Raw genomic sequence first — 72,089 nt, forward strand, 5'->3', positions numbered from 1 at the left:
GATCATATGGTAGTTTTACTTTTAGTTTCTCGAAGAAATTTTATATTGTTTCCCACTGTGGCTGCAACAATTTACATTCCCACAAACAGAGCAAAAGAGTTCCCTTTTCTTCAGAGCCTTTGGCAACACATTATCTTTTTTTAATGATAGCTGTACTAACAGGTGTGAGGTGATATTTCATTTGGTTTTGATTTGCTTTTCCCTGATAATTAGTGATGTTAAATACCTTTTCATGTACTTTGTAGTCATTTGTATGTCTTCTTTGGAAAAATGTCTATTCAGGTCCTCAACCACTTTAATTACATTGTTTGTTTATTTCTTTGTTGTTGAGTTATATGAGTTCTTTATAAATTTTGGCTATTAACCCCTTATCAGATATATGATTTGCAAACATTTTATCCCACTCCGAAGGTTACCTACGTGTCTTCTTGATTGTTTCTTTTGCTGTTCAGAAGCTTTTCAGTTTGATATAGTTCCACTTACTCTTGCTTTTGTTGCTTTTGCTTTCTGTGTCATCTCCAAAGAATCACTGCCAAGATCAATGTCAAGGAGCTTTTTCATTGTTCTCTTCCAGATGTTTTATGGGTTCAGTTCCTATGTTTAACTCTTTAATTCATTTTGAGTTAATTTTTATAAGTAGCATAAGGTAGGGTCCAATTTCATCCTTCTGCATGTGGTTTTCCGGTTTCCCCAACACCATTTATTGAAGAGACTATTCTTTCCCCATTGAGTATTGTTGACTCCCTTTTCAAATATTAGGTGACTATATATGCAGGAGTTTATTTCTGGGCTCGTGATTCTGAGAGGGCTCTCATTCCATTGGTCTGTTCTGTTGGTCTATTTTATGCACTACCATACTTTTTTAATTCCTTTAGCTTTGTAGTATAGCTTGAAATCAGAAGGTGTGATTTCAGAAGGTGTGAAATCAGAAGGGTGGTTTTGTTCTTCTTTCTAGGATTGCTTTGACTATTTGGGGGTCTTTTGTGGCTCAGTAAAAATTTTAAGATTTTTTTTTCTATTTCTATGAAAAATACAATTGGAGTTTCAATAGGGGTTGCCTTGAATCTGTAGATGGCTTTGGGTAGTATGGATGTTTTAGCAATATATATTCTTCTAATCCATGAGTGTAGGGTATCCTTCCATTGTGTCTTCTCCAATGTCTTTCATCAATGTCTCAGCATTTGCAGCGTACAGATCTTTCACCTCCCTGGTTAAATTTATTCCCAAATATTTTATTCTTTTTGATGCTAATGTGAATAGTATCGCTTTCCTTCTTTCTTCTTTAGATGTTGCTTTATTAGAATATGGAAACACAACTGATTTCTGTATCTTGACTTCGTATTCTATAATTTTATTGAATTTGTTTATTACTTCTAACAATTTTTTGGTAGAGTCTAGGATTCTCTTTATATAAGATTATATCATCTACAAGGACAATTTTACTTCTTCCTTTCTGATTTGGATGTCTTTTATTTCTTTTTCTTACCTGATTGCTTTGTCTAGGACTTTCGATACTAGGTGGAATAGAATTGGTGAGAGTGGACACTCTTGTTCCTAATGTCAGGAAAAGAGATTTCAACCTTTCATCATTAAGTATGATGTTTGCCACGGGCTTTTCATATATGGCTTTTCCTATGTTGAGATATCTTCCTTCTACACCCAATTTGTTGAAATTTTTATCATGGAAGATGTTGTATTTTGTCCAGTGTGTTTTCTACATCCATTGAGATGATCATATGATTTTTAACTTTCATTCTATTAATGTAGTGTAGTGTAATTTATTGACTTGAGTATGTGGAAACATCCCTGCGTCCCAGGGATAAATCCTGTTTGACCATTGTGTACGATCATATGCAGTGACAGAAGATGGGCTTGATCCAAGCCCACAGCAGCTCAGGGCCCTAGCTGTTGGTGTGCTGCTCTCCCATGACTGCACAGTGTCTCCCTAGCCAAATACGTGGCAATGGATGTCAGGCCAGCCATGTACAGATGTCAGACCAGCTGCGTACAGCTGGAAGGACTACCTCTGAGTGTGTGTACAGTGGTGGGAGTCACTCATAGGGTCTCAGCTGATGTCTTGCACTCTACAGCTGCAGAGACCTGCACTGGCTGCCAGTGTGGTTCCTGGGGGAGAAATCAGGGAGAAACTTAGGCGGTTGGCATTAGTGAGTGTGAATGTCTGTGGGCTGAAAGCTGGTGAAATCTTTAAGGGATAGTCCATGGCAAGTTGCTGGTCACTGGTTTTTTTCAGTGGCAAAAGATGCTGGATTTGTCTGCTCAGCAGATCACTGTGAGCTGTGATTGCCATCCCTGTGGTTACTGGTAACCCCTGCTTTTCTTCCTTGTTCCTTGCCATCTCTGTATCTCTTAGTTTTGCTGATCTGAGTTGGGTGAAACCAAAGTGAATCCTTTGTACAGTGCCCTGCAAGGCTAGAGCAGCTGTTCACTCACTGTGTTCTTATTTTCCCGGTAAGCGGAACTTTTCTACAGGAGAGCTCTCTGTTGGCACCCCCCAGTGATGACTTGGAGGGTAGGATAATGTACGCAAAATGAAACTGTCTTGCTTCTTTTTTGTGTGAGGTATTCTCAGATTTTTTGTTCTGTTGGATTTTTAAGAGGACTACAGAGCTCTTCCAGAGATGTTTTGTTTGTGGCTAGCTATCTAGTTGTTGATCTTTGTGGGGAGACAAAAGCTGGGGTCTCCTAGGTTGTTATTTTGGTGCTATCAATCCTACATTGACTGTCTTAAAAAGCACGACTCTGAATACTTTCCATAAGTTTGGGGAAATATTCACACTTCAATAAGTTGACTTTTCATATGCTTACATATGAAAGAAAAAAAGAAATCTACCAAGCCATTTGCAATTTTATGGGAATAAAATCCTACTCTTTGTAATTCCTAAAGTTCTTCCCACCAGGGTGCCTAAGTGGCTCAGTGGGTTAGGCATCCAAGTCTTGATTTTGGCTCAGGTCATGATCTCATGATTGGTGAGGCCCACATTGGGTTCCGTGCTCACATCATAGAGCCTGCTTGGGATACTCTCTCTCCCTCTTCCTCTGCCCCTTCCATGTTCCCGTGCTTTCTCAAAATAAATAAATAAGCTAACAAAAAGAAAGAAAGAAAGAAAGAAAGAAAGAAAGAAAGAAAGAAAGTTATTCCACCGAAAAATTCACTCTTATGTTTTAAATATTTATTTCAGGTATCTCTTTTGTGTGTCATATTTCTCTGAGAGCTTAAGATAATCAGCTCAAAATAGATTCAGATGATCAAGGTTTCATAACAAAGAAATGAAATTAATAATTGATGCAGAATAGGTATTGTTATCTTAGAAGTAGTATGGCTTTACAAATCCTTTGAATAAAGCTAGTCCTTCTCTACCTTTGGGATTGTAAAGCTGAAAGATTGGATTAGCAAAAGTCATTCCAGAGAATTTCACCAAAAGAAGGAGAAGAACAAGAAACTGAGAGACTCTTTCTTACGTGAATTTACCTCTCTCATTCTAGAATTTTCATTTGAATTTTACAAAGGACTTTGCTCTATGAAATCAAAATACAGAGTTGCCATATTTTTCCTGATAACAAGCTTCACAGAACTTGTGACATGGGTATGTATGTTGTGAAATGAAATTGTAATATAAGCAAATTTGATTTCACAAAATATTCAAGAGGTCACAGCTTAAAACTTGTTTCATTTGAAGTATTCACTTCTCTTTTCTTTGAAACATACAAATTCAAAAAGTTAAACATCAAGCCAAGTATTTTGAGAACTTCCCTCTTTTAAACATAAAGTGTCGGGAAACATTGCCCCTTTTAACAAACCAGTTTTATTTTGGTAGATAATAGCCTATCTCTAAATAACGTGTTTGAATCAAGATTTTTTTTTTAATTTTATACATCTTAATTGACTTTCCACTGATGTTTTGATATTAGACTGATGGTACAGTCTCCTAAATTTTGCGTGTCATGTTCTATTCTATGATCATAATTAAGCCATCTGGATTTGTTAAGTATCAACTTTGTACACCATTAAACAGTGTTTACCTATTCAGAGCACAGGCACTGCTAATTTTCTATGGGCAGGATAATTGCAATTCTAGGCTCTGACTGGAAAGTACCTCTTTTCTCCCTCAAATTCCCCATCTACGTACACTCCTAAGCCTGAAATTCTTTTCTGGGGATAACTGACCTTTGCTCTTCATTAGGCATTTGGATTAAAATGCCAAAAACCATGGCTCTATCTCTTAGCCAGATGTAAACAATTATAGTAAGATGTGCATAACTGAGATCAGATCTTTTATCTCAGAAAAAAATATTTTGATGATGAGGAAGTGCTAGAAGGAAAAGGGAGAGATTTGGCAATGACAGGTAAAGAGGAAGAAAGGTCTCCTCCCTCATAGCTTGATCATGAACTAGACTTGCCTATTAACTTTTGTGATCACTACTTTTGGTTTCACTGTGGTGCCCTAGTGTTTCACCCGAGGAACATATGGCCAAATATCTACCAACCTATCTAGTGTCAGAAGTGAAACATTAGCATTTCAAAAGGCAAACACACTTTTGCCCACCCTGGGTGGAACAAGAAGTTAAGCAGATAGAATACACAGGTGTGGCTTGGCATTATATTTTATATGGACTAAACTTCGAGGAAACAAGTAATTCTTAAGTAGTAATTCCTTCCTTTATGGTAATTCCCAGAATAGAGTTTTGGAGAAGCCATTTCAAATCTATGATTACTCAATAGGGGCAAACAGTTGATATTCTTAAAAGTTCATTTCTGGTGCTTTGGGCTACATCACCTCTTCCATATATATTCTATTGCCATTAAGGTAGGGAATCTTCTTTTTGTAGGAACACAGAAGAATGATCGTCTCTGGAAATCCCCAGAAATTAGTATATACTATTTGTTCATTTGTGTTTTTATTTTATTTTATTTTTTTAAAATTTTTTTTCAACGTTTATTTATTTTTTTTGGGACAGAGAGAGACAGAGCATGAATGGGGGAGGGGCAGAGAGAGAGGGAGACACAGAATCGGAAACAGGCTCCAGGCTCCGAGCCATCAGCCCAGAGCCCGACGCGGGGCTCAAACTCACGGACCGCGAGATCGTGACCTGGCTGAAGTCGGACGCTTAACCGACTGCGCCACCCAGGCGCCCCACATTTGTGTTTTTAAAGAGAACATCAAACAGTTTATAAATATTTGAGGTCAAGACAGTTTTGATACCTGATTAAGATGCCAAAATGGCTATGAAAAACTGAGGAAAACTATGAAGTGTACACCAGACAGTAAGAAAAGATCTTTGGTCCCCAGGATGCCAGACTTGCTATAGGAACTCCCATCTTTGTATGTTCCTTTATTCTCCACTTCATAGTTTTCTTTTTTTAAACTTTTTTAATGTTTTTATTTATTTTTGAGACAGAGAGGGACAGAGCATGAGCAGGGGAGGGGCAGAAAGAGAGGGAGACACAGAATCTGGAGCAGGCTCCAGGCTCTGAGTTGTCAGCCCAGAGTCCGACGCGAGGCTCAAACTCACAGACTATGAGATCATGACCTGAGCTGAAGTCAGACGCTTAACCGACTGAGCCACCCAGGAGCCTGTCTACCTCATAGTTTTCTATTGTTTCAAAAAAAAGCACAGAATTGGGGCACCTGGGTGACTCGTTTGGTTTAGCATCCAACTTCGGTTCAGGTCATGATCTCACAGCTTGTGGGTTCGAGCCCCGCGTCGGGCTCTGTGCTGATGGCTAAGAGCCTGGAGCTTGCATCGGATTCTATGTCTCCCTCTCTTTCTTCCCCTCCCCCACTCACGCTCTGTCTCTGTGTCTCAAAAATAAATAGACATTAAAAAATTATATTTAAAAAAGCGCAGAATTGTTTTTTAAAACAAAGTTAACAGAAATATATATTTTCAATAATCTTAAGGCCCTTCCTTTGGGAATTCTTCTGGGAGGGACATCAATGTGATACACAGAAGAGTCATCTCTGCATTTACCATATCCTCAAAGAGGCAGTGAAGATCTTTGAGTTCCCAGCCCCAAATATATTTAATGCAATGTTAGGTATAGCAATGGCCTGAACACTTCTTTTATGTTTTTGAGAATGAAGGTTGTGGAGGTGATTTTTGCAACTAAAATATGGTGATGCTTACCATAATAGCCAACAACCGCATATAGTCATGTCTCTGCTATTTTTAGAAGTCCCTGAGGAAATTCCCAGCCTCAGAAGAAAGTTAGGCAAGGCTTCAGTAAGAACGAAAGATCAGGAAGTACCAAGAAAGGCTATAGATACTGCCACAGATAGATTGAAAACAAAACTCATTTTTCAGCTAGACATAGATTGCAAATCTTCTGAAGTAGTAAATCATTTACATAAAGAGCAGAGATCGATCCATGGATGCAGCGGAGAGTTAACCTGGTGATGCAACTTACAAATTACAGGGCTTCCTCCCCTCAGCCTGTCTGTGAATATTTTTCCCCATTCACCTGTTATTGATTCATGACACCTTCATTTTGGGAGTTGCTGGGAAGGGGATGATAAATCCAGGGGAATACTTCACTAGGATAAATTGATTTGTCAGGTAGCTTCTGCTGACACTGTGTGCTTATGGGTTTAAAGCTTTTAGTGATCCCCTAGTAACAGGCCATCTCAATGGGGCAGGCACAGTGTTTTAGTTAGCCCCCCAAAAGGTCTCTGCTCCTGGTCTTTCTGGCATCAGCTGGCCCAGTGCTAAGCTGTGATTTCAGTTTGGTGAGGCCAACAGATGGAAACAGAACTGACTACTCTCTTTCCAACTTTTCCTGTCCTGTGACACATAAATTCCTCCATTCCTAGGAGCTGAAAACAGCCCTTCTGTATCTTCTCCATTCCAACCTAGGTGCTTAGTTGTCCTAGTCAATTTATAGTGCTAAGAAAAGCAATTCAAAATTTGGAAAGAAGATGACTGCATAACTTTTCAGAGCCTTAGTAGAGTATTATCTGACAAGCCTATGTAACTTAAATCTCTCTCTCTCTAGGTGATGTAGTTTGTTGCTGCCATTGTATTTTTTAAGATATAATTGACATAGAACATTATTTTAGTGTCAGGTGTACAACATAATGATGGGTGTAATACATAATACAACATACGACATAATAGTGGATGTGATTTTGTTTGATTTTGCATTTACTATAATTGTGTCCATCCTCTGCGGTGAGAGGTCAATTTGTAGAGGATTGATAAGTACAAATTGTTTTTGTCCAATAGAAAAAATAACATCAAAGTTATAGCTTTATTACCCTGTGAAACCCTGATGAGTTTTTATCTAGTTTTGCAATTTAGTTTCCACATTCTCTTTTCCAATGGTTGCATACATCTCTTCTCTCTTTCTTTGAACCAATGTTTATCATCCCTCTACTTTTCTAAATAATGAGTTAAATAACTCATTAGGCACTTTATCACTTTAGGTCTGAGCCGCAGTTTTAAATTATTTTTAAGTGTATTTTCATGATAATATTGTGAGTCTGTAATTTGAGTTACTTATCCTTTCTGGGAACTTAAGATTTCTTTCCTCTCACTACTCTTTAGGACTTTTTCTTTACTCCCTCCTCTCTGAGGCTAAATATTCTTCCTCTTCCCAGAAATACCTTTGATCCCAAGTTCAAGGCGGCTAAACTTTGTTCAAAAAGTAAAATCCTACACAACTTAGAAGAGAAGATGTAAAAGATGGGGATTGAATTTGCAGTCCTGAACTTGTAGTCCTAGATTAAGGCTGAGGAGGAGACTTGTATGACAAGATCAAGATTCCATGACTGTAAAAAGTAGAATACAATTTGTAGCCTTGCAGTCATCAAAAAATTCCAATATACTTGGATGACAAGTTATCCATATAAAACTTTGGTAAAACCATATAGTCTAAAAAACAGGATTTATATTTTTTTTTAAAATTTTTTTTCAACGTTTATTTATTTTTGGGACAGAGAGAGACAGAGCATGAACGGGCGAGGGGCAGAGAGAGAGAGGGAGACACAGAATCGGAAACAGGCTCCAGGCTCTGAGCCATCAGCCCAGAGCCCGACGCGGGGCTCGAACTCACGGACCGCGAGATCGTGACCTGGCTGAAGTCGGACGCTTAACCGACTGCGCCACCCAGGCGCCCCCAGGATTTATATTTTAAATGATGCACAGATCTAATGTAAGAAAAGCCTACTCTGTGAGAAGGTATGTGCCATGGGGACAAGTGAATCAGAAGTTCAAGAAGAAACAGTCATTACTTTGGGGAATAAAGAGTGCTCTCTGATGAGACACTAATTTATTAACTGTGATATCATCTCTAAATTTTCCAGAAACTTTCAGAAGGCAAAAAAAAAAAAAAAATAGATTTTCCTACCGTAGTTCAGGAAGGCGTGGATTGATTTCTAAAGGTCCTTTTAAAAAATAATACAATGGGGGCGCCTGGGGGCGCCTGGGTGGCTCAGTCAGTTAAGCTTCCGACTTCAGCTCAGGTCACGATCTCGTGGTCTGTGAGTTCGAGCCCCGCTTCAGGCTCTGGGCCGATGGCTCAGAGCCTGGAGCCTGCTTCCGATTCTGTGTCTCCCTCTCTCTCTGCCCCTCCCCCATTCATGCTCTCTCTCTGTCTCAAAAATAAAAATTAAAATTAAAAAAATAATAATAATACAACATAGGGGCGCCTGGGTGCTCAGTCAGTTGAGCGTCCAACTTCAGCTCAGGTCATGATCTCGCAGTTTGTGAGTTCAAGCCCTGAGTCCAGCTCTGTGCTGACAGCTCAGAGCCTGGAGCCTGTTTCAGATTCTGTGTCTCCCTCTCTCTGCCCCTCCCCTGCTCATGCGCTGTCTCTCTCTCTCTCTCTCTCTCTCTCTCTCAAAAATAAATAAACATAAAAAAAATTTTAAGAATAATAATACAACCTATAGTAATACCAAGTTTATTTTTTGAACTTGCCATTTCACTTAACACTTGTAAATGAAGATACTTCATTGCTTATTTAAATACTAGTAAAATAAATAAACATTACGGAAAGTCTTGTTGTTTTCATATATAAGGTCAATGAACCCACAGATTTTGCACTGGCAGAGCTAGTATGGTCACACTATAAGGTGTGACAGTACAGGCTTACCTTACCCTAAATGTAAATTCCCACATCTGTCTTCTTTCCTTCCTCTTTCCCATAAATATGCTTTAAGTGCTTACATAAGGCTAGTCATTTGATCAGGGACTATGGATCAAGTGAAAAACAGGAAGAAACAGTCTTTTAGTCACATTGGACTTTCAGCCTAATGACAAAGCCAAATGATAAGCTAGTAATTGCACACACAAAAAACCTGCAACTGTAAAAGTATTTCAAGAAGAGTACATCATCCTATTGGTACACATAGAAGCAAAAGTTTATAAGATAATACTTACCTTTATGAAGTGCAACCCACTCTGACATTCTTCTACTCCATTCTGTTCTATTTCCTTTTTTAAAAATGCTAGTCAGGAGCACCTGGGTGGCTGAGTCAGTTAAGCGTCCGACTTCGGCTCAGGTCATGATCTCACATTGTGATTTCGAGCCCTGCATCAGGCTCTGTGCTGACAACTCAGAGCCTGGAGCCTGCTTCGGATTCTGTGTCTCCCTCTGTCTCTGTTCCTCCCCAGCTCTCTCTCTCTCTCTCTCTCTCTCTCTCAAAAATAAAGAAACATTTTTTAAAAATTTTAAATGCTAGTCATAAATTCCTAAATTTATTTAATAACTTACTACCGGGGGGAGGGGGGGCAGGGTAGGGAATTTGACTTAGTCAACAAAGTCAGAGAAGGCTTCCCGATGGACATGATGATTGAGCCAAGGTCAAAGGATGAGTAAGAGTTAATTAGGTGAAAGAAGGGAGGATACAGCAGGTGTAAAACCTGAGGCCAATGAAAATAGATGTGTCCTTGGGACTGAAGGAAGGGAAGTGTCTGACTGCAAGGCAGAGAGCAAGGTGCCTGGTGTCTGATGAGGTAGAGAGACAAGTAGCCAATACCAGGCAGGATTTTGCAGTCCATGTTAAGGATTGTTGTCTTTGAGGACAATGAGATGGCTTTGAAGATTTATTCTTTGAAAAGATTATTGAGCTAATAGTGCAAAAATAAGGGTAAGGATGAATGTGAGTAGAACATGTAGGGTAAGGGAAAACCATAGCTTGGATTTAAGTAGATAACAGTGGATATGGAAAGAAGAGTCTTTACAGCATTAAAAATTAATTCATATTATAACACAAACAGAGTGGCTTATAATACTGATTCCCAAACACATGTCAATTTCTACAGAATCAATCACCTGGAGAAACTGACAATATAGATTCCTGGGTTCTGCTGTCAAAGATTTTGATTTGACGAGCCTGTGGTGGAGCTTTGATATATGTATATATATTCTAAAGTCCCGTGAGGATTCTGATGTGCAACTAGGATAGGGAACTATTCAGAGGATACTTGTCCTCTTCATTGTAGACTCATTTCCATAAGGGACATAATCCAGTTCTCTGATGGTAAATACCATCCATGTGATAATCACTCCCAAATTTACATCATGCAAGCCAAACCTCTTGTTCAACTACACACTCCTACATCCAACTGTTGAATATTTGAAATGTTTACTTGAATAAACGAATAGGAATTTCTAACAGTAACATGACCAAAATAAAACTTTAAATCTGAAGCCATTCCTCACCTAATCCTCTTGACATTCCTATTTCAGTCATGGCAACTTCATGCTTCCACCTGCTCAGGCTAATCTCAGAGCCATTCTTAACACATCGCGTGTGTCATACCTTGAATCCAATTCATCAAGTCCTAGAGCTAACACTCTACCTTTCAAAGTCACCCCAACTCAATAACTTCTCACCAGCTCTAAGGATCCCACTATAAATAAAGGTATTATCATCTTACACCTAAGTTGTTATAAAAGTTTTCACACTGATCTTTTTTCATCTTTTTTTGTTCCTCTGTGTTCTATTTTTCACATAGTACATGGTAAACTTTGAAAAAGTAAGAGCGATTATTTCAACCTTCTGTGCAAAATCCTCCAAGTGGCTCTGTCATCCACCTAGAGGAAATCCAAGGTTCTCATCATACCCTACAAGTCACAAATCCTCCAATCTTACCACACTCTAATTACTTACTAATAATGCTCAGAGACACTGGTCTTTAAATATAGTAAGCAAACTCCCATGCTGGGATCTTTGCACCTGCTGTTCTCTCTGCCTGGAGTACTTTTTTCTTCCCCAAAGCCTTTAAAGTCTGTCCACTTATTTCAGCTTTTTGTTCAAATATCATTGCATTAGAGTCTTTCTTAGGACACTTTATATCATATATACAGATGCATCATCCATACACACTTTTTTTCCCCCTTATTCATCAACTGTCACCCCCAGTATAATACTTGTTCCTTGACAGAGGAAAGTTGGTTGATCTCTTGTTATGTCTTCAGTGCTGGGAGCATTGTTTGGTACTCAGGAGAAGCTCAAAAAATAGTTGATGAATGCATAAATGTCATAGAGAAGAGATGGTGAGACATATAAAACATGGATGGGGATGGGTGGCATGAGCATGGAAAGTTCATGATGGCGTCTTTGACACACCTGCCCTGTCATTGAAATAAGTCAAATTCCATCCTCAGCAGGTAAAGTTGTGCACGTGCAAAGTGGGCCTTAGGAGAGGCAAGGAAGGCTATCAGGCATCATTTATCTGAATTGGGTCTGCTGTCAGAAGGTCAGGTTTTGAACTACAGTTCCACCATGTTCCCGTGTGATGTTAGCCAAGCCACTCAGCCTCTCTAAACTTCTATGTGCTTATCTAAAAATGGGCTAAAGGAGTTTGTTGTTAGCAGGATTAAATAAAGATAATTCATAAAATGTGCTTGGCACAAAGTAGTTGTCATTAAATATTAGCTGCTGTTTATTATTACATGATAGAGTGGGGCTGGCTAATGGTGAAATAATGAAGGAAAGAGAAAAGGATCAGAAGAGCCAAGACATTGGACTTTCTCTATAGCAAATATTTAGATAACCAAGGTATTTCTCACCTGTTAGAATGCTTGTTTAGAGTAAGAGGTAAATGGCATGGCAACAGTCACAATCTTTCTAGTACTGACCTAGTTAGACCTTTAGAGTTCATGAACAGAGGTAAAGCATAATTAGATCAAATGCCAGATGACAAGAGGAAGACAGTTGAGAAAAACAAAAAGGCCTGATTCAGCAGAGGATTTAGTGCATCATGTTATACCATATCCTGTTATTTTTGTCAGCCATTAACTAGTTACCATGTGTTCTAGCAGCATAATGAGAGTTAGGACTAATTTATTCGACATCAGTAACCATTGCCAGAGGCCACTAACTCCAGCTTTAGTTAACATGGCCATCAGATGATGAAGAAAAGTACAAACAAGAGATCTCTTTATAATCCCTGCATGTGGAAAAATGATAGATGAATTGTAGCATTGTGTAGATACAGAATTATATTTTTGTATTCAATCGCAATAATAAATAAATAAAAAGCTCTGTGTTTTATTATATTTACTCTGTCGTTTCTACTTTCTCCCCATTTCCCCAATATATACACGTTTAGTAGGTTGGTAAATCCAAATATTAGTTCACATCTAATCATAGCATTTAAGATTTCTATGATTCATAAACATGCTTGAATAGACTCAGATAAATTCACAATTTTAGTATTTGCCAAAACATTAAATACTAAGATTATTGTATCACAAGTATCAACATGATTAAGGCAACCAGATTGCGGAAACCTCTCTCAGAGATGACTGATCTCAGAAACGGAAATGCGCAGTTGGGCATTAATATTGTTTTTATTGGGAATCTCCTATTTGGCACTCTAACATCTCATACTGCTAAATCAACAGACAGCTCATTCTTACCTTTGTCATTAAGTATCAGGGGTTTTCCATAAGCCCTAATGTTTGATGAGCTGACCAGTAATAAATAAATCTTTAAGTAAAACATTGAAGCAAAATAGTCTCATTGTTGAACGTGAAACAAATGTCTTAGTGTAAAATTCAAGGTTTAAATCACATCTGCTTTGGGACTCTGAGGAAAGGTATCTGCTCTGAGGATAGATATTAAGTAGATCTTGGAAAGGCTTTCCCTGTGTGTCCATCCATACAGAAAGAAGGCTGATACAAGTCCCTATTGTGGTGGCCAACTGTGGCATAAACAAAACAACCATCAACCAACCAACTAGGGCTATACCAGGATGAGGTCTGACCCAGGCTTACAGCTGAGTGGATCAACTTGCCTGCCAGGCCTTTCTGTGATAAGAAGAAGGCAAAGAAAGACGTGAATGAGGCTGCACTGATGATAAATCAGGAGGAAAAGTCTCTGGTGCTCTTTAATTCCTCACAAAAGGCAGAATGTTGGCCTAGACCTTGAGCCATGGACAGGAGCTAGAAAGGCAAGGCACAAGGCAAGCATGAAACATGCTGTCACAGCAGATTATCTCTAGCCGGTGCTACTCCGGATCATGATAAATCAACTATAACTGGGCAACTTCTCAACATCTGGAAACTAACATCTGAAAATGGTTTAGGGGTGAGGGGCATATATAAATGCACGAGCCATTTCTAGAGAATAACAGACTTCATAACTTAATAACATCTTACATGCCAAAAGCCCACCTAGCCTGTTATAGCCTCGACACTTATGTTTAAGGCATTAAATATTGTGTGTTTCAGGCACGTTTGATGTCTCAGGCACAGAGGAAGAGAGAGGAATCACACATCTCCCCATCTCAGACATCACTATCCCTAGATAGAATTAGTGGGGGCATCCTTCCCAAATTGTGAACTAAGGGTTTGTATAAACTAACAAACTAAAGAGTTCATATGGACCCTTCCTATGTCTCCTGGTCTTGACAATACCACCTGCAGATGATGGAACAGTTGTTTCACCACTTTTCTTGCTGTATCAGAGCCTTTAGATGAATACATAACCTTTACAAGAAAGCGTGAATTCATCGGCCTAGGGTTTGTGGGAACTGTCCAAGGTGGCAAAGAAAGAGACTCCCTTAGGAACTAATCTCTAAATCAGTAATCTCTAAGTAACCTATATAGTTATCCAAGTTTATTTATTTTTTATTTTTTTTTATAGTTATCCAAGTTTAAAAACAAAGTAAACAGAGGGAATTTTTCCATAAGTAGAAGCCCCAGTTTTTTCTTAGTTTTCCAGGCACGCTTCTCTGAGGTTTGGGCTATAATTCAGGAACAGTGATTGGATAGGTCTTAATGTTCACGATAGACTCTCTGATGTATCAAAAACTGTGTTTGTAGTCACAGGACTACATCTTTCTGGCAAGAAGCTAAATAATCTTGGAAAAATATAGCTGAAATAATCAGCTAAAAGAGAAAAAGACTAACGAACACAAGGTCCTCCTCTGAGGGCTGTTCAATGACCAAAGATTATGAATATCTCTGAGACTGTAGTCTTACTGTTAAAGATTATTGAGCAGATATTTGGAATACGGAGAAGAGAGAAAAGGAAAGGGAAGGGAAGGGAAATGAATGGAAAAGAAGGATATATATGTTAAATCCACCAAAAGACAGGAGAAAACAGAAATCTCTGAAAAACCTATTTCTGAAGATCGTGGAGAGAGGATAAATGGAGCAGATTCTGGAAGATTAAGGTTCACTTAGAAAATATGAAGGGGCACCTGATGGCTCAGTCAGTTAAGCTTCCTACTTCAGCTCAGGTCATGATCTCACCATTCGTGAATTCGAGCCCCGCATCAGGCTCTGTGCTGATAGCTCAGAGCCTGGAACCTGCTTCAGATTCTGTGTCTCCCTCTCTCTCTTCCCCTCCCCTGCTCACACTCTCTCTTTCTCTCAAAAATAAATAAACATTTTTTAAAAATTTAAAAATAAAATATGAGAAGATACTAGCTGAAGCTAAGTTGGTCTTCTGTGTACACATAGGTGAACTGAGAATGCTGAGTGACTGCCCCATCACCCTAATTTTTGGTGGCAGTAGCTAGAATTGGGGAGAAGCAAGATAGGGAAGTGGTATTTTGAGACTTAAAATAGGGACAAAAGGAGAAGATTACAAAGGCATCCATGGGATCTCAACTCATACCTTGGTTATAGGCACTGATGTCATGACAGCATGTTGAAATCATGTCTTCCACACTGAAAGCTTCGGGGGTTGTGACTAGCCAAGGTTCCTTCCCTGAGTAGAGTTTACACATCCTCAGTCCTTGAAAGACCAAGATCCTAGTGACATATTTGCATCTCTGCTACCACCCTGAGGCAACTTAGTTACCCACCAGAAGACCGCTGCTTGGAACTAAGAAAATGGCCTCTCAGAATCAGAGAAGAGACATAGGGATAGTAATAGTACAGAGATTTAGTCTCTTAATGACAAACTAGACTCTGAAGTACTAAAATATATTCTCTTACTGCTAAGGCTCTATCAGAGAATAAACTGAGGGTAGAAGGGAGGAAGGAAAAATTTTGGGACCTTTTTCTGATTACCATCTGCCCTTCCTATCACTTACTGTTATGGGACAATAGCCTCGCCCCTCCTACAGTTGGTGATCAGTAATGTCTAGGGAATGAATGCATTAATAAGTTCATTCAGAAAAATGGGTCTTTGTGGTTTGAGTCCTGGTGCTTTTTCAAGCAAGGGTACCTTATGGAAAGATTGAAATTCTTTGATTATATTGTGAAATTGCAGTGCTTACGTTGACAGCACATATTTCTAGACTTGGAACAATACAGAGAAGAGTAGCATGGCCCCCGTGCAAGGATGGCATGCCAAGTTGTGAGGCTTTCAACATTGGTTAAAGGGGATTCAGAGGACACTTATATAGATGAGCACTGAATAATATATGGAATTATTTACTCATTATATGGTATGCCTGAACCTAGTACGACTAGTGTAGCTCACTGTATGTTAATTATACTTCAATTTTCAAAACCGTGATATTGTAACAAGAAAGGAATGGATCATATGAATACTATATCGCATGGGAGTCCAACACGGACTATAGTAGTAATGACATTGATAGGACGATTTTTATCCTCTCTCATGTCCTGGTACATTATCACAAGAGTACTCTGGTAAAAATCAGTCACCGCACCTACTAGAAACTAGAGGTGGGGAGAAAAGAAAATGATCGATTGTTTCTTTTTCTTTTGAGGATCCTTTTTAGAAGACTCCAGGAATTGAGTTCAAATAGCTTTTAATTGATGAAAGCTAAATGATCTATGAATAATAGAATGTATCAAAGGGGAATTCATGGCCAGGGTTACTGTACTTTATGTGAAATGAATATTGGCTGTTCACAAGGCAAATAAGACATCAAAATGTTAAACGACTATGAAAGTGTTAGAATAAACATGGGATAATTGCTTTATTAAAGATTAGTAACCTGAAGGCATCTGTTACCGAGTTGTTGGCTAACAATTGGCCAGAGAGTGATAATAGGATCCCACAATCCAAATGCCTCACCAATTGAAAAATAATTCTGGAAAATATCACGTGAATAACTGTTGAGTATGATACTGTTAACTGTCTACCTAAGGTTGGCCAAAAAGCTGGCCCCCATGCCAAGCAAGATGCATTTTTTGGCTTGTTACAAAATTAGTATTTAGAATGAAGATGCTATTACTGGGTGCCAGCAGATGATGAAAAATGAGGAAAATCCACCTTTGTCTCCTCAGTGAGGTTTCTCATGCATTTAAACAGATGTCTCAGGAGATGTTCTCAGAAGCCCCTGATAGGTTTCAGTGCTTACTGAAGAAATTATCAGTGGTGAGACTCTCTAGAGAAGGTAGGGTGCTCCAGCATTGGGTGGTGGCAGTGATAGTGGATATTTCTTGTTTCAGCTTCAGCAGTTCTCATGAAAGCGCCCACGGTCCAGCATCACAAGGAGTAAAGCAAACAGTGGTGTCCATGATCATCGGGGAAGCTTGTGTTGTCTGCACCAGCCTGGTTCTGCTGTGTGGTTTTAGACATTTTTCTTGGCATGTATCTTTTGGACTGGCTCTTTGGCCTTGCTGCATCTATTTAACACATGTCTTTTCTGTTTAAATTGTTATTTCTTATTTGTAACTAATGACGCCATTGCCTTTAGCAAGGTATTAGAGGCACATGAGCGTCTGCATGAAGTCTCTTTGAACAGATCTCTGAAAAGGGCCAGCTTTGTGAAGCTTTATGTACAATGTGAAGCAGATTGCACTCCAGGAGGGAGTGAACAGCAACGAGAAGTGACAGCTGACAGCACTGTCTGGCTGTATCCCACTAAATATGGCATAAAGACTTTCTCTAGGAACCAGCATGGCCCTAGGCTCAGAAACTGCCATTTACAAGATAGGTAGCAAGACAATCAAGCTCTCCGGAACTGTGTTTTCCTTACACGTATTCAAAGAATAATGGCATTTGTTTTGTAGGCTGTTCTAGGAATGATAGAAATCAATACAAAGTACTGAGCCAAATCCTGGAGAAGATGAGAAGGGATCAGAAATGCAGAAAAGAAGGAAATGACTGAAACATGAGGACAAATACTCTCAGACTGGAGACCACCAAATATTGGAGTCCTCGAGACACTTTTCTAGACCAGGGCCTCTTTCTAGCTCTCCCACTAGGTGGATTCCATGAGTAAGTTTTTATGCTGATATCACTCACACAACAGCTCCAGCACAGACCGCTTTCCTGAGTTTCACACTCACATACAACTTCCTTTTTGATGCTTCCACTTGGATGTTTCTATGCCTAAAAGAGAACTCTCATTTTCACAACCATCTAAACATGTTCCTTCTCCAGTCTTTTACCTCTAAGTAAACATTGTTACCTTACACTCAATTTTTCCCATCAAACAACTAGAAATAATTCTTGAATTTTCTTTGCCTGCATCCAATCCATCAGCATGTATGGAAGGTTGCATCTCCAAATATATTCATAATCTTCCAACATCTCTACATCTCCATTTGATATTCCCATCAAACTTCTCATCCAGGCAGGGGTGGACAAACTTCTGTAAAGGACCAGACAGTAAATATTTTTGCTTTGTAGACTGTATGGTCCCTGTCAAAATTATTCAATATTGTCACCGTAGCACGAAAAGAGTCATAGGCAATGTGCGTGAAAATCACCATTGGCTGTGTTTCAATACAACTATATTTACAAAAACATGTGGCAGACCCATAAATGACAGCTTGCCTACTGTTCTCCTAAACTGTTAGAATTGCCTTTTAGTTTGTGTTTCTGTGTCCAAATTTCACACTATTGTTTCGTGCAGAAGTTAGATGTTTTTTAAAACATAAAACAACTCCTATCTTCTTACAACATAAAATATTTGAAAGGCTTTTCATTACAAATAAAATAAAGTGTGAATTCTGTAATTCTGTTCCTTGGCCTAGAAGTTTCTGTATGACTTGGCTCGCTTATCCTTCTGACCCAACTCACACTGCTCTTCCTCTTTCTAACCAAATTCCAGCCATCGCCAGCCTCCTTTTACTTATTAAAACACAAGCGCTTTCCTACCTCTGTCCTTACTTTTCTTTCTGCCTGAAGCCCTCTTCACTAGGCTGTTTGCAGAGCTCTGCCATTTTGATGCTTCTGATGTCGACTTAAAATGTCATCTCCTCAGTGGCCATTATTCTAACGTAAGCACTCCTGGTCCCTGTTCCTTTTTACCAAGCTATGAAATAGCATCTATCACGTATTGCAATTTCTATCTTGTTTCCTTGATGTTCTATTTTGACCTCTTTCACTGGATTATAAATTGACCACCCTGTTCATCATTGTATACTGATGAACAATGGAGATTTTTCAATAAATACAAGTTGAGTATAAGAATGAATGAATTAGGGGTGCCTGGCTGGCTCAGTTGGTTGAGTGTCTGTCTCTTGATTTGGCCCAGGTCATGATCTCATGGTTCATGATAACCAAGTGCCACATCAAACTCTGTGCTAAGAGCATGGAGGCTGCTTGGGATTCTCTCTGTCCCTCTCTCTGCCCCTCCCCTGCTTGCACTTTCTCTATCTCTCTCAAAATACATAAACATTTTTTTAAAAAGCTGAAAGAAAGAAAGAAGAAAGAAAGAAAGAAAGAAAGAAGAAAGAAAGAAAGAGAAATGAGGGGAGGAGGGGAGGGAGGGAGGAAGGGAGGAAGGAAGAATTGGATGCTCACAGTCACTGATCATCAGGGTAATACAAATAAAAACTACAATGAGATATCACCTCACATCTGTCAGAATGGCTCAAATCAACAACAGAAGAATGAATGAATTAGAACAAGACAAAGCTAGGGACCAATATAGAAGGGTCTGAAGACAGGGAGATGTGAGTTGAGGAACTTTCTACCAGAAAAAGAGCACTTGAAGAGAACAGGTCAGGAAAATTTTAAACTACTGCTGAGGGGAACAGGAGAAAGAGCTGACCAAGAGAAAATAAAAGCTTTTACATGGCATTGCATCAGCAGAAAGAATCTAGAGAACATGAAGTGCTATAATCTGAATGAGTATATGATTTTTACAAATCTGCTTGACATGTGGTAGCCATTATTGTTGTTATTACTATAGGCTTATGAAAATTTTTTATTTTTACAAAGATCTGTAAGGGTATATTCTGAACCCTTGATAAGAGAAAAGTGCCAAAAAGGGCATTCTAAGCACTAATTTGCTAGTCTTTTTTTTTAATTATTTAATGTTTTTTTAATATTTATTGTTGAGAGGGAGAAGAAGAGAGAGAGAGAGAGAGCGGGGGAGGGACAGAGAGGAAGACACAGAATATGAAGCAGGCTCCAGGCTCTGGGCTGTTAGCACAGAGCTCAATGCAGGGCTCGAACTCATGAATCGTGAGATCATGACCTGAGCCGAAGTCAGACACCAAGCCACCCAGGTGCCCCTAATTATTTAATGTTTTAAAATAGTGCTTCTAAAACCTAGTATACACAAAAATCTCCTGGAGAGCTTATTAAAACACAGATCCCTAGCAACCTCTCCACCACCCCAATTCTTATATAGTACTGCTAGGGCAAGGCCCCCAAATTTTTTTTTAGTTTTTTATTGGGATATGATTTATATACCAGAAAACTCACCCTTTTAATGCATGCAATTCAGTCCCTTTTAGTATGCTCACAAAGTTCTGCCACTATCACCACTAATTCCAGAACATTTTCATCATTCCCAAAAGAAACTCCATACCCATTAAAAGTGTCTCTTCATTCCTCCCTTTGTCTAGCCCCAGGACACCACTATGGATTTATCTACTCTGGACATGTTATATAAATGGAATCATACAATATATAGCTTTCTGTGTCTTGCTTCTTTCACTTAGCATAAGGTTTCCCAAGTTCATCCACATTGTAGCATAAAACAGTCATTTCAATGGCTAATATTCCCCTGTATAGATATACCACCTTTTGTTTATCCGTTTGTCAGTTGATGGACATTTGGGTGGTTTCCATTTTTTTGTTATTATGAACAATACTGCTATGAACACTCCTGGACAAATTTTTGTGAGGACATATTGTTTCAATATGTTTGAATATATTCAATAGATTCAATAGATTCCTAAGAGTGGAATTACTGGTTCACATAGTAATTCTATATTTAGCATTTTAAGGAACTGCTAACTTATTTTCTGCAGGTGCCACACTATTTATATTCCTACCAGCAAAGTAGGAATGTTCCATTTTCTCCACACACTCACAAAAGTCACAATACTGACTTTTTGATTACAGTGTTCCTAGTCAGTATAAATTAGCATTTCATTGTGGTTTCTTACTTGCATTTTCCTAAAACAATAATGATGTTGAATACTTTTTCATTTTCTCATTGGCCTCTTTTTAAAAAGCTTTTATTTTAATTCCAGTTAGATAATATACAGTGTTATATTAGTTTCAGGTGTATGATAGTGATTCGACAGTCCCATACCACACCTGGTGCTCATCACAAGTGCCCTCCTTCATCCCTGTCATCTATTTCACCCATCCCCCTACCCTTCTCTCCTCTGGTAACCATCAGTTTGTTCTCTATGGTTCGGTTTGCCTCTCTCTCTCTTTTTTCTCTTTGCAAGTTCGTTTTGTTTCTTAAATTCCACGTATGAGTGAAATCATATGGTCTTTCACTGTTGGTAGGAATCCAAATTGGTGCAGCCACTCTGGAAAACAGGATGGAGATTCCTCAAACAGTTAAAAGTAGAACTAACCTATGATCCAGCAATTGCCCTACTAGGTATTTTCCCAAAGAATACCAAAATACTAATTCAAAGGGATACGTGCACGTCAATGTTTATAGCAACATTATCTAAAATAGCCAAATAATGGACACAGCCCAAGTGTCCATTGACTAATGAAGGGGTAAAGAAGATATGGTATATACACAATGGAATATTACTCAGCCACAAAAAAGAATGAAATCTTGCCATTTGCAATGACATAGATAGAGATAAAGAGTACTACATTAAGCAGAATAAGTCAATCAGAGAACAATAAAGGCCATTTGTACATTTTCTCTGAAGAAATGTACAGTCGAATTTTTTGTCCATTTTTGATTGGGTCATTTGTCTTTTTAGTATTGAGTTGTAAGAGTTATTTATATATTCTTGATACTAGATGCTTATCATATGTATGATATGCAAATATTTTCTACCATTATGTGGATTGCCTTTTCACTTTCTTTATTATGTCCTGTGATAAAAGTCTTTTATTTTGATGAAGTGCAATTTATCCTTGTTTCTTTGTTCTTTTGGTGTCATATCTAAGAAACCATTGTTTGGGCAGCTGGGTGGCTTAGTCGGTTAAGTGTCCAACCTCAGCTCAGGTCATGATCCCACCGCTGGTGAGTTCAAGCCCCGAATCTGGCTCTGTGCTGACAGCTCAAAACCTGGAGCTTGTTTCGGATTCTGTGTCTCCCTGTCTGTCTGCCCCTCCCCCACTCACACTCTATCTCTCTCTCTCTCTCAAAAATAAATAAAAATTAAATTCTTTTAAATAATATTTTAAAGAGAAACCATTGCTTAATTCAAGGTCATGAAGACTAACATCTATGGTATCTATGTTTTCTCCTAAGAGTCATGTAGTTTTAGCACTTATATTTATGTCTTTGATTCATTTAGAATTAATTTTTGTGTCTGAGGTGAAGTAGAGGTCCCTTTAGTCTTTTGCATGTGCATGCACATCCAGTTGTCCACCACCATTTGCTGGAAAGGCTTTCTTTCCCCCATTTAATTGGCCTGGCACCTTTGTTGAAAACCAGTTGATCACACATTTATTATGGATTTATTTCTGGACTCTCTATTCTATTGCACTGGTCTATTTGTCTACCTTTAAGCCAGTAGCACATAGCCTTGATTACTGTGGCTTTGTAGGAAGTTATGAAATTGAGAAATGTGAGGTCTCCAACTTTTTCTTCTTTTTCAAGATTGCTTTTGGCTCTTCTTGGTTGTCCTGCATTTCTGTATGAATTTCAAGAGCAACTTGTCAGTTAGACTGTCTTTTTAACTCCTCAGTCTCTGTGGGTAGAAGGCAAGGATGCCTGTTTGCTTATAAGGATATGTTTGTTGTTGTTGTCTTGGGATTTGCTTGTGGTTAGGGATATAAGGTTTTAGTGCATAACTGATAAAGGACCCTGGGCTGCCATTGCTGGACTGTAAACAATTCCTTTAGTTTACGTTCTAATATTAATTTTGAGGGTCTATGAATTTATTATATCAGGATAAAAAGGAAGAAGAGTTTATGAATTTTTTCCTCAAAAAAATATATCAGCTACTGACCCAACATGCCAAGATCTCTTCCTCTGAGGAAAGCAACAACAAATGCTTTCAGGGAGAATATGTCCAGTATAGAATATGTCAAGTATGAACTGACAACAACTTCCTCTCTTACCTGTGTCCTTACCAGAGCAAAGGTAAACGTAGATGGAGGTATTGCCAAAGGTATTTGGCAACCCTACTGATTGTAGCCTCAGCATATACTAAAAGTCAGATGATGGCAAAAAGAAGGCTGAAGAACTTTTTCAGTAAAAAAAAAAAAAATTCTCAAAGAAATAAATGATTCAAGAATCTGAACCAAAATAGGATTAAAATCCTTTAAAAAGGATTAAAAAAGAAACAGGCATTCCAAGCAAAATTTTAGATAAATAAATCAGAACTAATTTTGCTCCCAGAAGTATTATCTTTTGTTCTAATAGTATTACTCTACAATTGTGATAATCTAGGAAGAGAAAGGAATCTAAAACTGGCATGAGTCCAGGTTGGCGTGGTTGATTCTTTGGCCCCAATGGCAGAAGACATCCAATGCAAATGTGAAACATGCCTGTTGAATATGAAACCAAGGAGATTTAATTCGGTCTTGTAGTTCATATACACTTAAGTCAAAGTTAAGGGATTATTAGAGTCAGCTATTGCAATCTTGAAACAGGTTTATGCAAGGGGATAATATTTTGAAATATTAACTAATGTGTTCCCCTCGTATCTGCCAACAGTAGCAGTTAGCAAATTCTACCCAAAATTGTCACTCCCAGGGAGCCATCTGGAACCTAACCTAAAACCCGAAAATCTCCATTCAAATGAGCACTATATATGACCTTTGTTGAAATATATACTTTCTTCTGGTGGCCACTATTGAAGACATACCCAAAGAATCATTTGGTATGCCATTCATTGAGCATCAAGATGTAATCATGACTATCCATCTAAACTTTGTTCAGCTTCTTTCTAAATTATGCCATGTAGACAACCCAGTTTTCAGGATCCCACCTATATATAATCTCAAAATAAAAAGTGAAATATTTCTAGAGTGTTAATGATAGTATAGAAAGGAAAGCCTGAATATGTAGTGGGGCAGAACTAAAGAGAAACTAACTGAAATTCTCCTCCTATCCCAAGTCACAAGACTGGTGACACTCACTGCTACACACACGTATATACTAATTTTTTATACTTGTAATGCTCCTAATAATGCTGCTCCTGGTTTTGTTTCTGGTTTTTGTATGTTTGTTTTTGAGACTTGGTTAAGAGTTATGGCTGCCTACAGATATTTCATATGTGGTGGAGATTCTAGATGCTCAAAAAATATGTAGGTAAAAGAAGGGAGAGATTTAAAACAGCTAAAAAATAGGAAGGAAGCATCCCAATTGGTCAATGCTATGGACTGTAACCAACGCACCAGTAACTGAGCATAGATTCAAGTGCAGCAAGCTAGTCCTTTTGTAAAACTCATTGGCTGTACCCTGAACATTTATAGAATTTGAGGAGTAGTAAATAGGTATAAAATAGCTGGTGATGGGAAAATTTCACCCTTCTGAGTCATGACAGAGTATGGCATATAATCTGTGCACATTACAAGAAGAAAAAAATGAAAAGAAATGTACATATAATGAAAATCTCTTGCTAGTGATGGAACTGAAGTTAAATTTTAAGGCAATAAAATGAGACATTCTTCCTAGAAGCTTCTGCGCAGAGTTGAGAGACAAAAAAGCTAAAAAGTGGGCAAAGAGGAAGGAGTATTTAATATTTAGGTTCACTGTCAGATGAATGAATGAAATTAACTTTGAACCCATGAAGTTACTCTGTAAGACTCTTACTGAAATATCATCTTACTTAACTTTACCACCACACAGTAATAGTTGCCGTCATATTTAACACTATTTAGCTCCTTACACTTTATTAAAAGCTTTCCAGGTCTTTCCTTCATGGCCACGATGGAAAAACTGGTACTAAATTTGCCCTTCTGCCAAAGACAATTAAAATCTAACCAAATTCATTAGGCAATCACTTTCAGGCTCTGCACAAGAGGCAGTGAAGAATCGTAATCACTGAAAGAAGGGAAACACATCATGTGAACTCCTCAATCATTCTTCCATTCTGTGTTCAGGGATCTTTAACCTTCAAGGAGGAGGAAACCAAATAGAGCTCAAGCAGAGTGGATTTCTGAAGTAATTGCAATTGGTGCGGCAGGGAACTGGGGAAAATGGAATACTGCAGTTCCCTGGCCAAAGGCTGCTACAGGGTGAGGCACTGAGGCTTAGAGAATACAGCCTGCTATGTGATTATGAGCTGGATAGTAATATCTGGAATATAGCAACGCTAGGAATGTTGCAACTTTGGCCTAGAAAGAGTAGAGACCTTGTCTGAATATCTCCATTATTCAAGTGAGATGCCAAAGCCCCTAAGATGTGTGCCCTAAAATCAAGGACAGATCCCAGGATTAAATACAAAACCAAATAGAAAAGTAACCCATCCTGCAAGGACCAAAATAATCTACTGACACTGTAATACTATTCAGAACAAAACTCAATACCCTTTAAAAGGAAACAACATTATTCCAACTCCTGACAATGTTATATGTACAATGTTCTGCATATCGTCAAATATCACTAGACATGAAGAAAAATATGACAAAAGCAAAAAGGAAAGAGGTAACTTAAAATAGACTGAAGCTAAAGCAGATGTTGGAATTGGCATACAAGGATTTTAAAACAACTGTTATGAATATTTCCAAGAATTAAAAAATATATCATAATTAGTGAATAGAGGAGACATATCAATAAGAAAATGGCAACTATAAAACATGGAAATTTTAGAACTAAAAAGTGCAAAATTAGAAATCACAAAATAAGCATGAGAAGTAGGACACAGACATCAAAAAAAAACCTTAAAATATAATTAGTAAACCAAAAACAATACGATAGGCTTAAAATTAGCCACATCAATAATTACATTATTGGAAATCAACTGAAACTTACAATATTTTAAGGACAATTCTGTAGAAGTTGCACATAAGCTAGAGAAAACTGCCATCCTTCCATGACTGGGTATGGCTTATTCCCTCCTTGATATTTGTGTGCTAAGATTGCAAGTATGTAGGGGCACCTGCCTGGCTCATCTGTGGGGCATGCGACTCTTGATCTTGGGGTTGTAAGTTCAAGCCCCACATTGGGTGTAGAAATTACTTTTTAAAAAATCCCAGTAAAAAGGCAGAGTTTGTGATGAGCACTGTGTTTTGTATAAAGTGATGAATCATTAAATTCTGCACCTGGAACTAATATTTCACTGTATGTGCACTAACTGGAAATTAAATTAAAACTTGGGAAGGAGGGAGGCAGAGGTTATTAGACTAGATAAACACAACAGGACAAAATTACGAATTATCCAGAAGAAATGCACTTTAAATATAACGGCACATATACATTGAAAGTTATTGGATCGAAAAAGCCATACCATGTAATAAGTAATCATACAAAGCCTAGAATGGTCTTACTAAAATTAGCCAAAATATACTTCAATTAAAGGAGTTTTTCACCCTAGAATACCAGAGATTTAAAAAAGGACATTTTTTATAATGATAAAGAGACAATTCATCAAGAAAATATAACAATCCTAAATATGTATGTATGGTCCTAATACAAAGCTTTAAATTACATGAAACAAAACTTATCTTCAATCACAGTTAGAGATTTTAGTACCACTTAATAATTGACAGGAGCAGACGAAAATATCTGTTAATAGACGTTTTCAACAACCCTATTAATCAACTTTACCTACTTGAAAGGAAGTAAGTCTCACTATTTCAACATTACATTATGCTGGAAGTTTTAGCCAGTGCAATAATGCAAGGAAAAGAAATAAAGGCATAAAAGATTGGAAAAGAAGAAGTAAAACTGTCTTTATTTACAGATTAAATAATCTTTTGTGTGGAAAACTCTAATAAAACAATCAACAAAATGAAGGTACAACATATGGAATGGAAGAAAATGTTAGCAAACTGTGTATCAGATAAGGAATAAATATCTAGAATATATAAGGAACTCATACAACTCAATAGCAAACAAACAAAAACCAAATAATCTAATTTAAAGATAGGCAGAAGACTTGAATAAACATTTTTCCAAAGAAGACATACAAATGACCAACAGGTACATGAAAAGCTATTCAACATAACTAATCTTCAGGGAAATGCAAATGAAAACCTCAGTGAGATTATCACCTCACACCTGTTAGAATGGCTAGTTTCATAAAGACAAGAAATAACAAGTGTTAGCAAGCATCTGGAGAAAATGAAACTTTTTTTCACTGTTAAAGGGAATGAAAATTGGTGCAACCACTGAGGAAAGCAATATGGAATTTCCTCAAAAAATTAAAAATACAACTACCATATGATCTAGCAATCCCACTTCCATCAAAAGAAACAAAATCACTGTCTCAAAGAGATATTTGTATAACCCATGCCCACTGCAGCATTATTCACACTAACCAAGACGTGAAAACAACCTAAGTGCTCACTGACAAATGAATGGGCAAAGAAAATGTGTTATATATGTATATATCCAGTGGGATGCTATTTAACCACAAAAAGGAAGCAAACCCTAACATTTGCAACATTTGGATGAATCTTGAGAACATTATGCTAAGTGAAATAAATCAGAGACAAACATTTCATGATATCATTTTTAAAATTTCTCTTTTAATGTTTATTTGAGAGAGAGAGAGAATAGGTGAGCAGTCAAGGGGCAGAGAGAGAGAGAGAGAGAGAGAGACTGAGACAGAATCTGAGGCAGGCTCCAGTCTCTGAGCTGTCAACACAGAGCCTGACGTGGGGCTCTGACTCACAAGCCATGAGATCATGACCTGAGCTGAAGTTGGACACCCAACTGACTGAGCCACCCAGGTGTCCCTGTATGATATCATTTATATGTGTAATCTACAAAAAACCAAACTCATAGAAACAGGGAATAGAATGGTAGAATGGTGGTGGTTGCCAGGGGCTGAGGGGTAGAACTAGTGGAGGTTGTTGGCCAAAGTGTACAACCTTCCAGTTATGAGATAAATACGACTGGGGGATCTAATATAAAGAGTGGGGGGGAGACAGATTTGTTAGAACTAATAAGTGAATATAGTAAGATTTCAGGGTATAAAGTCAATATATTAAACTCTAGTTTACTTTTGTATCCTAGCAGCAAATAATTGGACATAAAATATCACTTATAATTCAACAAAATTATAAACTACTTAAGAATAAATTTAACAAAAGATATAAAAAATCTACACTGTAAATTATAAAACATAGCATACACAAAAAAGGTCTAAATAAATGGAAAGCTATTTATGCCGTGTTCATAGATTAGAAGATGCAATATTGTGGAAATGAAAATTCTCCCCAAATTGATGTGTATATTCAGTGCAATATCAAACAAAAATTCCAGCAAGCATTTTTCTTGAGAAATTGGTACATGCCTTACAACATTTATATAGATAAGCAAAGGAATTATCACAGCCCATATAATTTTAAAAAGGAAGAACAAAGTTGGAGGAATCACACCATCTGATTTCAACACTTATAAAGCCACATTAATGAGCACTTGCGGTATTGACATGAGAATAGGCAAATAGGTCCATGAAACCAAATAAAGTACATAAATAGACACACATGTATACCATGAACTGAGTTTTGATAATGGCTTCTACGAAACTCAATAGAAAAAGATTTCAGAAAATTTTCCTGGAATAGCTGGATATCTATATGGAAACAAAAATAAAGCAATGAAACTCACCCACTACTTTGAATGAGTCATAAGAATTTAATTTGTCACAGTCCATATACCTAAACATAAAAGCTAAAAGTGCAAAGCTTCTAGAATTAAACACAAGAGAACCTATTTCAACCTTGGAGTAGACAGCAATTTCTTACAGGGGACACAAAAAAAATTAATCATAAAAGAAAAATTTGGTAAATTGGACTTCATCAGAATTTAAAACTTCTCCTCAAAAACTTTCTTAAGAAAATGAAAATTTGGGATGCCTGGGTGGCTCAGTCCATAAACATCCCAGTCTTAATTTCAGCTCGGGTCATGATCTCACGGTTTGAGGATTGAGCCCTGCATCAGGCTCCGTGCTGACAGAGCAGAGCCTGCTTGGGATTCTTTCTCCTTCTTTCTCTGCCCTTTCCCTACTCATTCTCTCTCTCTCTCTCTCTCTCTCTCTCTCTCTCTCTCTCTCCCTGCCCCTCTCCCTCTCCTCTCTCTCAGAATAAATAAATAAACTTAAAAGAAAATGAAAATTGCAGCCGTCTGAAACTTGGCTGGGCTGCCATGTACAAGATGATCACTCACATGACTGTCAATTTGTGCTTTTAGCTGCGAGCTCAGCTGATACCAATGGATATCGGCTGGAGTGCCTGGGTGTCTTCTATATGGTCTCTGAATATATCAGGTAGTGTGCCTGGGTTCTCTTCCATATGGTCTCTGCACACAGCTCGGGACTCTCACGGCATAGCCACTGGGTTCCAAGAAGGAGCATTCCACCAAAAGACCAAGGTGAAACCTGAAGATATACTTTCGTAAATTACACGGCATTTCTTCTGCCAAAGTATATTGATCAAAATGAGTCAGAGACACAGTTCACATGATGAGTATAAAAAATAGATGCCACATTTCAATGAGAAGAAAGGCAACAGATTTATGGCTATCTTTAGTCAACAATACACAAAAATATTTTATAATGTTTTTAGCTGCTTTATTCATAATAGCCAAATTGTTAACCAAAAACTGGAAATGGTCCAAATGTCCATCCACAAATGAATGGATAAACACATTTTCATATAGTTGAATAATTGAATACTTCAATTATTCAAGGCATATTCAACTTAATAAAAAGGAGTATGTTACTATTATTCACAGTAACATGGATTTATCTCACAAAGTTTAGCAAAAGGAACCAAACATAAAAGAATACACATTGGATAGTTCCATTTATGCAAAGTCAGGTGTAGACCAAACTAAAATCAGAGTAGTAGTTTTCTTTGGAAATGATAGATTGAATTAAAAAGTAGAGGTTGCCTGAGACAATGAAAACATTCTATATTTTAAGTCATTGTTTTCATTTTTCGAAATTCATCGATCTATATATTTATACTCAAGGTGTATGCATTTCACTGTGCAAATTTTATCTCAGTTGAAAACATAAAAATTAAGAAAATATTTTTAAAAGTTATCATAGCTATCCTGTTTGTTCCTTTCAATATAGCCTTGTGAAAAAAAGAAAAGGTATTGGTAGTTTCATTTAAAGAAGTGATACATTTTTTAAGATTACACATAAAGTTAGTGGCATAGAAAATAGATAGAATCCAAACAAGGCAATAATTAATGACTGAAGAAATGTCTTTTTTCTATTCAGAATTTAATTTTTAAATTTTTAAAATAGGCTTTATTTTTTTAGAGCAGTTTTAGGTTCACAGCAAAATTAAGAAGAAGGTACAGAGATTGCCTATGTATTCCCTTCCTTGACATATGCTTAGCCACCTCTGTTTTCAACACCCTCCCCCATCAGAGTGGTGCATTTGTTACAACTGATGACCTACATCTGGAGTCCACAGTTAACATTAGTGTTTACTCTTGGTGTTGTATATTCTATGGATTTGCACAAATATATAATGGCAGGTATCAGCCATTACAGTATCACACGGAGTAGTTTCACTGCTCTAAATATCCTCCGTGCTCCTTCTCTCTAACACCTAACCCCCTGGCAACCATTGATCCTTTTACTGTCTCCACAGTTTGGCCTTTTCTAGAATGTCATATAGTGGGAATCGTATGGCTTTTCACATTGGCTTCTTTCACTCATTAATACTCATTTAAGTTTTCTCCGTGTCTTTTCTTCTCAGCCCTGAATAACACTCCACTGTCTGAATGTACCACAGTTTATTTATCTGTTAATCTAATGAAGGACATCGTGCTTGTTTCCAACTTTTGGCAATTATGAATAAAGCTCCTATAAATACCCGTTTGCAGATTTAAATGCAGACATAGTTTTCACCTCCTTTGGGTAAATACCAAGGAACATGATTGCTGGAGAGTACTGTTTAGTTTTGTAAGAAACTGCCATTTTACATTCTCAACAGCAATGTATAAGAGTTTCTGTTGTTCCATGACTTCACCAGCTGTTGGTTACTGATATTCTGGATTTGCCCATTCAAATAGGTGTGTGGTGATATTTCATTGTTTTTTTAATTTGCATTTCCCTGATGATATATGATGTGGACCATCTTTTCATATGCTCATTTGCCATCTGTATATATATTTTGAGTGTGGCGCCTATTAAGGTACTTGTGCGATTTTTCAATCATATCATTTGTTTTCTTATTGTTGAGTTTTAAGCATTCTTTGCCTATTTTGGACAACAGTCGTTTATCAGACATGTCTTTTATAAGTATTTAATCCCAGTCTGTGGCTCAACTTTTCATTTTCTTGGTAGTGTCTTTACAGAACAGAAAATTTTAATGTTACTAAAGCTCAGCCTGCCAAGTTTTTCCTTCACCAATTGTACTGCCTCAATTTACATTATGATTTTATTTTCAAACCATCATAGAAAGCTAATTGGGTATACTTCATATGCAACTTTCATAACTTTCATTTATTACAAAAAACTAACTTTCACATAAGGACATTATCAAAGAAACCAGTGTTGGTCTTTTTCAAGTACATTAGAGACACTATTTTTCTCTTTTCTATGACATAGTCCTTGGTCATAGCATTTATCATTCTGGTTCTCAAATTTAAATCAGGGAAAATTAAATTGTTTCCAAAAGGACATGCTGTTCCAAAGAAAGTGACCTCCCATCTGATTTACTAATACTGAATTTTTGGGAAACCAAAATGATTCAAAGCAAAGCATTCTGGTAAAGTGGTTTTGTCGATTTACTCTCCAGCAGGAAGCCATGCTTTAAAATCTCAACTTGTTAATAAGGTACTCATAGTTCAGCAATAGCCAGAATTTCTAGGATTTTGTGACTTGCTTTGGCATTGCAACGCTTCTATGTCAATGGGATCAATTTCCTAATTCTCAATTCTTAAAACAATTTTGTTTTAGTTATGTGTCCATTCTGACCCATTAACTGTGGCCAGGGAGAAAGGGTTTTTTTTTTTTTCTTTCTTTTTTTTTTTTTGGTAAATTTTTAATTAATCAAATGTTTTTAAATTGAAGTATAGTTGGCATACAACATTATATTAGTTTCAAGTGTACAACATATTGATTGGACAACTGTATACATTATGCTATGCTCACCGTAAATGTAGCTACTATATGTCACCGTACAATGCTATTACAATATCATTGACTATATTCCCTATGCTGTACCTTTCATCCCCATGATTTATTCATTCCACAACTGGAAGCTCCCATTTCCTTCACCCATTTTGCTTAACCCCCACTTCCTCCTTTTTGGCAATGTTTCACAAATGCATAAAAGTAGTTATTCACTAAGAATTCATAATCAGATTTACGAAAAAATTTGTGGCAAGAAATCAACTATAAGATATGCCCTGTTCCTATTTTTCCCTTGATCTTATAAACAACAGAAATTTATTGCTCACAGTTCTGGACACTGGGAAGTTCAAGATCAAGGTGCTGGCAGGTTCAGTGTCTGGTGAGAGCCTGCTTCCTGGTTCATAGATGGCACCTCACTCATGTCTTCACTTGGTAGGAAGGGGTGCAGGAGCTCTGTGGGGATTCTCTTATAAGGACGCTAATCTCATTCATGAGGGATCTGCCTGCATGACTTAATTACTTCCTAAAGGTCTAGCCTCCTATTACAATCCTACAATGTTAGGAATTTCAATATACGAATTTGGGGAGGGAAGCACAAACATTTATTTTTTTTTTTATATGAAGTTTATTGACAAATTGGTTTCCATACAACACCCAGTGCTCATCCCAAAAGGTGCCCTCCTCAATACCCATCACCCACCCGCCCCTCCCTCCCACCCCCCATCAACCCTCAGTTTGTTCTCAGTTTTTAACAGTCTCTTATGCTTTGGCTCTCTCCCACTCTAACGTCCTTTTTTTTTTTTTTTTTTTTTTTTTTTTTTTTGCGGGAAGCACAAACATTTAGACCGGAGTATTGTTGCCATTGGTGGTGGCAGTGTGTGTGTGTGTGTGTGTGTGTGTGTGTGTGTGACTTTTAAGTTCATGGACATCATCTATTCAATTGATGACAAAGGAAGACAACAGAGAGGGTTTTGATTATCTACAGAGTATATAAACCACAGACATGCAAATACATCACAATTATTCCTACTAAATCAGCAATCAAGGAGATTCTACTACATGTTAAATGAGAATGAAAGATATTGTGAGTTCATGAAGAAATGGATATTCTCCTAAATTAAAAAAGAAAAGGTAGGAAGGTAAATGATAGTCAGAACACAGTATAGTAAATGACCATTATTATGCAAGCATTAGAAGCGTAATTTTTCATGAAGGACTCCGCAGTCAGTATCAGATAAATGACATCTCAAAAAAGTTAGTTAAAATAGCTAAACCCCTAAAAGACTTTTGTTGTTTTGCTGAGCCCAGACCAAATTTCTGAAGAAAGTAATGAATGCTTCCTATTTCTGAGAAATCCAGGGCTTTTCAAAACATTTATGTTTTTAATCCTCATCTTTGTGTCTTCTCTTGTCAACAAAACATTTTGCAGCCTTTGCACAGAGGAACAAAAAATTACTAGCTACCCCATCCAACCAGGAAATTTCAAGAAAATGTTCCCTTAGGGTTCTCTGGAGTCCTGCTGAGTTTGGATTCAATTAAGGTTCGTTGATTTACTCCTTTCTCAAGCAGATTTCATCTGAAATGGGCAGCAAGGCAAATTAGATAATGGACAATAGAAGGGAAAACATTCCTGACATTTCACAGTGCGATTGGGGCAACTTTGAAGCAATGCCGTTCCCTACATAATACTGTTTCTTCATGGGACTGCCAAGCCAGTGTGGAAGCAGACAGAATGCATGGATATTGCAAAGTTAACCCAAGATGTAGCTGGCTTCTTCCTTTTTTTTTTTTTTTTTGCGTGCAAGCAAGTAATTCTATCCTCTACTTAAACTCTTAGTGATTGAGAAATTCTTATACCGATATCCTTGATGCACCTAACCTGACAATTATATGTCTACATCTTTAATTACTGTAAGGCATATAGCATTTCTTAAAAGTAATATAAAGAGTAGTACAAATAAAGAACAATAGAAACTTAGAAAAATATTTTACAAGGCCTAAGGCATGATCATACAATTAAAGCTCTCTTTGATTATGTTGGAAGAGATCAATTTAGAATAATAGTCCCACTGTGAACATCCAATACAGTATAACTTAACCAGAAATTTCCCTTATCATTTATCTCCAACAATCTCTAAGTCCCAGAAAATATGTAATTTGGTTGATACTGTAGTTGTATCTGTACTGTTGATACTGTTTTCTTTCAATATTGAATATCCTGCTGGTTTCTGAACATTCTTTTGACTAGTTCAAGTTCCAAAGACTGAAAATATCATCTGAATTGTCCCTAATAATAACCAAGAAACAATTTCCAACACAGGCAAAGCTAATTCAAAATTGAGGAGTTCAAATGACTAATGGCAGCAAACCACCCTATTCTTTTCTCCTTGACTTTAACAGCCATTTGTAATTCAAAGAACACTTCAAAATAAAAGGTTATCATCATCTGTCATTAAATGTTCTTAGACTGATACTGAACCTGGAACTTACAGAGATTAGGTGAAAGATGTAAGACATTACCACTGATCTTATTTTTTTTAAGTTTTTATTTAAATTCAAGTTAGTTAAGGGGCACCTGGGTGGCTCAGTAGGTTCAGCGACTCTTGATTTTGGCTCAGATTATGATCCCAGGGTCACAGGATCGAGCACTGTTTCAGGCTCCAGTATGGAGTCTGCTTAAGATTCTCTCTCTCTCTCCCCGTCTCCCTCTGCTCCTCCCCTGCTTGTGCGCTCGCTCTCTCTCTCTCTCTCTCTCTCAAAATAAATAAATAAACTTAAAAAAAAAAAACTCCAGTTAGTTAATATACAATTTATTGGTTTCAGGTGTACAATGTAGTGATTCAACACTTCCATTGTCCCTGATTTATAGTAGACTGGAAAGACACAAAAGCAAAATTAAGGAAAAAGTAAACTCTGTTAATCAGATAGTTATTACAAGTATATTAGATGTTCAAAGGCTGAAGATGAAAAAAATACATATTAACTGGCTTTATCAGGATAAACCTTTCTCAAAGAAGATGGGACTTCACACAGGTCTTGAAGGAAGAGAGGAATTTGGAAAGCAGGTTTCAGGCTGGTGAACCTGGAAATCTCTCAGATGTTTGACATCATTGTTGCTTCAAAGGCTAGGAATACACAGACTGAGGATTTCAACAGATTAAAATATGGTTGTTGGGCAATACAAGTGGTTAACCAGATGTGAACAGCCATGGGGTATTTGCTAGTGACTATGTAGAACATGGTTTGTAATCTGAAAAACATTAACATTTTTTTGTGAAAAGAAAAAATAAACAAATGGGATTACGTTAAAACCAGGAGCTTCTGCACAGCAAAAGAAATCATCATCAACCTATTGCATAGGAAAAGATTTTTGCAAATCATACAAAGATTTTTGCAACTCCTTATCCGTTACATAAGGAATTAATATCCAAAATATATAAAGACCTCATACAGTTCAAAAACAAACAAAAACATCCAATTTAAAAAATGGAAAGAGGATCTAAATAGACAGTTTTCCAAAGAGGCCATACAGATAGACAACAGCGTCCAACTTCGTCTCAGGTCATGATCTTGCGGTTTGTGGGTTCAAGTTCTCCCAAACTGTAAGATCATGACCTGAGCCGAAGTCAGACGCTTCACTGACTGAGCCACCCAGGTGTCCCCAAAAATCTATTGCTTCTGTCAAACAAATAAATCTTTCAGGCTATCAAGATATCAATGTCATTTTGCAGATTATTTTATTATAGTTTGGGACAAAAATATCATGTTGCCTTTCTCCACTACCTAGACAGAGTGCCAGAAAGGCAAATGGCTTCCCTTTAAAAGGGGAATAAAGAAACAACTGCTTTTATTTTTTTTTTTTAATAATTTATTGTCAAGTTGGTTTCCATACAACACCCAGTGCTCGTCCCAACAAGGGCCCTCCTCAATGCGCATCACCCACTTTCCCCTGTCCTCCGCCCCCCATCAACCCTCAGTTTGTTCTCTGTATTTAAGAGTCTCCTTGGGGCACCTGGGTGGCTCAGTTGGGTCATGATCTCATGGTTTGTGAGTTCGAGCCCCGCGTTGGGTTCTGGGCTGACAGCTCAGAGCCTGGAACCTGCTTCGGATTCTGTGTCTCATTCGCTCTCTGCCCCTGCCCCACTTGTGCTCTGTGTCTCTCTCTGTCTCTCAAAAATAAATGTAAAAAAAAAAAATTAACAGTCTCTTATGGTTTGCCTCCCTCCCTCTCTGTTTGTAACTTTTTTTTTTCCCCTTCCCCTCCCGCATGGTCTTCTGTTAAGTTTCTCAAGATCCACATAGGAGTGAAACCATCTGATATCTATCTTTCTCTGACTGATTTATTTCACTTAGCATAATACCCTGCAGTTCCATCCACGTTGCTGCAAATGGCTTGGCCATGAGAAAGAAAAAACAACCGCTTTTAAAGAACTCTGCCTCCTATGGTACTTGGTGCTTTCACTCCCAACTGCAGGGAGTCTTTGGATCATCCCCATGCTTATCTGTCTTTGCAGAAGGCCCACACCAGCAATGCCTAGACAAGAGTTACACATGGGCAAAGGGCCAGCATGATTTCAGTGAGAACCCAGGTTAAGTTGCACACTGTTTCCTGGTTAGGCTGGGCAACCCAACAACCCACTTCTAGCGGGGACTTTCTATTATCTGCTTGCCAACTGCAAAAAAAAAATTTCTTGCCTTATATTTCACAAATAATCCACGGCAAGTTGATTCAGAGTACAAACCAAGTGAAGCAAGAAAAGCTATAAGAGTGTCAGGAGGAACTGGAAATCACGTCTCATGACCGTTCTCCGAACTCACCATTTCATGCCAAAATAACTCATATGTTCATTTATATTTAAAATAGATCATTTGGAACTAACCTAAATACACACACACACACACACACACACACACACACACCCCTCAATAACCCACATCATTATGGTATGTTTTTTTCCCCCCGGAGTCTTATCATATTGTGGTTTCCCCGCTTCAGTCAAGTTGAATTTAATTGCCCACGATTTGTAGTCACATTTTTGAAGTTTTATTTTCTCCGTATCAGTGAGGTTTACCTCTGGTCTTTATATGCAGTCTAATCTCTAAAAAGTCAATATAAAAAATCTGCAGGCTGTTTTCCCAGATTACCACTCCCTAGAAGGATGAAGGGTTGTATCAGCTGAGTCAGGTCTGATGCTGATGGTATCAGGAAGCTGTGCAGGATAGCGAACTTCCCATCTAGCTTCCCCACAAAGTGAGGCCAAGCCTCCCAGCCTCCCTCCACTAGAGAATTTTTTAAGTTTCCTTCCAGACCAAAAGTTCTAAAGGTGTATGAGACTTCCCCCTTGCCCGCCAATGGTGGTGATGTTCTGCCCAGGAAGGTATAGGGAGGAGTCAGTGCAACTCCCCAGGGTCTTGAGGGACAAGGAAAGTAGTAGCTTCCAACTGCCATCACGTTTACCCATTGCCTTTGCTGGCCTACCGTGAGGACAAGGGTACCGAGAACAATCCAGAAGAGGATCTAGTTAGATTGCCATGAAAGAAAATCTAGGTGTCATTCCAATATCATACTCATGCCTTGCACGGAGGTAGACGTGTGAACGGCCTGGCCATTAATACTTGGGTGTTCTGTTTCCACAGTTATGAGAGAGGGTGAGGAAGGCACTTCACCCCTTAACTTCAGGGGGCAGCTCCGAGCTCACTTGGATTAAAGCAGGCCTGTGCACTAAAGCAGCCACTAACCATGAAGCTAAATCATTCCAGAAGCCAATGTCTTTGATCCCCCTTTCCTTCTGTGAAGTTGAGTGAGGCCAGAGTGGGTGCTGTCTTGCTAACAAATTGATTCAAATGCCCAGACCAAACTCCCAGAAGAATCCCTCAGACTTGGCAGCCTGCCACAGCTTGGCCAAATTGGGTCAGTTACACACCTGGCTAGAGTCGGGAGCTGGACGAGGCTCAGCTCTCTGTCACCGCTTAAGTCTGCGCTCACCCAACCCCATCACATCCCCAAAGACCGTACCTCCTCGGCTTCACTAGCGTACTGAATGGTGGAAAGCAAGTCACTATCTTCCAGGCCAGTTTGCTGAGTGATTTTTGAAGATTTTTAAGGACCACCCGGACGCGCATATGCTTGCTGCAAACTACAAGGGTGGCATTTCCAGTTAGAATTGCTTTGGGAGTCCCTTCCTGCCACTGACGCCAAGCTGGAGTAGAGACACCTCCATCGAAGTATCTTGGCCTCTGAAGCTAGCCGAAGTCCAAAGGATCGTAAGTTGATTCAAAGAACCTAGAATGACCCGCCTGAAAGCGGGAGAGGAGTGCCTTTCAGTTCAGCGCAGTTTCCACCACCGCTGACATTTCCTGAACGGTGGTGGTGATGGTGGTGATGATGATAAATAAGCAAGAACGTTCAGAAATTTGTCTGAAGTCAAACCTGCCAGTTTGGTTCCGGTCTTCCTCTTCAGCCGGAAACCAGGGACAACCCGCAAAGGGCTCTGTCCCCGGGAGAAGCTGGCCTGCGCTAGCCGGGGCTGGCCTACGGGATGAAATCCCTGCAGGATCGCTCCCCACCGCCGGCGGGAGCAGCAGCTCCATCCTCCACGGGGCGCGGCTACCAAGTCCACCCACCGCGCCACCGGTGCAGGGAGCTCCTCCCAGCCCCCCTCCTCCTCAACCCCTTCTGCTCAGCCCCCCTCCACCCAGCCCCCTCCCCGCCCCCCTCCTCGCCCCCCTCCTCCAGGGAGTTTCCCAAGCATCCCAAGGCTTGAGCTTCCTGCGGAGGGGGGGAAGGGGCCCGTGCCGATAAAAGGGATGCGGAGAACTTGGGGAAGCCACAGTGCGAGGGAGCTTCAAATCCGGGCTCCTCTCCCGCCTCTGGAACCCGCACCCCTCGCCGCACTCGTGGCCGCCATGAGCCTCCCGCCGAGCCGCGCCGCCCGCGCCCCGCGCCTTTCGGGCTCGCTGTGCGCGCTGCTCCTGCTGCTGCTGCTGCTGACGCCGCCGGGGCCCCTCGCCAGCGGTGAGAGCGCACCGCACGCGGCACGCACCCGGGCAGGGCGGCGCGTCCAGCCTCCGCGGCCGCCCCGGGAGCGGGGAGGTGCCCCGGGCCGGCGGGCGCGGGGAGAGCTCTCCTCCCACCTGCCCTATAACGGTGTCTCTCTCCCTCTGTCTCTGTGCCCCAGCCGGTCCCGTCGCGGTCATAGTGAGGGAGCTGCGTTGCGTGTGTTTAACCACCACACCGGGGATTCATCCCAAAATGATCGTTAAGATGCAGGTGATCGGGGCCGGGCCACAGTGTCCCAAGGTGGAAGTCATGTAAGTCCTCGTGCGCCGCGGTGTCCACTGTGACCTTGACAGGAGAGAAGTCCCTCAGCCCGAGTCTTCAGCTCCCGTGGCTCGAGGGCTCATCCTTTTGTGTGTGTGTGTGTGTGTGTGTGTGTGTCTGCAGAGCCACCCTGAAGAACAAGAAGGAAGTCTGTCTGGACCCAGAAACCCCTGTGATGAAGAAAGCCATCCAGAAAATCTTAGACAGGTACACTGTCCCTTTGATCTTTGTGCTTTGTAATCTCTTTTGAGAGCGTAGACTTCTCAAGGTCCTTCTTCTCTGCAACGGCTGGCTTTGCCTACCGTTGGAGACCACGCTTGGGATAAAAGATCCTTGAAGAGGGGGCGGGGGGGGGGGACTGTTCAGCAAAGTCCCGGGGAAACTTTTTTTTATCACCAATCTAATTGTCATAGAGGGTTCCATAGAGATCATGACTGAAATGTATTTTGTTGTGAGTATAGTCCTTGAGTCCACCCTTGGCTTTTCATGGGGCTTAAGCTCTGTGTTTTGAAAACAGGTTGGAGTAGAGCGAGTGTGGAAATTCGGTTCAACTGATATAATTCTTTTCTCAACAGTGGGAAAAAGGCTGATTAAGAGAAAGGACCATGCGTTGGAAAAAATTGCCCAGTTCCTTGGCCGAGCCGTTTTCTGCGTGTCTCAGGACCCAGTGAAGACAAAAGCAAGGGCTGGTTTTCTCCAGTGAGTTAGGCTTCTTCATGAACTCCCTACTTGTGGGAGAAGGGCTGAGCGAAGATTTACTTTTGTCCTTCCAGCTTAACGCCCTGGTCCTGAAGTACTTCACATAGTATTCCCTGCTATTTATTTGCTGTTACTTTACCTGCTGTGCTATTGAAACCTTTGGCAATTGACTGAACTGTGAGTCAAAAAATCACTGGTTGTTAATCCTTCAAGGTGACTTTTGTCATTTTAGAATATATCCCTGATACTGTTACTGAGGAGGCTGGGGATTTCATGTGTGAATGGTATTTCATTAGAATGCTGTATGTGAAGATATATTGCTATCTTTACTCCTCATGAAATAGGAAATATTTTAGTATTGTTTCTTGGGGAATATGTCAGGAGAACTCCTTGCTCTTAGACCTGGAATGCTGAGTTGTATTGCCTTAGAAAGCTGAGCGTATCGTGCAGTTATCTGTATAAAATGTATTTCCTTATTTAGAATTTTTAAATGTTTAAGTTCTATAAGGACTAATATATTCTTTTCCTATAACTTTAGACATATGATGTCTTCTTAGTATGGCATAATGTCATGACTTACTTGTTAAACTTTGATTTTGTGGTATATATTAACCATTTTGCTAGGAGTACTTTTATTCTAGTCACTAAAGATGTTTTGGATAAATGAAGAAGCTGGGAAATAGGTACATTCCCTACTTCCAGTTTTTATAGAAATGCATTGTTTGCATTTTTTAGCAACAAAGGCAAACGTAACCATGACCTGTACTCTGGCAGTTTTGAAAATGTATTTGCGCCATTTAAATATAGATTCACATTTGGTTTTCAAGAAATATATGCAGGCTGAGGTTTTGACCGTTTTGTTATAAAGAATTACCTATGCATCACACCTGCGATGTTAAAATTACTTTTCATCATATGTCTTATTGGTTTATGGTACTTCTTCTGTTCTTTGCAAAAAATAAAAGATACATAAAATTTACTTATGTTGTTTCTTCCTTGTGATACTGTTGCAAAAACTTTGCTTATCTTTAATTCTGCATTATCTGAGAAGTAACTATGCTACTCTCTGGCTAGCAGAGAGGACCCTCATTTCCCCCCGGAGCCCACTGTATAAGTTCAACCTTTCTCCAAGATCAGTCCCCTTCCAGTTACTCCTTCAGAGCACCAACAGCCTTTGGGCTGTTTAGAAAACACAAATTTAAGGTAAGGCTTCCTTACCTTAAATCCTTAACTGGTTCCCTATTTCCTAGATGGGAAATAAAAATTGTGAAACATGGCATATTCAGTTCTGTCTCATCTGACTGACTCCTGATGACTACTTTAACTTCACGGGTCCTTTGCACCCTTGCAATCAAGAGCTTATTAGTTCCCTAATTGGGAGTGTTCTTTCCTGGGTCCACACCTTTGCATTTGGTAGGGCCTCTACCTGGAAGGGCCTCACCACTTTCTGCCTATAGGAGGAAGCTTATTCATCCTTTAGAACTCAGCTCAAACAATGCTTCCCTCAGGAAGTCTTCCTTGGCACTCCCAGAAGAATTTGTGGTTTCCATTTTGATATTCTCCTAAGGATCTTCTAAATATTTCAGTGTATTTGAATAGCAAATATTGCATCGTGGGGTTTTTTGTTTGTTTGTGAGTTTCTTTATTCTTTATACGTAAGAGTTCTCCTCGATCGTCAACCATATGCATCTCTGCATCCCCAATACCTGCCACAGATTGACTTAAGGAATTAATAAATTATCCTGAACCACAGGTTATTAGACAGTGTCCTAACATCAGTAACCTGCTCAATGTGATGTTGCATAAATGGTAATTCCTTTACTCTCTTTTCTTCAGCTTGTCTACAAGTAATCTAACAAGAGCCCTGGGGTAGGTAGTCCCCTCAACCTGTAACATCTACTCCTCACTTTCACGTGGCCAACTCCATTCTCCCTTTGAAGTCAGTTGACCTGTCACTGAGGACCTCACTGATCCTTGCCCTCCCCAGATGAAGCCCTCTTTTACATCCTCTCATAGCACTTTGTTCTTTTCCTTCATAACATTTTGTCACTGACATGACTGTAGAATCCATAGAGACTATATCCCTGTGGTCATTTATTTAGGGTCTATTCCAGCTTCACTGTGAGCTCCATGAGGGCCAGAATACCTTTGTCACGTTCGTTTCTGTTTTTAGAACATTGCCTAGCCCATAGTAGGTGCTTAAGCAGAAGACTGGTCCAGACTGAAGGAGTCCCACTGTCTCTCAGTATCAAAATAGCAATTTCATGTAAATAACTCATCCTTAGGAAAAGCAAGAAAATGAAAGGAAGGAGACTAATCCAATTGATATGCAGATACACATACACCAACTGGATCAATATATATGCTTATATTGGTGCATATGTATTTATTAGTACATGCTAATATATTATTAACACATCTATATCTAAGCTAATTATTCTACATCTTTTCATCTCTCTCCTTATACATAAAACACCTATTAGATTAGTATATGTTATTAACATATTATTAATGTATTATTACAGTAATTATAGTAATACATCATTATTATGTATTAATATAGCTCTACGTAACACAGAAGAGGGAGAAAGACAGGAAGATACAAAGGTATGGAAAATTTTAAAGAGATGATTTACTGACCAATTTTTTAGCAATATTGAAAAAAAAACAAAATACCTCAAAAATTTTTAAACTTTCATGATCTTTTTACTCTCCCAAATAGTGCTTTTTTCCCTTTGAACCTATGAATCATATACTAATATTAGGGAAACATTGAGAAAGCAAATCAAATTACCATAGATGTGTGAACTATAAATTTCAGTGTTTTAAATAATCTCTTATTTGTCATACCAGCCCCAAAATACTCATGGAGTCAGTGCCTGACAATAATAAATGAAAGCATATTAAATGTCCTTTCAAGAGGTGAAGTGTATGTTCTGGAAGAAATAAACATTACTGATTACTTTTTTCTTTGCCATCATTCAAGATCTTTGTTTTACCCAGAAACAAGACTTATAAGTTTGGTTTCTTTATAGACCATAGAGTAAGACCTCATTTGTAGTATTCTTGCAATTCTGTTTGTCATGCTCATGCTCTAATTGGTCGTTCTATAAAGAAAAGAGATGATATTATGGAAGTATAACCTATACAAGACCCTCATTGGCAGTTACTACTCACTAATAATAGCATTACCATTTATCTTACCACTAGCAAATTCAATGACTAATATATCTGGGGGAAATTAACCCACTGTAAGTCTTCTAGAGATACATTTTCCTCACACAAACTCCTAAATACCACATTCACTCTACTGTCTATCTGAAACTCACTCTCAGTTATGAAAGCACTAGGACTTGAACAAGAGGCCAGCTAAAATATCTGTTACTGCCCCCCTCCAGACAATTTCCAATGTTTAATTAATGCCCTTCATTTTACCACATTTTCCTGCTTGCCTCTGGGTGTGACACATTCACATAATCCTTCAATTCTTGAAGGTATGACAAGATCTATGATAAATCTGACTAGTGGCTTTGTTTTTCTATCATACTTGTAATTCTTGCATAAGGCAAATCACTGCGGGTAGCTTTCATATTGTATTTAACTTCAAAAGTCTTTCCTGGATGTTACAAATTGAGAAATTTACCAGACAGAATGAGTACCTGGGGATTTTGACTTGCCTCCCTGACTGAATCACGGAAGACAGAGAGAATGCACATGATTGTAATTTTGGCTGACCGTCCTGGTTTGCTTTTAGTCAGCAAAATTAATATTATATTCCCGAAAAGGATTGTTCATACTTCAAATATGTACAGTGAAATAATGACATAGGGAGACTTAGAGTTTACATGCAAAATTTTCTTTCTATGAAGTCTAGAGTCCTATTTCGTAAATATTGAGAAATTGCAAGAACCCCTACCCACTCTGTAAAAACCACATTCTTTTTTTTAATTTTTTTTAACGTTTATTTATTTTTGAGACAGGGAGAGACAGAGCATGAACAGGGGAGGGGCAGAGAGAGAGGGAGACACAGAATCTGAAACGGGCTCTAGGCTCTAAGGTGTCAGCACAGAGCCCGACGCGGGGCTTGAACTCACAGACCATGACCTGAGCCGAAGTTGGATGCTTAACCGACTGAGCCACCCAGGCGCCCCAAAAACCACATTCTTAAAAGATGTGATTCCACTGCCACATAAATGTGGGATGATTGTTTCTGACCCACCTCTAGGCTGAACAAAGAGAAAAATCGCTAACTGGTTTCCAGCTGGAGAGGTCAGTAATTGTAATTCTTTACAGTTTGTGGTACAATACAAAGTCAGGGTAATTATGTTTCAAATCTGGTTTTGAGTACTTCCAGCTATTTGTCCTTGGCAATTTATTTAACATCTCCATCCCTCGGGTTTCTCATCTGTAAAATCAGTACAGTAATAATATCTGTCTCACAGGCACTAAAGGCTGATCCTGGAACAGAGTAGGTGCTTGACAAATATTAGTTCCTATTCCCTAATTTAAAGTCAGAAAACTGAGAGCTCTGTAGTTTAAGTGCCATCATTTTGCTCAAATGTATCTGTGTTCTTTCTATCTATGCATGGATCCTTAAGTTTTAGCGCAGGATTTGTTTCCACAAGTCATTTTTAAGAAGCTTCTGGGAACAATGTATTCATATTCTCTGTCTTTTTTTTTCTGTCATTCATGTGTTAGTATTACCAACATATACGGTATATTTTTCTTCTTATAAATATTCATCCCTCAATACCCATTTATTGATAATCTTGTTACAGAACAGACCCAGTACAGGATTCTTGAGACACGGAGATTACAAAAATGAGAAGCTTTCAGCCTAAGTTAAGGTCTTATGGTGGCCAATATACTGAATTCTCTCTGACAAAGCTTTACTCGAAAGCTGAATGATAAGGGACTAGATTTTTTTAAAAGAGAGAGAAAGGGTCTCTCGGGTGGGATTCCCCAGAATCAAACCCTGAGAGGACATTTGCGTGCAGGAAGTTTACTGAGGAGTGCTCTAAAGATTAACATCTGTCAGGAAGTAAAGAACCGGAGAGAAGGAGAGCTGCTGTTACAATAGAAGACCAGGCGATCCTATGAGAAGCTTTGGGGCTGGGGTAGCCTTCTAGAGTTATTCTGAATTGTGGCAAGGGAGCAGACCTCCAAACTCTCCCACCGACAGGTCATTAGATGTGGGCTACCTCTGGGGAGTGGGGACAACTTTGGGTGAGACCCCTGGGGCCCTGGGCTGTGCCCAGAGAAGGTCTCAGTTGTGAGCTGACTGCAGCCATCATTTCCAGCAACTGGAGACAGCTGTGGTGCACCACCCAGAGGATCCTGAAAGGGAAGGAGTGTGGGCAGCGCATCCGGGTTTCAGGGACAGGGGAGGGGAGAAAAAAGGAGAAGAGAAGAGGGAAGGGTGGGGGAGGAAAGGTCAGAGAAGGGGAGAGGCCGGGAGGGGATGAGAGGAGATGGAAAAGAATGGGGGGAACAGAGGGGGCAAGGAGGAGAGGACAGTAGGGGAAGGAAGGGGGGGAGAGTGGAGGGCCTTTGTCTTACCTTTTCTTTTTCCTTTTCTTCCTTCCTTCTTTTCCCTTCCCAGCTCTCCTTTCTCCTCCCTCCTTCCTTCTATCGTTTTCTCCCTTCCTTCCTTCTTTCCATTCTTCCTGTTCTCCTGAGAAGTACAATAATGCTACTTGAAAGAGAAGGAGGAGCGGGGGGATGAAGTTACCCCAGCAGCCGGCACAAGCCCCTTCCATGTGGGAGAGGCCATGTTGGACTTCTCAGCGTTTCCAGTTGTGCTCTGATGACACCCACTTAAGTGAGGTCCAAGTACCACTCATTAACATATGGAACCATCAGAAATAATATATTGTCGTAAGCCACTAAATTTGGGCTTGACTTGTTACACGAGAGGGTCGTTATGCATTTGACGCTCAATGGCTAATATTAATTGGCATTAAATTAAAGTGAAAATTCCCAGCTCCTCGAACCTTTGCGGGGCTTCTGTCCAACAGCACCCAGGAAGACACTCCCCCTCAATTCTTCCGCCCTCCCTACTCCTTCCCTGACCCCACCCCACCCCAGGCTTCACCTCTGGGTGCCGAGTGCCAGAGTAATTAAGGTCTGGGTTCTTCTTGTCAACTGAGAATCATACAGAAAACATATTTGGTTTCAGCACATAGAGGAAATCTTTTATCCTCTAGTATTTCAATTGATTACTTAAGGTGCTTTGACAGCAAGACCCCAAATTGCATTATCCCCAAGATCTTCTGTACTAATTGCTTTTATGACTAATTTGAGAATGACAGCTTATTTCCTTCATACTTGGGAGATGTCAGTTCAAAATCTTTTATGTATGACAGTTAATCTATGCTTTATTTTAGTGGGTAATGCTCCTCCAATGTCTAGATATTTTCTTTCAAAAGAGCTAACAGATATGTTGTTTGAGTCTTTGAAACCTTGCTAGTTTCCTAAATGACTGGGACTCTGCTATTTAAACAATGACTTAAAGGAAAAAGAGATAAAGTAACTTACCACACCAGAAGAATTAAATTAATAAACAGCATGACAATGTTGGATCCATAAAAAGGCTGCCCAGTTATTTTAAAACCCAAAAACTTTGACACTAACTTTCTAGCATTTGTTTAAACATACTATTTTGTATAAGCTTCTTTTCATTGAATAACTGACTTCAAAGTATCTTTTATCCACTTAGTAAGCCAGTTTTTCAGAGTTTGTATTGTGTTTCTCTTCATGGAAACAAAAACAAAAACAAAAACAACAACAACCTACCAGGTGCAAATGAAAGTAATACAGTTAGCACAGTTAGCAGTATAGTGGTAACCACATCACATTGGTATTGGTGACCCATTGCTTTGCACAAGTATTTGAGGTCTCACTGTAAAAAAAAAAAAAATTATGTGTATTTATTTTTGAAAGAGAGAGACAGAGACTGAGCATGAGCGAGGGAAGGGCAGAGAGAGCAGGAGACAGAATCCCAAGCAGGCTCCAGGCTCAGAGCTGTCAGCACAGAGCCCCGACATGGGCTTGAACCCACAAACCGCAAGGTCATGACCTGAGAGGAAGTTGGACACTTCACCGACTGAACCGCCTCTGGGCACCCTGAGGTCTCATTTTTAAAAAAAGAAATAGCACAATGACCAAGTCACCCAATGAGGAGAACTTTTAAACATCTGGCACATACTAGATACTTAATATTTACTGAATCAGCAAAAGCTAGAAAAACATTATTTACCTCAAGTGCCAACTAATAGGCTTGTGAAATTTTAGTGACTCAAGAAATTTGTTAATGCTTCCTCACGAACCTTGCTGACGTTGTATGTTTTGTGACAAATATGTTGATTAAGACAATGGCTTAATGATACTCTGCAACATGCCTACCGCTTTCCTGGTACTAAATGAACCAGGAAAGAAATTTGGATAGTGTGTGTATAGAGGGAAAAGTATCCAGTGAAACTAATAAATGCAGCAAACAATATGTGTTGGGGCTGTGATGGATGGGGAAAAAAAAAAAAAGACACTATAATACTTAAAAAAAAAACCCCACACTTTATATCTTGCTCTGAAAATGTTTTTGAGCTTACATTTGAATAAAAGTATATCCGACCAGAGAATGAATAACATTTCAATCACAATAATGAGGAAAGACTATAAAGTCATCGCTCAGGAAGAACTAGAAAGGCGTTCACTCTCCTTACTCTGTTTCCTGCTGAGAATCTCTCTTTATTCACTCCACATCTCAGCTCTAAGAAGGATAGTCATTTTCAGCTTAACCTTTTTCTTGACTTTGCTTCTTAGACTATGAATTTCTGAGTTGGAAGAGGTGGAAAATCATTTTAATATGTTCTACTGCCAGACTGTAAGATACATGGGGAAAGCCAAAGGGGTGAGAAAGAGAAATGCATTTACAAAACAGGGCAGATGAACTTAAGTAGGTGTCGTCTAACTTAAACAAGAGGGAGAATTGGCTTTAAAGTTGAAAGAAAAAACAATTGGAAACAATAATTGACTGTATTCATTCTTTTGATAGAAAATGTAATTTTGTCCATTTGAATATTTTGAGTTTCTTCCAAAATGTTAAAGGTATAAAACATAAGCAAATAATGAGAAGTTTAAATAATATTGTGTAAGATTTGTACATAGTTGTAATAGGAAGACAGCTTGTGGCTAGAACCTTGTCCGTTATTCCCAGGCTTCCAAATCACCTCTTTATACTATAGGTACTTGGGACCAGATGGAGTTTGGTCTGAGGATTGTGTTTGATTAAAAACTTTCCTTCATACGATACTCATTGATCTACTCACCAACACTGTTTAAGACCCACTGTGTAATGTATTATCCTACACACCAAAAAATCCCTAAAGCATTCAAAGAAACCTAGGACATGCCTCTACCTTCAAAAGTGTATTGAGGAAGCAAGTCTCATAGAAGAAAGCGAGATCCAAACAAAACACACACAAGCCAGCCTGTGATGTGCAGGTGCTTTCTCTATATCACCTAGGGTTTGAGATCAAGACTCATGATTGCGCTCTAAGAATTGAGGAACAGAGATTTTGTTGCAGTTTGTAACACTGCAAACCTGGAAACACCCTCAAGGTCACCAATAAGACAGAAGTTGGTTGAGGATTGCCCATGCCATACAATGTCACGCAGCCATTAAAAAGGATGGGGAAAGATGACCTTGGGGTAGCATGAAAGGATGCTGAAGGCATATTTTTGAAGGGCAAAAGCAAACCATCTAATGATCCCATTTACATTAAGAAATCTATGTCTACCTCTATTGATATATGTGTTTCTCTACGAGTGACGTGTGTGTCTGTCTATATACACATATGTGTGTATATAAATGTAGACAGAACAGAAAACTAATATCAAACTGTTATCTAAGGTTTCCACTGGAGAGTGAGGATATAGAATAATGATGAAGAGAAATTTACATGTTTTATTCCACATACATCTGCAGTGTATGAACCTTTCACGATGAATTATATTACCTACTTCCCTGAAATATTAAAAATAAAAGAAAAAGGAAATATGCTGGGTGTTGCTTTTTAGAGTAGACTCAACAAGCAGCTTATTTTACAACACGAGGGAGGAGGCGCTTTTCTTCTAGTTTCTGGATGACATTAGAAAAAAATAATACATTCTGAAAACAGAAGCAACCCACAAACTGATACGCAAAGTGGGCCTTTTGCGGTAATTGGCTCCTACTTTATGCACATACTACAAACAAATCCTAACATTTTTCAGCAACCGAGTTAGGAACATCTGCTTTCTTTGGCAACTGGAAAGGGCCATATATGTATGCTCTCAGATAGTCATAAAGTGTCTGTTAAGCCTAGAAATTGCCTTATAGGAAAAGCAGAGTGTTATCATGTAGATACACAAAGAAAATTTGTGTAAGACTTCAGTTTAGTTCTTACCTCCCTACGTGGAAGGTTATATTCGTGTAAAGGATATGGGTACTAAGAATGGGGGAATGGGGGTGCGGAGAGCACAGTGTGAAGGGAAGTATAAATAAAATTGAGCAGGAACCCCGACCTGCCTGGTGTTTATCTGGGTTGAGCACAACTTGCCCATCCTCCCACATGTATTTCCACACACCATCCCTTCTTCCCTATCTTTTTTCTCCTTGCTGGCCTCGAGGGGCTTGTATAAAAGGCATCGGGAGAGCATGAGACACCATGACCGCAGACTTGGAGGCAGCAATTCGCCCTCGCACCGAGGCCTCCAGGACCGACTCCAGCTTAGTCGTCTCCACCATGGGCCTCAGTCCTACCTCCTCCTGCTCCAGCACCAGCCGGCTTCCCGTCCTACAGGGCTTGCTACTGCTGTCGCTGTTCCTGAGCACGCTGGTTCCTTCTGGGTTAAGTAAGAGAAACTGCGGGAGCGCTGAGAGTGGAGTCCCTGCCTCTCTGCAGCTGTGGCTGCTTCTGCTGCAGCAGGGCCTGGGGGAAAGTCTGCATGGTCGCTCCTGGGGCTGGAGAGGCCGTTACACCAGTACCTCCGGGAGGAGAGGGTATGCTGAGTGGGCACTTTACGTGTGCCAAGGCATTCTGCCAGGGTACTTTACTAAAGATCGGACGGTCATAGACGCAGCGACTTTAGGAGAGCGGCACAGTTAACAAATAAGGGGCTAAGGAAACAAGCCACTAGATAAGATCTCCGCAAGAATCGGGACCACTAACAGAGTCACGCTTTCTACCCTAGCTAAACGTGCAGACGTGGAGCCGTTCGTTGAACTTCGCTGCCTGTGTATGAAAACCGTCTCTGGCATTCACCCAAGTAACATCCAGAATTTGGAGGTGCTCAGGGCAGGACCCCACTGTGCCAACGTCGAAGTGATGTAAGTCCCTGTTTTTGTACCATTGCCTCATTGGGCATTAGGGAAACTCTCTGCTTCTGTCCCCACCGACGCAGTTTAATCCATCCAGCCCGGTGAATGCCTTCTGAGGGTCAGGCCAGGGCACTCACAGATCATTCCATTCCCTCTTGCAGAGCCACGCTGAAGAACGGGAACAAAGCCTGCCTGGACCCAGAAGCTCCCAAAATCAAGAAAATAGTCCAGAAAATTTTGGAAAGTAGTGGGTCAGTGGCTTAATCTGTTCGCTTTGTGTCAAATCTTTCTATCTCCCAAGAAGAGTAGGAGTTTGAAGGTTCGACTTTCTGGAGTTCTTATTTATCCAAAATACCTACTCATATTGTATTGAACTTTGGATATGTGTTCATTTCTGCCTCGAAAAGTCGCATGACATTCTGAGAAGGCTGGTTCATAGATGACAGAGAGAAGATAACAGTAAGCAAACTTACTGCCAAAATATAATATATGGTTTGTTCCCTAACTCCTGGCTAAATGTGGCACTATGCTTTGCATTCCTTTATTTAAAATTTTCTTTCCAAATACTCATATGCGTGTTAACCTCTCTTGCTCTACTTGACTGTGAGACTAGCTATACTCATGATGATTAATAGATTCCATAATGGCCATTGTTATTAGGAATCACACAGAGCCCAGAATAGAGCACTTGCTCAATAAATGTTTGTTGATTTATTTAGGGACTTATAATAGAGTTTTTCATTGTCTTCGTCTTAGGATACTTTGCCTCCAAGCATTTTTGAAAGGTTTTTCTAGTGTTTATTTCAGCCTTCAAACCCTAAAAAATAATAAAGTTGTAGAATGTGAGTCTTGTAAGCTGTGGTTACTTACTTTAAAGTGAATACATTTAATACTATAGAATAAAAAAATATATGATGAACAGCATTAACATTCTCTCTATTAAAAACACTCCAGTATTTTCAATAATAATCCTAATAATAACATAGGCTCTCTATGGTGTTAAATGTTTTAACCTGGAATGTTCGTATATATTTGCATTCACATCCTGTCTGCTTACAATTTTTGTGGTGGAATCAACCTTGCGAATACGAAAATAAAAAATTCACACGTTGGCAGACTTCTAATCATTGTTTTATAAGAAACAGAGCTTTCATTTTTTTTTTTACATTTTTTTTTTATTTGAATATAGCTGATGGCCAAAGTTGCATTCATTTCGGCAGAGTGACTGACCATCTCTCTCCCTTGTGCTGTGTGCTCCCCAAGTGCTGCTACCCCCCTGACACCGTACAACATCATTATAACACCATCGACTACATTCCCCACACTGTGCTTTTTATCCCCGTGGCCTAGTCATTCCATAACTGGAAGCCTGGACTTCCTATTCCCCTTCACCCATTTTGCCCATTCTCTCCCCGCTCCCTCTGGTTTGTTCTTTCTTTCTTTCTTTCTTTCTTTCTTTCTTTCTTTCTTTCTTTCAACGTTTATTTATTTTTGAGACAGAGACAGAGCATGAACAGGAGAATCTGAAAGGGGCTCCAGGCTCTGAGCTGTCAGCACAGAGCCCGACGTGGGGCTCAAACTCACAGACCGTAAGATCATGACCTGAGCCGAAGTCGGACGATTAACTGACTGAGCCACCCAGGCGCCCCTGGTCATTTATTTCTTAATCCCTTAAATTTATACCCACACTATCCTCACAGAAGTATTAACATGAAATCAAAACTTGTTGCTTTGCAGTCATATATTATTAATTTTAACAGAATTGTTGAGGGAAAAAGCCTTACTAACCCCTCCCCCTTTTTTTTACACTTCATTTATTTCTCAATACAGCACACAAAATCACTAGTTGATGATCTGTGTCAATTTTAGATTTTTTAATTTATTATTATTTAAAAAATTTTTTTAAACATTTATTCATTTCCGAGAGAGAGAGAGAACACGAGTGGGGTAGGGGCATAAAGAGAGGAAGACACAGAATCTGAAGCAGGATCCAGGCTCTTAGCTGTCAGCATAGAGCCTGATGCAGGGCTCAAACTCACGAGTTGTGAGATTATGACCTGAGCTAAATTTGGACGCTTAACCGACTGAGCCACCCAGGCGCCCCCATTATTATTATTTTTTAAGTTTATTTGTTTATTTTTGAGAGAGAGCAAAAAATAGCATGTACGTGCAAGCAGGAGAGGGGCAGAGAGAGAGGGAGAGAGAGAATCCCAAGCAGTCTCCATGCTATCAGCACAGACAGAGTCCGATGCGGGGTTCAATCTCCTCAACTGTGAGATCATGACCTGAGCTGAAATCAAGAGTCAGACGCTTAACCTACTGAGCCACCCACATGCCACTGATGTGTGTCATTCTTAATTTATTATAATAGTGAAAATTTTTGGATAAATTTTAATATGCCTGGCATACTAAGTGTTTTGTATGGATGAATTAAATGATTCTCACAAGATAGATATGATCTGGTTAAGAGTTCGTCCTCTGTAAAGAGACTAATTGGGTGAATTAGCTCTACCCCTTACTAGCTGTGTAACTTTGGACAGGTTGCATAACCACTCTGTGCCTTAGTTTCTTCATCTCTAAAATGGGATAATAATATTGCCTGTCTGACAATCGCTGTGAAAATTAAGAGTTAATAGATTCAAAGGGCTAGAAGCCCCACAAGAACCCCTATATAAATGTTAGCTATTATTTTATTTGTTGTACTATTCGCATTCCCAGTGTTCTACAGAAGAATACTGAAATTCAAAGAGATTAGGAAATTTGCCGCAAGATCAGATAAATAAGTAGGTGACAGAGTGAGTAATTGAAGCTCTGCTCTTAACCACCACACCACGTTCCCCGATTCTTCTTTCTCTAATGAAGAGATTATATTCTATATCGCGATGTTATTGGCACACAAAAATAGGACCTGATCGCAAGCAGCATACTTTGATGGTTGAAGGAGAAACAAGTTCACCAACCCCAATCTGTAAATGGACTTTGGGGGAACACTCACGTATTAAGCATTTAGTTCACAAATTTTGTATATTAAGATCTACTTTTATTATCTCCTCATCAGTATAGGCTCAGTGCCTTAAAATGTTTCGTCTACAAAATAAATGCATTTATTAAATGATAGTTAATATATATACACATATATATAAACATATAATAAAGCAGTAAGTGGGGATTGCAATCGTTTTCATTAGTTTTTCTCCAATAATTCACAAGAGCTCAGACATTTCATTCATTTCTCTAGTGGTTTCCTCCTGCTACCAACAGGGTCAGCTCCTGAAACAGGACACAGGTTTTTTCCACTATGCGATACCTCCTAAGATGCACATGTCTTTCGTTTTTGTGTGCATTAAACTATTTCATGTAATGCAGAGAAAGAATCACTTAATGACACTTACTACTTCCTGTAAACATTGACATCTGGGGGTAAGGTTGTAAAATCCGGTATGCCACCCATTCATATCCCAAACCATCTCTTCTATCCATCCCCTCTGCCACTAACCCTATTTGGGATCTCAAGTTTTAGTGCAATACACTTGTGTAAGTTACAGCACCTTCTGGATCATCCATTTGCATTGGATGCTGGATGTTCAACATATGTAAGTCCCAGAGAATTGTCCTTGAAGAGATCACTGTCTGGTCGGAGGGGCTGACAGGTTGACAAATAATCACAACCTGATGGGACACCTGCAGATATAGAGGTCTGCTCTAACTGTGTGAAGAAACCGACAGAGGAGCAAGTCAAAGCCTCAGCATCATCATTTTCAACATTATCTTCATGAATATAGTACTTTATATTGAGTCCTTACCCATGTTCTAGAACAGTGATATACATTATGACCGCTCACCTCATACAGCTTTGCATGTGGGGAGATAAAACATTAAAAAAAGTTTTTTAATGTTTATTTTTGAGAGAGAGAGAGAGAGACGGAGTGCGAGCGGGGGAGGGACAGAGAGGGAAGGAGACACAGAATCTGAGACACAGCGCCCGACTTGGGGCTTGAACCCACAAACCATGAGATCATGACCTGAGCTGAAGTTGGACACTTAACCGACTGAGCCACCCAGGCGCCCCAGAAAACATTTTAAACACTTTCAAACACACACACACACACACACACACACACACACACACTCGCGCACATGCATATGTATCTGCATGTATAATATCTGTACCAGTGAGAGATCGCAAATGCAGGGATGCTACAAGACACAACAGGGAACACAATTAGCTGTAGCTGTCAGGAAAGGCCTCGCTGAGGAAGTGATGTTAGGTAGACACCAGAAATTCGAATGGGACTTAGCCGAAAGGCAAGTGGTGGGATACTAAGAGAAAGAACATTGTAGTTGGAGGAGGGACATTGCATAGCCCTGCAGAAGCCTGGTCCTCCTGAGCATTCAGAAGTCAGCTAGTTTCCTGCCGTGGGCCACTGATGCCCTTCACTGTTAATCAGTGTGACAGAAAACCTCTGGCTTTGAGATGAGGACATACTTTGCCCTATTTAAGAGCCCAAGTAAAGGCACCTGGATGGCTCAGTCGGTTAAGCACCTGACTCTTGATTTCGATTCAGGTCATGATCTCACAGTTCATGAGTTTGAGCCCTAAATCAGGCTCTGTGCTGACAGCACAGAGCCTGCCTGGGATTCCCTCTCTCTCTCTCTCCGTGTCCCTCCCCTGCTCTCTTTCTCTTCTCTCTCTCTCTCAAGAAAAATAAACCTAAAACAAAACAAAAAAAAGAGCCCAAGTCATCCTTTTTTTCAGGGAAGGGAAGATGGTCCATATCGATCTCTTGACCTTTACTTTGTGGATTTTGTTACCTAGCCTCCACCCCTCTTCCACATCTTTCTACACTCCACTCCCAGAAGCTCTGTGCCCTCCTTAGAACATCACTGATCCAGCCACAGTGCAGCCTGACTTAAACTGGCACTTGTCCAGGTCACAGCAGGCTCTGGGAAATGTGGCCTGGAAACTCTCCTGCTTGACCTCATTTCTGGGCCAAGCCCAACGCAGTAACATGTGGGCACCAAGTTTTTACAGAATGAATGAATTCCAATATTACTTTCATAATTTTTCTCAGGGTAAGAGGATAGACCAGGGTAACAGACTTTGCTTCCTAGAGGGTGGCTGGTAGGGCAGGGTAGATCCTGTTCAAGAGACCGAGGAAATTTCACATTCGGGTGAGATTCAGAGCTGAGTCATCCCAAAGACCAATTCAACTTTTTACGAGCAAGAAAACAATTACGAAGACACACCTTTAACACACACAGCCACAAAGCTCAACTCCGTGGTAATCAGGACACGCTGGCAGAAATAAGCAGTTCTTGAAAAGGCAGTTTGTTGCCAGTTGGGAAAGAAACAGAAACTGTCTAGGGTCTGAAGGCACCACCTGTATAAATGGCAACATAGTGATCACAGAGAACTCTACAATAACACATAACAAAGCCAACAGACAGGTTCAAATACTGGCTCTAACTGCACCCATGTGCACGTACGTGAATTTAGATTGAGGGTGTTGCTCCTGCTCCCAGCTCCCAGCCAAAACAGCTGACCCCAGTATTCTTCTTCTTCTTCTTTTTTTTCCTCCTAATCTTGGCTGGCCAGATCTGGCCTAACCCTTCCCAGAAGTGTCTCCACTTCCCCCACCATCCCCCCCAGTTTTCCGGACAGGACAGGACTGAGAGTGGGGATAAAACCGGCCTGGAGAGTCTTAGGAGCCACTGGCCTGCAAAGCCTCGGCCCCAACTGCCCTTGCACTCTCGGCTCCTGCTGGCACCTGCTGGACATGAGGCTTCGAGTGGGTGCCCGCGCCCCCAGGCCCCTGCCCAGCTCGGGGCTCCTGCTCCTGGGACTGCTGCTCTTGCCAGCTGTGGTCGCCCTCCCCAGAGGTAAGAGCTAAAGTAAGGCATGGAGGGGACGGGGGCGGACGACAGGCAGTCGGGGAACCCCCAGGGCTGGGGTGGAATTTTTATAATCTTCTGAGCTCTGCCTAGGTGTGCGGGCGCTGTGCCATGAGCTGCCCGGTGCACTATTTACCATCTTGTCAGTAACACTTCTCTCTGAGGGAGGTATGATTTATGGGTGAGGAAATGAAAGCCAAACGCAATGAAAAAAGATCCCTAAGGTAAGTTCGAAGGTTCACTGACTCACCGCTCTGTCCTCCACCGCCTCCCCGCCCCCCCCAACCCTCAGGGGACCCAGAAGGAGATGAGCACCTGCGCTGCGTGTGCGTGAAGACCACCTCCGAAGTCCGTCCCAAGCATATCCGCAGCCTGGAGGTGATGGGTGCGACAGTCCACTGCCCCGTTCCCCAGATGATGTGAGTCCCATGCACTGGCTTCGGGGCCCTACCCTCTGCCTCCTTTGCCTTAGCCTGTGTTCCTCCACACCCCGCTTCACTACGCGTCTAACCCTAAGTTCAAATCTTTTCTCTGGCAGAGCTTCTCTGAAGAATGGTAGGAAAATATGCCTAGACCCGAACGCCCCCCTGTATAAGAAAATACTCCGGAAGCTTTTGGAGAGCTAGCTACCAGTTGCCTCACTCTGTACAGTTGCAATGCAGCATGTTTTCTGTTTTATTCATTTTCAAGCTAATGGTGGAAAAATCTCCCGATGTTTTTTTTTTTTTATTATTGCCCTCCAAGTTCTAAATAAATAAAATAAATCGACGTGTGGTGTATTTCTTAATAGAGCAAAGAAATAGTGTTGACTCAATTTCATTTAAAAGAAAATCTCCAGAACTTTAAGCAAAAAATGTATTTGAAGGGAAGTTGGGTTTAATAAGGACTGGTTCATTTAGTGTGACACGTTCACTGATACATATTTGCATATTTACGTGATTGCATTACTTTATTTACATATTAATGTTATAATTAGCTTTGCCAGTAAATATTAATCACACTGAAACGTCACAGGCTTTTTTAAATAAATAAATAAGAAATAAATAAATTAATAAATAAATAAGGCTCTGCTTTTATGCCCTTACAATTTATACTCAACCGAGGTGCCTGGGTGGCTCAGTCGGTTGAGCGACCGACTTCGGCTCGGGTCATAATCAAACGGTTTGTGAGTTCGAGCCCCGCGTCAGGCTCTGTGCTGACAGCTCAGAGCCTGGAGCCTGTTTCGGATTCTGTGTCTCCCTCTCTCTCTGCCCTTCCCCCTCTCATGCTCTGTCTCTCTCTGTCTCAGAAATAAATACACACTAAACAAAAATTGTAAAGATTTATATTCAACTTAAGTATTAGAAAAAATAATACAAATGAAACTAGGATTCTCTACTACTTAGTGGAAATATATTTATACTTTCCAGAGAATTACATTAAACTATTTCACTCTTTATTGGTGCTTTGATAATGTGGACATGTCACCAAGGTGAAATGTTAAAAATAGTTCTGATACCCACATAACTACCTTTAGTGAATCCCACATTTGTCAAACCTACAGAATTGGGTTTCACTACACCCCATTAATATGCTGTGAATGTTCCTGTAAGCCTGCAAATGTCTTGGTATTCTCCTTGGTATTCTCACGTTCGGTAAAACTTTCTTTGCAGCCTACCACTGTTCCATGAATCCCTTGACATTGGAGAAATCACGAATGTATGTTAAACAGCTGTGGAAAATTGAGAGGTGCAAGATTGTACATGTTTCATGTTTAGGGAAGACACCACTATATCTTGGGGAGGAAGGAGGGTGTTTCCAGATAGGCGTGTTAGTTACCTATTGCTTCTGTACCAAAGTACCATGAACACAATGGCTTGAACAATACACATTTATTATCTTACGGTCCTGGAAGTCAGAAGCCCAATTTGGGGCTCACAGGCTAAACTCAGGGTGTCCTCAGAGCTGCTTTCCTTCTACAGGCTCTAGGGCATAATCCGTTCCCTTGCCTTTCTTAGCTTCTAGAGGCCACCTGTAGTGCTGTGCTGGATGGTCTCTTCCTTCATCTCCAAACTACATCCCTCCAACCTCTGTTTCTGTTGTCACATTTCCTCTCTGACACTTCTTATACCCTGCTTGTCTCTCTAAACAAAACAAAACAAAACAAAACAAAACACCTGTGATTATATTGGGCCCATTCGGATAGTCCAGGATAATCTCCTCTCAAGACCCTTAACACATCTGCAAACTCTTTTTTTTTTTTCCATATAAGGTAACATTTTCACACATTCCAGGGATTAAGGCATGGAAATCTCTGGGAAAGAATAGTGCTGTTCAGCCAACCATTCATGGGCAAGGAGGTAGAATCTAGTGGAGGCAGGAGAAAACTACAGACCCTTGCTTGTGACTTAATGTCATTTCAACCTAATACAACAATATGTAGAGGTAGGATTGGACGGCTAACAGAAAAAGGAGACAGGTACATTTCATTCTCCTTGGGTGTGGGGAGGGCCTCTGAGATGACAAACTACTTAAGTAAACTCTATTTATAGAGGCTTTCGAAGTTTCAGAGTGTCATCCAAATTTCCGCACCCCCTTCTCGTGTTATGTAGTATTATTCCCACTGCAGAATTGAGGTAAGTCTCGGAAACGTGAGAAATGTCCCAAAGCCACAGCTTGTTAGAGGCTGAGCAGATGCTTCTGACGCCCAAATCCCTCTACGCCATTCACACAGGCCATTGGCCTCTTAGCTACATCTCTCTGGAGGGACTGTCCACGCATAGCACTTGGAGGTGAAGTAGGAATTTGCTGGAGGCAAAGGGAAGAATGGAACTGCCACGAGATGAAAAATAAGTAGAAAGACGTAAGACCATTAACTCCTCAGCACGACCGGAGGGCAGTCTATGATTCTGCAGAGCCGAGGTGTCTATGGGGAACGAACGATGGTCTTCCAACAAGTTTTCACCCATCTGGTGTTTTTACCTTCAGCCCAACTCGCTCAAGCCACCTGGATTAGCTTTCCAAAATACAGATACTTTTTTGCATAAAACCTTCAAGGTGTAAAGCCTCAGCCTGGCACCCAATGCTTTGCCAGAGCTTTGCCTGAGTTTCCTCATCTGTGGAGTGAGAATAGTATGAGTGTCTACTTCATAGATGACCGTGGGGATCAAACAGATGATGTGGGCAAAGCACCCAATGCAGTTCCTCCTGCTAAGGCTGTACTTAAAAATTAGCAACTATAGGGGCGCCTGGGTGGCTCAGTCGGTTGAGCGTCCGACGTCGGCTCAGGTCCAGATCTCGCAGTTGACGAGTTCCAGCCCTGCGACGGGCTCTGTGCTGACAGCTCAGAGCCTGGAGCCTGTTTCAGATTCTGTGTCTCCCTCTCTCTGCCCCTTCCCCACTCGTGCTCTGTCTCTCTCTGTCTCTCAAAAATGAATAAACATTTAAAAAAATTTAAAAACAAATTAGCAACTACATCAGGATGCCTGCATGGCTCAGTCGGTTGAGCGTCTGACTTCTGCTTAGGTCACGATCTGCGGTTTGTGAGTTCAAGCCCCGCATCGTCAGGCTCTCTGCTGTACGTGCAGAGTCCACTTTGTATCCTCTGTCGCCCTCTGTCTCTGCCCCTCCCCAACTCGCTTGCTGTCTCTCAAAAATAAATAAACATTAAAAAAAAATCAGCAACTATAATGATTATTGTTGCTCTGAATATTGCTTTCAGTGTACCATCCCCGTCAGTCCAGAGTGTAGACTGAGGCATTTAACAGACAGATTCTTGGTGGTAAGCAGCAAGATATCGTTGCAATATAAATCAAAGTTCCTTAAGTCAAATGAACTTTGAGAGAGAAAATATTGTAAATGGAGTATGGGAGGTATGGGAGGTAAGATCCTGTTTTGTTTTGTTTTGTTTTGCTTCTTTTCCTTTTATGGGTTGCCTCCAATGGTGTACTTAGTTAGAGTCAGTAAGTGGGACTCAAAGGACTAAAACAAATTTTGCAAAGTCAACCCATGCAGAGGCCTTGCAAATCCTTCCTTCGAAATTGCCAGAGAACACTTTCAAGTGGCCGCCTTTATCAGCAATGGTGTTGGGAAAAAACTTTCCTATTCAGGCAGCAATTTGTTTGCTGTAGCTCCCGCTGTTGAAATATTTACGGAGTGATAAGGATTCAATGTACTCAAACTTTTTTTTTTTTTCCTGCAGAAAATATACAAACTATACACTTACTGCACAGTCATGGACCTTATCAACAAAACCAAACCAAAACCACCAAAAGATATTTTGCTCTTGAAAGTTGCTCTGCAGTTTTAAATGTATTGTTTTTTTTTCCCCTTTGAAGGCCTTTGTGGTAAGAAAAAAAAAAAAAACAAACCACCATAGTTTCCTTTTCAGTACATGGAGCACTGAGGGTTTAGTTGTTTTAAAAGATACATCCATATTTTTTCTTATTATAAAAAACAATGAACAGATGCTCGTTATGGATAACGTAGAAAACATAGTGGAAACTATAAGGAAAAATTTTTAAACAACTGTAATTTTGCCACTCAAAACTACCCTGTTTTTTTTTTCCAAAATATTAGTTATTGGATATTGGTTGCAAGGTGAACTGCTAATTTTCAATAAATTCTCACTGCACACAATTATAAGGAAGTGGGAATTACTTTATTGTTAGGGAGGGTTCCTATCTCAATTTTACATGGAAGAAACCAAGTCCTGGGGTAATAAAATAAATTTTTCCTTGGTCACAGAAAGGTGTCAAACTCAGGAGATTAAGCATTCACTTACATATTTATAAATATTGTGTATGTATGTATCCACTGTGTGTGTGTTTATGTATTTACACACACACACATACCCCTAACACAAGTTCACAATACAATACTTACATTTGCTTTGTACAATGTGTTTGATATTTCGTTTTCTATACTATCCTCCTTTATCCATTTTTGAGACATTTGGCGACAAGCTTGTGAAGTACTTCACAACCCATTAATGTATCATAACTTGTCGTTTTAAAACATTGTTATAAAATGAATGAATGAATGAATAAAATACTGCTCTAGTTCTTTGGTTAAAGACTCAAGTTTTACCATTTCGTGTTGGAGTCCGTACGCTAATTAATGCTTCTCAAGATACTTGGAGAGGGATGGGACGCTCAGGGCCAGCTGGATAGTTAACTCTCCTTGCCTGTGGTCTGCTTTTGCTCTCATTCTCGAGGGCTGACCTGGGGCTGGTGTCTCTGGGAACCCCATGAGGATCAGATTTCGAGGGGAAGATGTAAGGCCAGAGAGGCAACTGTCTGGATGGTTGAGCTTTTCTGTCTTTTTCAGCTCTTCCTTATACTCACTCCCCATGATCAGCCTTGCTCATCCTGGTTTGGTCCCTAACGTAAAATAAACTGAGAGCAGAAAATACCTTACTTCTTAGGGGGGCTGGGAAAAAGTAAACACATTCGGTAAATTTAATTGGTGGTTTGATACCTATTTCTCCTTGGCCTACAGTTCTTTTCCTTATCCTTGAAGTCGCTGGCTTTATTTGGCCCAGTGGGATTTTGTATAAGACAATCTTGACTACAGAGTTTTGACTCTGTGTGACCTGGGTCTCTCAGTTTTCTCATCTGAAAAACAAAGGCAGTAATATCCACCTCACAGGGAACTGGGAAAGGTAAGTGTCACTTACAAGGGGGAGCCATCAGGGGTCTGACTCAGAATTGGGATCTAATGAGTAAAAGTTACTCTTCCCTTTTTCTTGGAGTTTTGCTTTCAAAGCACATATCATTTCCAAGCAGTAGTGGCCACATCCTTGACTTTTACAAGGAACCATTAAGAACATGTCCAACAAGCCAGAACTTTCCCTGCACAGAACCACAACTCAAAGTTTGGGTGCAGATAACTAGAGCAGTCATCCCTTTCTGTGGTTTTGTGTTCCTTGGTTTCAATTACCCACTGTCACCCGTGGTCTGAAAACTGAAAGCAGGTGGTTCTGCTGACTTATGGGCAGAAGGCCGATAGTAGCCCAATGCTATATCACAATGCCTATGTCATTCACCTCACTTCATCTCATTATGCAGGCATTTTATCATCTCACATCATCACAAGAAGTAGGATGAATACAATGCAATATTTCGAGAGACCACATTCAGATAACTTTTCTTGCAATATATTGTTAGTGATTGTTCTATTTCATTATTGTTGTTAATCTCTTACTGTGCCAGATTTATAAGTTAAACTTTATCATAGTTATGTATGTATAGGAGAAAATGGCATATATAGGGTTCAGTACCCTCCATGGTTTCAGACAGCCACTGGGGGGCTTAGAATGTACCCCCTGTGGATAAACGGGGACGACTGTAGATTAGAAAAAAGTTTAACATGACAAGGGTACCAGGGTGGCTCTGTCGGTTAAGCGTCCAACTTTGGCTCAGGTCATGATCTCACGGCTCATGAGTTCGAGCCCCACGTTGGACTCTGTGCTGACAGCTCAGAGCCTGGAGGCTGCTTTGGATTCTATGTCCCCATCTCTCTCTGTCCCTCCTCCACTTGTGTTCTGTCTGTGTCTCTCAAAAATAAGTAAATATTAAAAAAAATAAAAATAAATTAAAAAGTTTAACATGACAGATACAAGTTGTATTTTCCATTCATGGTAACAGCTAAAAAAAAAATCAAATAACAAAACCACAATGCTTATCAACCAGCATATAAGATTCTAAAATTATAAAAGTATAAGATTATAAAATATTCAGGAGATTTGGTGATTGGGAGCCTGGTGAAACTGTTTACTTAGTAAAGAAAACAAGGAGAAGAAAGGAACTTTGGTTGTAACCTTGTGAAATGTTTATCTCTTTGCTGAAGCAGACACGTGGGCATTAGGCTCTTATTAGCCAGTGTTGCCATAAGAGATAGTAAAACTTGAAAGCAGAGTTGGAGGAGTCAGCTCTTATCAGCTGTGTGGGAGAATCAGTTTTCTTGTTGCAGTAATTCTAAGGATGAAGATGGGATCAGTGGGAAAAAAAGGCAATAAAGCAGTTTATCCATCTCACCAATAAAAAAATGATTAGACTCCATTGCAATTATTTATCTGCTCCTTCTTTTAGATCAGGGAATAAGGATCTTGCCGTCTCTTCATTCTCTCTTCCAGAAAAATGCCTAGCAGAGTAGATGCTAAAGAAATGTTGGTTTATATTTATTAACTACATGGAAACAGGAATGCAGTTAGTGCTATGGCACAGAGGTGCAGTGGGGTGCTGGATAAGGCATCTTGCCAAGAGAAAGTGGGTTCAACATTAAAGACTCTGTTTTCCCACACCTGACTTTGTGAGGCTCAGAGATTTCGCCCAGTCATTCATAGACATTATAACACATTCATGCCATTTACCCTATTGATGATTTGCATGATTTTTAAAAAATTTTTAATGTTTATTTATTTTTGAGATAGAGAGAGACAGAGCATGAGCAGGGCAGGGGCAGAGACAGGAAGACGCAGAATCTGAAGCAGGCTCCAGGCTCTGAGCTGTCAGCACAGAGCCCCACAGGGGGCTCAAACTCACGCTCAACCAACGTGACCTGGGCTGAAGTCAGACGCTTAACTTACTGAGCCACCCAGGCGCCTTGGTATGATTTTTTAGTTAGAGCCACATCTATAGCTATCAGGAAATCTGCCCCCCTCATCTGTCCAACCGTACCCTTCCATCACACAGAGATGCTATAAATCGTACTCATTACACATGATTTGACTGCAGATATTCACAGCCGATGTGTAACATACACATATTAAAGTACGCACAACCAAGCCATCCTTTCTCCACTTCTACCATAATTCCCACCATATTTAACTGGATCTCATATTTCTTTAACATCTTCAACTACTTCGGGAGTGTCAATCAATGAACTAGCCCAGTCACACATCAGCTGAACGACCCCTTTGAAAGAACTATTATTCAGAATCCTCTGTCTCCCAGATTACCCGAGTATATGGACAGAGCCTAGAAGGAAAAGATAAAAACAAAATATTTCGGGCCAAAAAATGTTAGATAATGAATACTGGAATATTGTAGATAGTGAATATTGGAAAATACTGTGGACAGCATGCTCAATATCTAGTTTTTATGATGATTCATACATTTCCTAGTTGAAATCTGTATCTTTATGCCATGCGTGCAGTTTTGTTTTTTATGCTTTATACATTCATCTTTTGACTTCCTAAATTTTGTTTTCATAATACCATAATGTCATGATGGTGTTTTCATCTCCCAAACAAATTCCTTGTGTGATTATTTCTAAGAAAACTTTTTTCACTTCCTTATTGTTTTGCAATTTTGGCAATCCTGTATTTCTTCCTGTTACACTATATGATCATGATGTCATTCATTTACTGAGCACCGCTTCTGGAAAGTTCAGGAAACAATTTTAAGAAAATGTAGACAAAAAGCAATTTATAAAAACATTTTAAGAACCAATAAACCTCAAAAAATCTGGCAAAAACTAATGTATCAAATGGTTCTCAGTGTTTACTGAATGGTTTTAAGTATTTGTAGACCGATCATATCATCAGATGATCATGTCAGCAACAGAAAAATGAGTGATCTTACATTGCAGAAGAAAGTAGACAGGATAAATAAATTTACGTTAGAAACTGACTTCATCCAATGTCATATCTCCTACTATAACTATCACTGTGCCTAGCACACATAGATGGATCAAAAAAAAAAAAATGAGGTAAATAGCAATTATCCATTCACTTTCTGCCCAGATCTTGTATCTTTAATTAAACAGACCTGCCCATCTATCATGAAGCAGATGGTCTATAAAGGTCAAACACATTCCAACTCCATATGTGGCAGTCAACCTGGATCTCCTTTGCTTAATTCCTGACATGGTTCATGTGCTCTGGCTTTGAATATATTTGTAGGTCCTACTTGTGTTTTTTGGACATGTTGGCAGACCATGGCCTCAGAATTTTCTAGAGAATTTGGTTCAGACTCATTTCTCTGGCTCCCCCAGATAAGATACTCTTCAATTCTTACACTGTAATTCAAATTCTGGCTCATCTGGGCTCACCCATGTCCCCAGAAAGGTTTTACTCAGATGCTGAGTGTCAAAAGAGGCAAAAGTAAGGAAATTTAAACTGTTGGCAATCCTTCAAAGATGGTTCCCTGATGTCCCAACGTCAGGACACATTGGTTACATGAAACAGTGGCCTGAAACCATTTATTCATGCATTGTTTCAACAAACATTTGTCAAATACTTTATATGAACCACACTCATACTGGAGATGGGATGCAAAGAGACATGAGATGTGATAGCTTCTTTGCAGAATACATAATCCAACATAGGAGTAGGTAAACCAGTGGTTCCCAACAACATGATCTGTATCCAAGGGCCAAGATAATCCGTTGGACAGCGTTATGAACTTTCTGATGGAAGTGACATTTGAAATGGTTCCTGAGTGACAAGCAGACACCTCTGGGCCGGGCCTAAATTCCTGTTCTATCTCTCTGCACTTCCTGCTTCAATGTTAAACTCCAACCTAAAAAAATAAAATGCTTATTTTTGTAGTCATGTCATACCACACTGCTTCCAACTTCCATGTCTTTGCTTATTTGGTCCTCTGTTTCTGGAATGGGTCCCCTACCCACTCACCTTAGGGAGCACCCTCCTCCAGAATGTTTTCTCTGATAGCTCCCACCCTTCTAAGGGTGGAATCAGAGGAATCAGAGCCCCCCCCCTCCTCTGAGTGTCTATAAAGTTCTGTGCATCGCCATGTATCGTGGACTTCCAGGCAACTCCTTATCTTTTTGTCTTCCTTCTATAGACTGTGAGTTTGGTAGTGACAGAGAATATCTTTTTCCCTCTATGAAGCCTGATTTATTCCTTAGCTTATAAGTGGTAGGTAAATCTTGAAGGAATAAATGGATAAGTGGGTTAAACATAGAGTAAATAGAACTACTTGTGTTGGCAAGTTATCTCTAGCAGAAATATGACAGATGAATGGTGTTAAGCCAGACTAGCAAGAGACAGATACCTAATTTAAATGGTGTGAAAGAAAGAAAGAGAGAAAGAGAGAGGAAGGAAGGAAGGAAGGAAGGAAGCAGGTAGGCAAGAAGGGAATGTTGGCTTACATAGATAGCATCCACAAATAAATCAGAGCCACCTAGAGGCCATGGGTGCCCAAACAACGTCCTTTGTAATTTTCTCCCATGTCATGTGCTTTGCTCCGGGCCAGTTTCATTCTCAGGCAGACTCTCCCCAAGCACTGGCTCACCTCTGGGTCCCATGTTGCCAGTTTAGCAGCCCTAGGAAGAATTAAGGACTTCTTTTTCAATTATTTCAACAAAAATTCTAAGGATTGCTTCTCATTTGAAAGGGCTTAGGTGACTTGCCCATCTCTGAGTCAATCAGCAGGGCTTGAGGGTGGGCCCCAACAGGAAGGAACTGAGAAATGGGTCATCCCCTGAACTTCATGGATTGAGAGCAGATGAAACTAGGGTGTGTTACCAGGGAAAAGAGAAAGAGGAGCCCAACACGCCGTATCTGAGGAGACTGAATAGAGAGGTTGGCCCGATTCCTGGTACACACTAATGCCTTTGGCCTGTATGGTGGATGGATCCAGGAATTTAACACCATGTTCAGACATGGCCACTCTTCTCCCCTCAGAGCCAGAATTATTACATCAGAAGAGATCATTTTAGGCAAGCTATGCCCTTTCCTGCTTGCCAATCAGCATGGGCAGCAATGTCTCAGCCTGGGTGCCCACCTGCCCCCCGCTGCCCCCAAAGCAGAACCTGAGTCATCAGCTCGCCATACAGGCAGATTTATTCGAGGAAATGTTCCCAAGGCTGGGACGGGAGAACTGGGAAGAGTGAAACAGAGCGTAGGCATCTGGGTTCAGTCCTCCTGGGGATCTTGTGAGAAGTCATGTACAGTATCTGCCTAAAACATGAAAGAGGAGGAAATATTTATCGTTGCCTCCTGTCCCAAATTGGCAAGAGATTTTCAGCAATGTAAGAGATTACAGCAATGACAGAGAAACTTTGTGGCAAAAAGGCGTCTGGCGCAGCTATGGCGAGGACTTGTAAATGTATACCTGTATGCAGCTGGTTGCGTGCATTTACCAGGGTAAAACAGTGGGCGTAGATGATGTAACATCCTAGATTTTACTAATTGTTGATTCCGAAAGATTGGTAAGAAGTACTGGGGGCAAATGGAATTTAACCACCAAAGCATCCATTTTTGAAAAAAGACTCTTCCATTTCTTAAGAGTCTTGCTTGTACCGGTTTAAAGCAATGTGCACAAAGGGGCACCTGAGTGGCTCAGTTGGTTAAGCATCCGGCTCTTGGTTTCAGCTCAGGTCATCATCTCAAGGTTCATGAGTTCCAGAACCCACCAACCGCCCCCCCTCCTCCCTGCCAGCTTGAGATTCTCTCTCCCCATCTCTCCCTGCCCCTCCCCCACTCACTCTGTCGGTCTCTCTCAAAATAAATAAACTTAAAAAAAACGAATGTGCATAAAACCTTGATGTTTAACTCTTGCGGAAGTAATTGACTCAGAGAAGGACACGGTCAAACAAGAGAATGGATTTGTTCCTTGTAGTTGGCCGTAGCAGTCCTGTGCTTATAAATATTTCTGCATTTTGGTTGAGAAAGATTTCATGGATTTAAGTGGCATATTACAGAAAAAATAACAACCAGAAAGGAACCTTTTCCTTTTTACCTCATTTTCAAGAACAAGCGGCATTAAATCGTTCCTGGAAGTTTAATTCTGCACAAGCCACAAGTGTTCGCTGCTTCTTGACATGCTCCATTTACTTCTACTTTTTTTTGTTTGTATGTTTTGGCAGCTTCCGTAGATAAATTGGAGTTTCTGATGTCCCTGAACACCCTCATTTACGTCAGTTTTAGGTCGGTCTGGAGATCATTACAGCAAAAACACTTTCTGTTTTTCTTTTTCTGTTTTTTAAAAAATTTTTTTAAAGTGTTTATTTTTGAGAGAGAGGGATAGAGAGACAGAGAGAGACAGAGACAGAGACAGAGTGTGAGCTGGTGAGGATCAGAGAGAGAGGAAGACACAGAATCTGAAGCAGGCTCCAGGCTCTAAGCTGTCAGCACAGAGTCTCGAACTCACGAGACTTGAAATCATGAGCTGAGCTGAATTTGGAAGGACGCCCAACTGACTGAGCCACCCAGGCACCCCCTTTGTTGTTGTTTTTTTTTTATTTACATGAAGTTGAGAGATTTGTACAGTATGACTTGTGCTGAAGCCCAACTATTTGAGCCTATAAAACATGATGAAGTGTTCAAACCGGGGTAGCAGATATTTCAGATTTTCATACCTGAGCAAATACGAACTCAACAAACATTCACTTTTCTTTAAGAAGCTACCAGTAAAGCATGCATGTCCACTGATTTCATTTTGGTGGTGTTCGAAATTGATACAGAGAACAAACTTTTTTAAAAAATGATCTTTTTATTTTGAAGTAATTTTAAGTTCACAAAATTTGTAAAAATAGTACAGTTTCTGTGCACCCTTCACTCAGTTTCCCGGGTTGCAAACACTTGACATTAACAGGGAACATTTGCCAAAGCTTAAGAAACCAAAATTGGCACATTATTGTTATTATTTTAAGTTTATTCATTTGTGTGAGAGAGAGAGAGAAAGAGAGAGAGCGTGAGTGGGGGAGGGGCAGAGAAAGAGGGAGACATAGAATCCAAAGCAGGCTCCAGCTCTGAGCTGTCAGCACAGAGCCCTTCGAGGGGCTCAAACCCACGAACTTGCAGATCATGACCTGAGCCGAAGTTGGACGCTTAACCGACAGAGCCACCCGGGCGACATGGCACATTATTACTACTATTAATGAAAACTCCAGACTTGATTGGACTTCACCAGATTTTCCACTTATTTTCCACTTTCTGCTCCAGGACCCAACCCCGGATGCCACCCTCAGTGAGTTATGTCCCCCACTTCCCTCTGAACTGTGACAGTCTCTGAGTCTTTCCTTATTTGTCATGACTTTGACGTTTTTGAAGAGTTCTAGTCAGCTATTTAATATTCCTCAATTTAGGTTTAAAGGATGTTTTCTCATGGCTAGATACAGTTACAAACTCTGGGGGAAAGTACCAAAGAGCTGAAGTGCCCTTTTCATCATATCATATCAGGAGGTACATGCTATCCACTTAATACCGAGTGACGCCATTAACCTTTATCCTTTAGTTAAGGGGAGGTTTACCAGATTTCTCCACGGTCAAATTACTTGGTTTTCGGAATTGGACAATTTAAGAAAATGTAACAACGTATATGAACAGGTTATAACAGGAGAGAATTATGCAATTAGTGAAACAAAACCATGCAGGATGTATGATCATTTTGCTGTGCTCACAGTTTAAAATATTAAATTTGAACCACTCAACTAAGGGGATAACAGTGGTTTTTTTTGTTTTTGTTTTTGTTTTTTGTTTTTCTGGGTTTTGTTGTTGTTGTTGTTGTTGTTAAATCACTCCTCTCTAGGAATTCTTAATCGTGTATCACAGAGCATCTTTATCATAGCATTATGGTTAAAAGCCATTCTCTCTGAGTGTGAGTCCGAGACTCAATATCCTGTGACTTTGGGAAAGTTACTTAACCTCTCTTCACTTTAGTTTTTATATTTGTAAACTTAAAGCCCCATAAACATAACCTTAAAGTCCCATAATAATATCTATTTCACAGGGTTGTTTGGAAGATTGAATGAGTCAATATTTGTAAAAACCCTTAGAAAAGCACCTGCAATTAAGCACAAAATAAATGTGCTGCACCTTGGAGTAGGTGCAGAGGCTTAGTAACTAACCCATAGTATGTGGCAACTAAATAAAGGAAGTGGTCTGTTTCGTATTTACTCAGAATCCTGTAGACTCTTATTCATTAGCTACTATGTTTGTTGAATAAAAACTCAAATTTTCAGTGACTTTGTTAAAGTTTATTCTGTAGAACAAACAAAAGTTAAGAGATTACAGAAAAAATAGTCTCTTCATGACTTTCTGATTTTATAAACTTCATAAAATGAGACTGTCCTACATTTACAAGTAGAAAACAAAGCAATGCACCTTTCAAGTTTTAAAGAATGCTTTTGGATTACTGGCCAGTGTCCCATCAAATCCCAGAACACAATTTATATATAACGAGGGGAGACCCACACAGACTCAATTACTCATAAGCTAGTCTCATATTTACAACTTTCAGGATTTTTTGTTCTCCCTTCTTACTGCTTAACACAAATTTTGATCTTTCAATTTCCCTAGTTTTTCCTGTCAGGATCATACCGACAAAGGCTAGAATGTCTTTAAAGACAGTCACCTTTTCCAGCAAATGCAGTGAAGAGTCTCTAAGTCAAACTCCTTTTTATAGATGAAGTGATTGAAACTAGGACCACAAACTAAATCAGTGGTAGAGTTCAACAGTAAAATTGAAAACTCCTGGGTAGGTGTATCTCCTAGTAGAGTACAGTTGTGCCTTCCTTTTAGGAAGCCTCATACAGAACATTTTTTTGGGGGGGGGGGCTAAAATATTTTGATCTGCAATAGACAAGATATTTTCATTTATAAGGGTACAGATAATTTTACATTCACTAGTAGTACTTCAAAGCAAATGAAATACAGTATGCAATTAACTAAGCAACATCTATAGGCTATTGCTCCCCCTTCAAAAGTTCCTGAAAGTCTTAGTTCTCATGATGGCACAAGATCCCTGCATATAACTTCGTTTTACTCTATATTCACTCAACACCTTCTGTTTTCCCGCATTTGTCCCTATTTCACACTTTCATGACTTTTTTTTAAAAACCAGAGCAAAATTAATGAGGAAAAATGTTCACAATTACTTGGAGAACTGTGTAGCTTTGAGTTTTGGGTGCGTAGGAAACAAATGGTTTACAACATCTGATGGATTTCGTTTTCATTGCCATGTTAGAGTAACTATTTCTTCCCAAGAGGGAGAGATTCAACAAGTAAGTATTTAAAAAGAAGAAAAAGGAGGAGGAAGAGGAAGAGAAAAAGGAGAAAGAAATTTTTGTTCTGTTCTTGTCTTTGTCTATTCTTGTGGTAGTTGGTTTTCCTTTTTATTTTTTAAAAGTAAACTCTACCCTCAACTTGGGGCTCGAACTCAGGCTCTGAGATCAAGAGTCCAATACTCTTCCAACTGAGGTAGCCAGGTATCTCTGTTTTAGGCGAATATGCTCATTTTCATTTTTACATATGAATTGAAATTATTTCATCTTTTTTTATTTTTTTGTCTTTGTCCTGTGTTTGTGGTTTATTATTTTATTATTTTTTTAATTTTATTTTTTAATCTTTTTAAATTTACATCCAAATTAGTTAACATATAGTGCAACAATGATTTCAGGAGTAGATTCCTTAGGGCCCCTTAACCATTTAGCCCATCCCCCCCCCACAATCCCTCCAGTAACCCTCAGTTTGTTCTCCATATTTATGAGTCTCTTCTGTTTTGTCCCCCTCCCTGTTTTTATATTATTTTTGTTTCCCTTCCCTTATGTTCATCTGTTTTGTCTCCTAAAGTCCTCATATGAGTGAAGTCATGTGATATTTGTCTTTCTCTGACTAATTTCACTTAACATAATACCCATGTAGTTGCAAATGGCAAGATTTCATTCTTTTTGATTGCTGAGTAATATGCCATTGTGTGTATATATATATATATATATATATATATATATATATATATACCACCTCTTTATCCATTCATCCATCGACAGACATTTGGGCTCTTTCCATACTTTGGCTATTGTTGATAGTGCTGCTATAAACATGGGGGTGCATGTGTCCCTTCGAAACAGCACACCTGTAT

At 39.7% G+C, this 72,089-nt stretch overlaps 3 protein-coding genes and 1 non-coding gene across 4 annotated transcripts; all 4 read left to right on the forward strand.

Moving 5' to 3' along the window:
• Positions 1-15,694: 15,694 nt before the first annotated feature.
• On the forward strand, positions 15,695-15,802 carry LOC124521401 (U6 spliceosomal RNA). The gene has a single exon (XR_006964496.1). It is a non-coding gene; the product is annotated as a U6 spliceosomal RNA (small nuclear RNA).
• Positions 15,803-38,853: 23,051 nt separating this feature from the next.
• Positions 38,854-40,989, forward strand: LOC124520196 (alveolar macrophage chemotactic factor-like). The gene is made up of 4 exons (XM_047090883.1): positions 38,854-39,023; positions 39,187-39,319; positions 39,453-39,536; positions 39,905-40,989. The coding sequence occupies exons 1-4, from the start codon at positions 38,915-38,917 to the stop codon at positions 39,921-39,923; spliced, it is 345 nt and encodes a 114-aa protein (XP_046946839.1). The 5' UTR covers positions 38,854-38,914; the 3' UTR covers positions 39,924-40,989.
• An 8,632-nt stretch (positions 40,990-49,621) lies between these two features.
• On the forward strand, positions 49,622-51,500 carry PPBP (pro-platelet basic protein). The gene is made up of 3 exons (XM_047090882.1): positions 49,622-49,922; positions 50,262-50,397; positions 50,550-51,500. Exons 1-3 carry the CDS (start codon positions 49,736-49,738, stop codon positions 50,650-50,652), a joined length of 426 nt encoding a protein of 141 aa, XP_046946838.1. The 5' UTR covers positions 49,622-49,735; the 3' UTR covers positions 50,653-51,500.
• Positions 51,501-56,035: 4,535 nt separating this feature from the next.
• On the forward strand, positions 56,036-57,048 carry LOC124520197 (platelet factor 4-like). Its single transcript, XM_047090884.1, has 3 exons — positions 56,036-56,268; positions 56,573-56,699; positions 56,819-57,048. The coding sequence occupies exons 1-3, from the start codon at positions 56,166-56,168 to the stop codon at positions 56,904-56,906; spliced, it is 318 nt and encodes a 105-aa protein (XP_046946840.1). The 5' UTR covers positions 56,036-56,165; the 3' UTR covers positions 56,907-57,048.
• The last annotated feature ends 15,041 nt before the right edge of the window (positions 57,049-72,089 follow it).

The sequence above is a fragment of the Lynx rufus genome, unplaced genomic scaffold (assembly GCF_022079265.1).
Source record: "Lynx rufus isolate CCGP_SWC_20201006 ecotype Redwood Valley unplaced genomic scaffold, mLynRuf1.p SCAF_3, whole genome shotgun sequence".
Lineage (NCBI taxonomy): Eukaryota > Metazoa > Chordata > Mammalia > Carnivora > Felidae > Lynx > Lynx rufus.

Bases quoted from the DNA above. Each gene is read 5' to 3' on its own strand.
- LOC124520196 (XM_047090883.1), top strand. From the start codon at position 38,915: ATGAGCCTCCCGCCGAGCCGCGCCGCCCGCGCCCCGCGCCTTTCGGGC. The intron at 39,024-39,186 runs GTGAGAGCGCAC...TCTGTGCCCCAG, and splicing joins GCCGGGGCCCCTCGCCAGCG to CCGGTCCCGTCGCGGTCATA. The intron at 39,320-39,452 runs GTAAGTCCTCGT...GTGTGTCTGCAG, and splicing joins TGTCCCAAGGTGGAAGTCAT to AGCCACCCTGAAGAACAAGA.
- LOC124520197 (XM_047090884.1), top strand. From the start codon at position 56,166: ATGAGGCTTCGAGTGGGTGCCCGCGCCCCCAGGCCCCTGCCCAGCTCG. The intron at 56,269-56,572 runs GTAAGAGCTAAA...CCCAACCCTCAG, and splicing joins TGTGGTCGCCCTCCCCAGAG to GGGACCCAGAAGGAGATGAG. The intron at 56,700-56,818 runs GTGAGTCCCATG...TTTCTCTGGCAG, and splicing joins TGCCCCGTTCCCCAGATGAT to AGCTTCTCTGAAGAATGGTA.
- PPBP (XM_047090882.1), top strand. From the start codon at position 49,736: ATGACCGCAGACTTGGAGGCAGCAATTCGCCCTCGCACCGAGGCCTCC. The intron at 49,923-50,261 runs GTAAGAGAAACT...TTTCTACCCTAG, and splicing joins GCTGGTTCCTTCTGGGTTAA to CTAAACGTGCAGACGTGGAG. The intron at 50,398-50,549 runs GTAAGTCCCTGT...TCCCTCTTGCAG, and splicing joins TGTGCCAACGTCGAAGTGAT to AGCCACGCTGAAGAACGGGA.